The 55000-nt window shown below is 46.3% G+C and overlaps 5 protein-coding genes across 10 annotated transcripts; 3 read left to right on the forward strand and 2 right to left on the reverse strand.

Annotated features, from left to right (window-relative positions):
• Window positions 1-9399: 9399 nt before the first annotated feature.
• On the reverse strand, window positions 9400-19190 carry LOC311356536 (coiled-coil domain-containing protein 81-like; the record flags this gene model as incomplete). Its single annotated transcript, XM_084476331.1, has 13 exons — window positions 19088-19190; window positions 18149-18253; window positions 17938-17999; window positions 16997-17150; window positions 16052-16236; window positions 15313-15387; window positions 14838-15003; window positions 14009-14132; window positions 11736-11829; window positions 11113-11259; window positions 10855-10959; window positions 9769-9941; window positions 9400-9508 (listed from the first exon to the last, which is right to left on the reverse strand). The coding sequence occupies exons 2-13, from the start codon at window positions 18222-18224 to the stop codon at window positions 9400-9402; spliced, it is 1470 nt and encodes a 489-aa protein (XP_084332457.1). The 5' UTR covers window positions 18225-18253; window positions 19088-19190.
• A 706-nt stretch (window positions 19191-19896) lies between these two features.
• LOC311356791 (interleukin-1 receptor-like 1) lies at window positions 19897-29098 on the forward strand. Its single transcript, XM_084476649.1, has 10 exons — window positions 19897-20039; window positions 21156-21417; window positions 21881-22037; window positions 22529-22676; window positions 22903-22968; window positions 23257-23380; window positions 24125-24267; window positions 25217-25366; window positions 25705-25857; window positions 26048-29098. Exons 1-10 carry the CDS (start codon window positions 19994-19996, stop codon window positions 26443-26445), a joined length of 1647 nt encoding a protein of 548 aa, XP_084332775.1. The 5' UTR covers window positions 19897-19993; the 3' UTR covers window positions 26446-29098.
• A 1522-nt stretch (window positions 29099-30620) lies between these two features.
• LOC311356306 (interleukin-18 receptor accessory protein-like) lies at window positions 30621-43872 on the forward strand (the record flags this gene model as incomplete). Of its 2 annotated transcripts, none has more annotated exons than XM_084476073.1 (12): window positions 30621-30717; window positions 30879-31074; window positions 32441-32600; window positions 32956-33130; window positions 38003-38071; window positions 38584-38710; window positions 39387-39541; window positions 41098-41238; window positions 41784-41903; window positions 42520-42639; window positions 42849-42964; window positions 43295-43872. In XM_084476073.1, 12 exons carry the CDS (start codon window positions 30621-30623, stop codon window positions 43532-43534), a joined length of 1716 nt encoding a protein of 571 aa, XP_084332199.1. In that variant the 3' UTR covers window positions 43535-43872. The 2 variants fall into 2 exon arrangements, with proteins under 2 accessions (XP_084332199.1, XP_084332198.1); XM_084476072.1 differs by having other exon boundaries at window positions 41787-41903.
• Window positions 43873-44475: 603 nt separating this feature from the next.
• Window positions 44476-47104, reverse strand: pcnp (PEST proteolytic signal containing nuclear protein). 3 transcript variants are annotated; one of them, XM_084476055.1, is made up of 5 exons: window positions 47015-47104; window positions 46101-46333; window positions 45734-45808; window positions 45592-45647; window positions 44476-45506 (listed from the first exon to the last, which is right to left on the reverse strand). In XM_084476055.1, the coding sequence occupies exons 1-5, from the start codon at window positions 47058-47060 to the stop codon at window positions 45395-45397; spliced, it is 522 nt and encodes a 173-aa protein (XP_084332181.1). In that variant the 5' UTR covers window positions 47061-47104; the 3' UTR covers window positions 44476-45394. The 3 variants fall into 3 exon arrangements, with proteins under 3 accessions (XP_084332181.1, XP_084332180.1, XP_084332182.1); XM_084476054.1 differs by having other exon boundaries at window positions 46101-46336; window positions 47015-47064; XM_084476056.1 differs by lacking the exon at window positions 47015-47104 and adding an exon at window positions 46566-46587 and having other exon boundaries at window positions 46101-46336.
• Window positions 47105-47213: 109 nt separating this feature from the next.
• stk16 (serine/threonine kinase 16) lies at window positions 47214-51111 on the forward strand. 3 transcript variants are annotated; one of them, XM_084475788.1, is made up of 8 exons: window positions 47214-47273; window positions 47602-47717; window positions 47863-48082; window positions 48644-48777; window positions 48939-49026; window positions 49413-49541; window positions 49806-49927; window positions 50836-51111. In XM_084475788.1, exons 2-8 carry the CDS (start codon window positions 47632-47634, stop codon window positions 50972-50974), a joined length of 918 nt encoding a protein of 305 aa, XP_084331914.1. In that variant the 5' UTR covers window positions 47214-47273; window positions 47602-47631; the 3' UTR covers window positions 50975-51111. The 3 variants fall into 3 exon arrangements, with proteins under 3 accessions (XP_084331914.1, XP_084331913.1, XP_084331912.1); XM_084475787.1 differs by having other exon boundaries at window positions 47223-47273; window positions 47605-47717; XM_084475786.1 differs by lacking the exon at window positions 47214-47273 and adding an exon at window positions 47307-47422 and having other exon boundaries at window positions 47605-47717.
• The last annotated feature ends 3889 nt before the right edge of the window (window positions 51112-55000 follow it).

Below are 55000 nucleotides of genomic sequence, written 5' to 3' on the forward strand. Positions count from 1 at the left end.
TAAGGCCTTCGGGGCCTCAGACGGGCCCCGGGCCCCGGGTTACATGTGGTACGAGGAACTCTGCGGTGGAAAAACCGATAAAGGCGCATTCCTGTCCTCGTATTCAAGGGGGGAAAGGATTGATAAGATGACATCAGAGGAACGCTGGTGAGGAGGAGCGTGGGTGTTGGAGACGCAGTGGTGATGGAACGGGGGGGGGGGGGGGAACGCGTGTCATTGGGGGGGGGGTGGGTGGGTGAGGCGTCTGTCAAACAAAGCGGCGGCTCTGTTCGGTATGGTGGAGAGACATTATTATCGCCTTGGATCAAAGATCAATGGTGCCAAGAGAAAAAAGCCTGCGGCCCTTGTGTGACCACACACATGCACGCATAGGCTGGCGCACAAACACACGCAGATGTACGCACACGCACACACACACTGTCAGTCTCGCTCTTGCTCTCTCTCTCTCTCTCTGTCTCTCTCTCTCTCTCTCTGTGTCTCGCTCTCTCTCTCTCACAGACACATGTATGCGAACGCACATGCATACTCATGTACACATAGGCACACACACACACACACACACACACACACACACACACACACACACACATGCTTATAAAGATATATAATCCACCAAGAACTAATTGTAAAAACATATTTTAACGTCTTCCGAGGAGTCATCATACATAGAGATAAAGACATTGAAAACAAAGCTAAATGAAGTTGTGTGTCAGAAGAAACATGGCTTGTCACCATGACAACGGAAGACAACGACGCTACAGATGAGGACGTGTAGTAGCTGGTGTGTGTGGGACTGCAATGTGTGTGTGTGTGTGTGTGTGTGTGTGTGTGGGGGGGGGGGGGGAACGCAATGTCCGCTGTGAGCTCCTCTCTTTTCTCTCACACACATTTCTCTGTGGCTCCGCGCTGCCCAACCCAGTCTCCACCAACAGAACTTTGGTCCCCGCGAAATGCATCGTAACCATGGAAACCCCCTTGACAACCGGCCAATGATTGACCAAGAGGAAGCTTTTCATGTGGGCTCAATCAAGAATCGTGTGTGTGTGTGTGTGTGTGTGTGTGTGTGTGTGTGTGTGTGTGTGTGTGTGTGTGATTATGTGAGTGTGCGTGTATGTGTGTGTGTGTGTGTGTGTGTGTGTGTGTGTGTGTGTGTGTGTGTGTGTGTGTGTGTGTGTGTGTGATTATGTGAGTGTGAGTGTGCGTGTATGTGTGTGTGTGTGTGTGTGTGTGTGTATGTGTCAGCACCACCGGGGGGGGGGGCTCCTCCTCTGCGTCACGGGGCTTTTCCATGTTTTTATTATTATGTGAATGTCGCTCCAATTCTTTCCAGCGGGAAAATACCACCTACCAGCAGTTTGATCTGCATGGTTATTTTCTCTCTTCCTGTCGCACATACATGTACTTCCGGGTATTGTGTTTGTGGGAAAAAAACAAAATGTTTCACACACACACCTAGGGAACTCCTTAGTCACCGGTTCACCAACGGAGGCTCTGACACACGGACACACCAACAAAATCGCCAATTATACACACAACACGCGCAATGGCATGTGTGTGCGTCACACGGGTTCCCCTGCAGTCATTTAGCAGATGCTTCTAGAGGAATAAATGGATAATTGGATATTTGTATTGTATACATGTCATCGAGCAGCAGGTAGGGGTTAGACAGTACAGAGACAGGTCATTGAGGAGCAGGTAGGGGTTAGACAGTACAGAGACAGGTCATTAAGGAGCAGGTAGGGGTTAGACAGTACAGAGACAGGTCATTAAGGAGCAGGCAGGGGTTAGACACTACAGAGACAGGTCATTAAGGAGCAGGCAGGGGTTAGACACTACAGAGACAGGTCATTAAGGAGCAGGCAGGGGTTAGACAGTACAAGGGGGTTTAATGAGGAGCAGGGGTCATACTTGCTCTAGGATGCCTACATGTAGACTGCAAATATAAGAGGTTTCAGTAATCATTTTGGGTTTACAGCCTACTGGTTCAGAAGTGGTGCTGGTAACACTCAATGTCACATTTTTTAATATCTGGATGTTAGTAGACTCTAAAGACCGACATTAGGTTAGTTTATTCATGATGATTTATGATGATTAGTCACAGTGAACACACAAGCCTGTTCTGTTGTACACACACACACACACTCACACACACACAGCAGTGTGACAGCATGTCTTTCTGTTCCATCTTACAAAGTCTCCTGTCCTCCTTCCTCTCCTCTCTCTCCTCTCCCTCTCTTCTCATCTCCCCTCTTTAGCCTCCCTTCTCTTCTCTCCTCTCTCCACATCTCTTCTCTGTCTCTCCTGTCCCTCTCTCTTTCCTTCTCTCTTTCTCTTTCCCTTTTTCTCTCTTTCTCTCCACCTCTCCTCTCTCCTCCCCTCTCTCCTGATGAGGCCTGCTGGGACCAGAGTCTAATCCATGATATCAAATATTTATTCTTTGTTCTTCGCAGCTGTGTAACTGTAGGGCCCCACCGGCCCCAGAGTTCCTGCATGTATGTACGTGTGTGCGTGTGTGCGTGTGTGTGCGTGTGTGTCTGTTATCTCGACCTGCTGATTGTCCAGCTGGGCTGAACACCCCAGCGTGGCGGGGAGCTGATCCCGCTGCCGACAGCCCAGCATTTCAAAGCTCTCCATTTCCTGGAGGCGAGGGAGCACAGGTCCACAGTGGAGGGAATCGAACCGGGGACCCCGGGGGGGGGAGGGGGGGGCTGGGAGGGATGTGTGATGTGTTTTAGATCAGCTGCAGAGTGGAGCCAGGGGGGTCGTTCCTCCACCTGGGGCCAGGGGGGTCGTTCCTCCACCCGAAGCCAGGGGAGTGCTACTAGTAGGAGGACAAGGGGTCGTACCTCCAACTGGTTCTGTTCAATGTGAGCCAGTTTCCACACACACACACACACACACACACATGCACACACACACACACACACACACACACACACACTTTATAGATAGGCGCGCACACACACATAGAAGCAACCACACTCATACACACACACACACACACACACTCACACATTTGACTCTCCCTCTCTCTCGCTTTCTCTCTCTCTTTCCCTTAATCACATGACATATTTCAGCTCTGCTCTCTTCCGTCTTATTTTTCCTCTCCGTCTCTCCATCTTTCCTCCAGTGTGTGGGTCTGTTCCATACCTCCGTCACCTCTCCCTCTCTTCTCTTTGCCCGAAACATGTGTCTCCGTTCAAATCAAACGAGAGCAGAAACAGCTGTTTCACTGGGCAGCGTGTGTTTGTTTATGTGCGTGTGTCTGTCTGTGTGGGTGTCTTTGGGGGGTCTGTTTGTGAGTGTGTGTGTGTGTGTGTATGTGTGTGTGTGTCTGTGTCAATGGAAATTTGTGTGACTTTGTATGCGCACGTGTCATTGTGTGTGTGTGTGTGTGTTTGTTTGTGTGTCTGTATATTTGTGTGACTTTGGTTGTGCATGTGTCTGCGTGTGTGTGTGTGTTTGTGAGTGTGTCAATGTGTATTAGTGACTTTTGTGTGCATGTGTCAGTGTTTGTGTGTGTGTGCGTGTGTGTGTGCGTGTGTGTGCACCAGCACCAGCAGTGGGGGCTGTTGCCGTGACATGCAGTGCAAAGTGTGTCAAAATGTCAAAGTGACAGATCCTCGAGATCTGCAGCCGTCCCGCCCACGGCTACCACGGCAACCACTAACCACTTCCACATGACGACCTGAGTCACTGATGAAGCTCTCTAGCACCGTCACTCCTGATGAAGCCTCGATAGCACCATCACTGCTGATGAAGCTCTCTACACCATCACTGCTGATGAAGCTCTCTACACCATCACTGCTGATGAAGCTCTCTACACCATCACTGCTGATGAAGCTCTCTACACCATCACTGCTGATGAAGCTCTCTACACCATCACTGCTGATGAAGCTCTCTACACCATCACTGCTGATGAAGCCTCTCTAGTCTAGCTCTGTCACTGCTGATGGAGCCTCTCTACACCGTCACTCCTGAAGCCTCTCTACACCGTCACTGCTGACGAAGATCTCTACACCGTCACTGCTGATGGAGCCTCTATAGCACCATCACTGCTGCTTGGAAGCAACAAGTGGTCTGCACCACTTTGCCCTCCCCCACCTTACCGTAAACACACACACTCACACACAAACACACACACATAGCCTCACCCTGTACAGCCCTACTTCCCAGATATAAAGATACAATGTGTGAGATTGAGCCGCTCCCAGTTAGAATGCAGGAGGCTTTATAGAGCAAACACTCAATAACAGTGTTGTGTCTGCTCTAACATGCTATGAAACTGTCATCACGTACTAGCTTAGCTCAGCTGGCTGGGTGGTGTGAGTGGGTGGGGTTTTGGGAGTGTCAATAGTCTGATTCTTGTACACAAAGGGAGAGATATGGCTTGCCAGGGATTTCATTTTATTGATGACATTTGGAAATCAGCATTGACTAGAGACTAGAAGAAGTTAAAATTGTGACTTTGAGTGTGTGTGTGTGTGTGTGTGTGTGTGTGTGTGTGTGTGTGTGTGTGTGTGTGTGTGTGTGTGTGTGTGTGTGTACGTGCTGGTTAGAGAGGAAGAGGATGGGTGGGGGGTATAGTATGTATGTCGGCATGTTGGTGGAAGTGAATTATAGTCAGGAAGGGTGTTTTTATACACTGATTGAGGTGAGATGCCCCCTGCAAGTGTGTGTGTGTCAGTGTTTTTCTATTTGTGTCAGTGTTTACATTGTATGTGTCTGTCAGTGCTTGTATACAATTGTGTGTGTGTGTGTGTGTGTGTGCGTGCATGTGCGTGTGCGTGTGTGTGCCGGGGTGTGATCATAAAACGATTTAGGTGAATTGAAACAGTGAATAGAAAAACACAATAACTGAGTTTGTTTACTAGCGATTGTGTTCTCTCTTCTCTCTTTTTGTAACCGTTGGCATGACCATCAGATCTAAACAAACATCGGGTTTAGTGACACTGTTGCCTAAGACAAAGTATAAACTGTACTTTATTAATCACAGACTGGAAAGCAGTACAGTGTTGGGCAACACATTATTTGAATTGCGTCAACAAAGCTAAGTTTCAACTGGAAATCGACCATCTTAAACCATGTCATTAAGCAAACAAAACAGACTATGAAGAAATAACTCAGGAATCTGTCTTTAAAGATTGTCCAATTCCCAAGGAAAACAAAGTAATATGTGTTGTGTACATACAGCTCTAAATCATTGAAACAGTATTTTGAAATGTTTGACGATAAACAATAACTGTTGTATTTGTTGGAATTGTTCTCATACTTAATAATGACCCAGCTGATTGGAGAGCATGTGTTTGTTGCATTTGCCTGTGATCCTCATCCTTTAGGTTCTCAGGAGGAATAATACCTCCCTTTGGAGATCATTTATAAACCTTGCATTGGAGGCTGATTTAAAAGGCATGTGTGTGTGTGTGTGTGTATATCTGTGTCTGGGATGTGTCTGCGTGTGTGTGTGTGTATTTGTGTGTGTGCACTGCATGTTTCAAGACATGTGGTTTAGGGTGGATCTATTGTGTGTGTCGTTTCTGTAACGGTGAAGGATGGTGTTCACACACACACACACACTCACAAACATTCATATTTTCTTTTTTATGATCAAACGTTTTCATTGAAATACGAACTGACATACGATGTCCACTCACACAAACACACACAGAAACACAAAACAGACAGACGCACACCCTGAAACACACACACATGCCCTGACCCATGAAAACACATACACAATGTATCTGTCATTTATTACATTAATCAGCAGTGTGTCATATAGGAAATCCTTCTTTTGTTTGTCATGTGGAGTTACGATGATGAATGTGTTCCAGAAGCGTCATGGAGGCATGACAGGAGACCAGGAACGGAGCCAAGTCCATGTTAGCATCATCCACGCCACATACATCACTCCTCACTCTAACTCATCATCCACCACATCCATCACCCCTCACTGTCACTCATCCTGCAACACCACATCCATCACTTTTCTTATCAACTCATGTTGCACAAGCACAGCCCACCTTCTGATATCTATATCCATGTCTCCTACTTTCCTATTCTTCCTGACCTACCATATCCCCTGTGTCCTAAAACTATCCTTCCTTATCTGCTCCCGTCTCCTTATCCTATCTTTCCTTTTCTACCATCTCCCCTGTCTCCTAATCCTATCCTTCCTTATCAACTACTCCTGTCTCCTTACCTCCTCATACCTACCAACCATGTCTTTCTACTCCTGTGCTTGCGGGACAAATGTTTATTTCTGAAAATGATGAGTGTGACCCGAATGAGGTTCACATTTGTTCACCAAACACTCACAGTGGAACTCGACTTGGAAACCAACTTCCAAACATTCAGGCCCTTTGAGACCTGAGATCTGTTTGAGGAGATTCCAAATTATATTCCTCTGTGTGTTAAATAAATGCAAGACATTAAGTAAATATTGATTGGTAAATAGTGTTCATCTAAATAATTTCAATACCTCTCGAGTGACCACACGACTCAAAGAAAAAAACACAACAGCAAACCCATTTTCCACAGAAAACCTCCAAAAAGTACAAAAACCCCAAACGATTACTGGCACGCAAATTCCCCATAAAGGTCCCCTTTAGTTGGTCTCCCGGCTGCGTGGTCATCCAGTGGTGTTTCATCACATCATGAGGCGTGAGCCAGAGGTGTAACACGACTCTCTCCAGATGTTGCTCTCGCCATGGTTACCAGGCTTCCTCTTGCACTGGTGGCAGCGGCGGTGCTGGTCGCCCTGGTCCAACAGGAGGGTGCCCCCGAACCTGGGACCACAAGACACCAGCACCATGTGGGACGAGGGGGTTTGGAACCACACACTTTACTCAAAGATCAAAGAGTTCCTTCTCAACAAAAACTCTTCAAATATGCCACCAGGTGTGAGCGTGATTAGCCATTACAAGCCGTCTGAAAATCTGCCTTTTCCTGTGCCTTAGTGACATCCCAATTGGGCTTGTCCACCTAGATGTATGATGGATAGATCAGTCTAACAGCCTACCCAGTGGACTGTAGCAAATGTTGCTGATCTATCCATCATACATCTAGGTGGACACGCCCACTTGTGTCACTAAGGCACAGGAAAAGGCCGATTTTCAGACGGCTTGTGATGCGGCTAATCACACTCACACCTGGTGTCATGATATCACCCCTTTAAGGATCCAAGGTGGATCCGTTAAGCCCTTTGAGACCGTACACATGATGAAGGGCTACTAATGAGACTGGATCGACTTGTTGTCGTCATTTCAGCGGGGCACGGGAGGGGCTGATGTGATTGGCTCCTCCACCCACCTGCGGAAGCTGTTCTCCTCCTCCTCCCGCCGTAGCTTCAGCCGGGTGCTGTTCCTCCAGGTGTCCTCCAGCGACGCGCGCAGGTCCTTTGTGGCCTCGGAGCATCTGAGGCGGTCCAGGATCAGCCTGAGGAGCGTTTGGAACATGGACTTACAGTCTGAGACACGTGAGCGAAGAGTAGAGATCGGTGTCTACGTTTTCTTGAAGGCTCAATCAAAAAGATCTACAAAGATTTTCATGTGAATAAATCTCAGCAAAGTCACTCGCTATCACCGATTCAGGTAAACACAATGGTGGATGAGCTCATGGACCACTGACGAAAGCCCTTGCATTCAAAGTATTATGAATCTTATGAACTGGGTGTCAGTTGCGACTCTGCCGCCATGCATCACAAACGGCGCAGAGTTTGGGACACGTTTCCCTCAACCAGCAGTGGTTGTTCCGCCAAGGAGGGGAGCTACTGAGCTACTGCAACAGATTGCTCTTCAACTCACTTGTGTGTGTAGTGGTGTGTGTTTTTTTTCACCATAGGTGCCACCAAAGTGTACGAAACATCAGCTCCCCTCCACTATCACCTCCACTATCACCTCCCCTCCACTATCACCTCCACTATCACCTCCCCTCCACTATCACCTCCCCTCCACTATCACCTCCACTATCACCTCCCCTTCCACCTCCCCTCCTCTATTACCTCTCCCTCCTCCCCCATCTCCACTCACTCCTTGCGGTTGAGGCTGAGCATCTCCTTCTCGGTCTGCTGCTGTGTTCTTCGTCTGGACACATCCTCTTTTCTCTTCTGTGTGGCGGCCATCAACTGCTCCTGGGACACCTGGGGGCGTAGAGAACAGCAACTTAAGATACACTGAGGCAAACTGATTTGGAGGATCCAAATCCAATTCAATAGTTAAATGTATATAATAAGTATACAATAATAAATGTTGTTGTTTACCTATTACTACATTTGGGACACTAGCATGAGACAGAAAATAGGCGTGACCTTCTGGGCTCTTTCTCGGTTCTCATTGGCCGTGGCTGCCGTCTCCCACCGCCCGATCCCAGTGCTGATTGGCTGCTGGTCCTGTGTGTACTGCGGTCCTCTGCCATGTTCCACCTAAAACACATAGAACACGATAGAACCAACACTGTTCACATTCTACCAAACTGGGAACCTTCATACGTGCAGCAGTTAATACAACATCGGTCGGCTGGGTGGGGTCCAGAGATGTATAAAGTACTAGAGACCCAGACTTAAGTAAAAGTACTTACAAATGAAGTAGAAGTGTTCTTTAAACACCCCACTTAAGTGGAAGTACTATTCAAAATGTTTCCAATGTATTGCAAGTAGTTTATTTTAAAATGTACTAGTACTGAAAGTAAAAGTAAAAGTATTGTGTTTATATTAAAGAAAGCAGTCAAACGTTTGAATATCATATTGTTTATATTATCTCAAATATTTCAACTGAAGGACACACAATTCCTTTGGCTGTAGCAGCAGTACAAGGACAGGAATACATACAGAGCTGTCTTAAAGCTGTCAAAGGCCACATACAAGTGTTTATGTAAAAACAAACAACTAAAACATCTCAAAGGCCAGAGGGGTATTCCAAGAAAACGGCTAAGTGACAAACATGGGTAAGTTAAAGGACAATTCCGGTATTTTGAACATTGAGCCCCCTTTCTGGTTTGTCTAGGTTGTAATAGAGTGGTTGACACTGACATTTTGACTATTGGTCCTGTCTCAGGTATTTGGCTCATTTAGAATCGCCCCTGCCTACTGTTGAGACGGAGCACCAAACGAAAAGACTACAACCAAATGTAAACAGCCCCCCTTTCCGTTTCCGGCCAACGAGCAATGAATCTTCCAACAGAACATATAACATTTTTATAATTGTAGCGAGTAACGATTCAGCACATGAAAAATGTATTGGAGTATTAAAAGTATTGAAGTATTAAAAATATGTAGTGAAGTAAAAGTGGAAGTAGGAGAAAAAAATAATACTCCAGTAAAGTACAGATACAGCATTTTAGTACTTAAGTACAGTAGTGAAGTAGTCGTTACTATACATCTCTGGTGGGGTCAAATATGTTTTAGTCTTTGAAGTGTTTGTGTCCTCTTGCCTGTAAATCCAGGGCTCTTCGGTAGTGGTCGACTCTCTGCTGCTTCTGGAGAAACTGCTGCTTTCTCTGCAGAGCAACCCTGACATGCATGCACGCACACACACACACACACACACACACACTCACAGAAGGGACTCACCACACACAGTTACACACACACACACACACAGACACACCAGTGTGTGATGGTGGTTGTACTGGTGGTGGAAGGTGTGATGTGGTGGTAGTGGTGGTGTAATGTTTAATGGAGGTGCTAGTGGTGGTGTACGGTGTGATGGTGGTGGCAGTGGTGGTGGTGGTGCTGGTGGTCAGGAAGGGGGGGCTCCGAGGGAGACCTACTCGTGGGCCAGCTGGGCCTGGTCCACCTTCTCCAGCAGCAGCTTCTCCTGCTGGGCCCGGCGGCTGCGGCTCCTCTGGCTCAGCAGTTGGTCCCGGAGCTCCTCCAGGTGGCCCCGCTCCCGGGCCCCCTGCAGGGCCGCCGTCAGGGGCCGCTTGGCGAAGAGGTAGGAGCCCTAAACACACATGCACACGTACACACACACCGCACACATACACACACACACCGCACACATACACACACACACATACACACACACACACACACACACACACACCATGGGTCAGAGTCAGCCCTTATTCATTTTGTCACAGTCATATGACCTTATGTAGTTAACACCACCCATGGCCCTTGACGACACTCTGTAATTCTTGGCAACATCCCATGAGGGTAACAATTATGCAGTGTTGTGCAAGTTCATACTTCACATGAACTAGTTCAAAGTTCAGTTCATACAAAAGAAAATGAATAAATTCAGGTTCATAGTTCACCAATTCAGTTTTGAACTAGTTCATGTTCAGTTCATTAACAGTTTTTTTAGAAACTGAAGAAAAACTGTATTGTGTGCTTATCTTTTAAATGAATCCTCTCCATTACCTGCTGCCCATCACTACAATCTCAAATTGTTGTGGATATTATTTGTACACCTGTTTCATTCATCACAACTAAGGCAGTAACTCTATTTAATAATCATGTCATCTGGACCTAAGCATCAATTCAGAATGTCACAAAATCTGAACTAGTTCAAGTTCAAGTTCTTTAGTTAAAAATATGTTACGTTCAGTTCAAAGTTCATAGAAAAATGAACTTGTTCAATGAACTAGTTCTTTTGAACTAGTTCATGCACAACACTGCAATTATGTTTATCAAAAAAACAAGGGGGAATAGGAAGAAGTATAGAGAAGTACTCAACTGAGATTTAGTGAAGTACTCCACGAAGAGTTAGTGAAGTATTCCTTTAAGAGTTAGGGAAGTGTTCACTGAGAGTTAAGTGTTCACTGAGAGTTCTATATGTGGAGAAGGACTTCACTGAGACTGAGTGAAGTCAGTGCAGAAAGCAAAGCAGGAGGTAGCAGCTGGAGACTAACGTGGAACTGGGGTTTCTGGGCTCTCTGTTCCTTCAGGGTCCGGGACGCCCCCAGGTTGAACGCGGCCACCTGCTCAGAGAACGCCCTCTGCTGGCCCCTCTGAGCCTGGTTTCAACAAGACAAACACACAAATATCCCCCCCCCCCCCCCCCCCACACACACACACACACACACACATGCATGCATGTATGTATTTTTGTTTCTTACCCTCATATTGTTTACCTCCTGCACAGGTGTGACCTGTCTACCTGCACCCACCTGTTCTCCCTGCAGGTAGAGCTCCTCCTCCTGCTGACCTTTGAGGAGGAGCAGCACCTCCTGCTCCACCTCCTCTGCCCTCCTCGCCTCCCGCAGGTAGAGGGGGACGTTCCTCTGGGAGCGCTGCATGCACAGGTAACACAGCTCCTATAGGGGCAGAGGGACAGGTGAGACAGGTAACACAGCTCCTATAGGGGCAGAGGGACAGGTGAGACAGGTAACACAGCTCCTATAGGGGCAGAGGGACAGGTGAGACAGGTAACACAGCTCCTATAGGGGCAGAGGGACAGGTGAGACAGGTAACACAGGTAACACAGCTCCTATAGGGGCAGAGGGACAGGTGAGACAGGTAACACAGGTAACACAGCTCTTATGGGGCAGAGGGACAGGTGAGACAGGTAACACAGGTAACACAGCTTACAAACAGATGTACAATCATACAAAAGTTTAGAGAGTCAAACAGGAATACAACATATATACGCATTGACCCACACAAACAAAAACACACACACATGCACACACACACATGCACACACAAACATATGTTTACAAAAGCACACACAGAGACAAGCATCGTACATTGATATCAAACATCACAACAACAAATACAAATAGACACACACCTGTCCAGCGCGGTTATGTCCAGCGCACCTCGCGTCTCTGTGAGGCTCTTCCTCCGTCACTACCCCCTCTGGTGGTGAAAAGGAGACACTGCTCCTGGAAACACAAGCGTGAAGGAAGTCCCTTCAGTCAGTATAACGGCGAGTGGTGTGTTTAAAGGTCCTAGGGTGCTTAACTCCTAGCTGAAAGGTTATGGTGTCCAGAGTCTAGCTGTAGGCATCCTTGAGCAAGATGCCCTAACCCTCAACCTTCACATTAATGACATGTACCAACAATTCAGTGTAAGTCACGGTGGATAAGCATCACAAAATGCCCCCTGCTGTTCCCAATAACAGTACTCAGCCACACTCATTATATTTAACTACATTAATGCCGCTTTTCCACCGCCAGTACCAGCTCGACTCGACTCGCCACGCCTTTTTTGCGTTTCCATTGGCAAAAAAAGTACCTGGTACCTAGTACCGGGTACTTTTTTTTAGTAGGCTACTACCTCCGTCGAGGTTCCAAGCGAGAGGAGTAGGTACTTTTGTGTGACGTAAACAGGCTGCTGGTAACTGATTGGCCAGCGGCTGTAAATGGGAATATTCACTCAAGTTAAGTTGTGTCCGGCGTGGTTGGAGTCCACGAACCCGCTCCCGAGGGGGACACTGATCAGCGTTTCGCCGTGTGTGTCGCTCCTTTCCCGGGGCTAGAGTTAGGCTGCGCGTCGTTATGTGTGTCGGGCGTGGTTGTGTGTGTCCGGCGTGGCTGGAGTCCACGGACCGGCTCCGGAGGATCAGCGTTTCGCTGTTTCGTTTCAGTGTCGTTCCTTTCCTAGGGCTCGAGTTTCGCCTCTATCAACGTTACCGTATGACAACAATAGACGCGCAGTCATTGCGCTTTTTATTTTATTTTATTTTATTTCCCATCATACTTTCCCGGGAATCAGGAAATAGTCTTGATCAGATTCAGATTTCCCGGGAATCGCGTCTCCCGTGATTAAAACCTAATGACGACCCGCCCATGGTGGAGAGGTTCTTTTCTACGACCCGCCCACATTGAAGAGGTACTTTTTTAGATGGAAACGCAACTAAACCGAGTTGAGTCGAGTCGAGTCGAGTTGGTACTGGCGGTGGAAAAGCGGCATTAGTCCTTTTTTCATCATACTTGTCAACTTTATTAAGTCATCATAATCACTAAGTTTGATTACACAGTGCCTTTTCTACACATCTGCATTTTACCGTATTTATTGCCATGTACACTATATATATATATATATATATATATATATATATATATATATATACACACATGTGTGTGTGTTCTTCAGATCATGTTCTTCAGATAATGTGTTTCACTCATCATCGTTAAAACATAATGCTTTGGTGTGCATGAGGAGCGTACACGTTGACCCAGATAGCGTTCCCAGGTAATAGAGCAGTGTCCGTTGACCTGGGCAGTGGGTGGGTGTGTGTGTGTGTGTGTGTGTGTGTGTGTGTGTGTGTGTGTGTGTGTGTGTGTGTGTGTGTGTGTGTGTGTGTGTGTGTGTGTGTGTGTGTGTGTGTGTGTGTGTGTGTGTGTGTGTGTGTGTGTGTGTGTGTGTGTGTGTGTGTGCGTGCATGATTGATGGGACTTCTCCTGAGCTGGAGGGCTGTAACAATATAGGACCCCCTGCTAAGTCCTCCTCCACCTGAGTCAACTACGGACCCCACCCAGCCCAGAAACACTAGACCCAATCACCTTGATGTGTGTGCACTTGTGCGTGTATGTGTGTATGTGTGTGTGTGTGTGTGTGTGTGTGTTTTGTGTGTTTTTTGTGTGTATGGTGTGGATATGTATTGAATGTGTGTCTTCAGGTGTGTGTGTGTGTGTGTGTATGTGTGTGTGTGTGTTAGTTAGCACAGGTATGTGCTTGTGTGTGTGCTTGTATGAAGGTAGATCTGTCGCAAAATGCGTGAGCTTGGAGACTTGATCTAAGAATGAGATGTGAGAACTTTGTTTACATTTTCCCCTGTATCAAATAGTCACACACATGTGAGCTGAATATGAAGTCACAGAAAGATACAGAAATTCCCCACTTCCTCATTCCACAGTAAATGTTGTATTACAACATTTCAATATTGTCAATATCAATCGACACATTTGTGAATACTTTATCTGTGACTTCACATTCAGAACAGTGATGTGTGAGTATTTGCTATGAGTGAAATTGTCAACATACAACTCACATCAAGCCAACAAGCTTTCCCATTTTGCAAAACACATCCCTTCACATCTGTGTGCATGACTACCTTACTTCTTGGCAGCCTGTGGGGGGTAGTCGCTGGTCTCCGGACCCCCAGAGAGGCGGATCCCGTGGACCCCCGACCACTGAGGGGGCTGAGGTCTGCTGGGCCTGGGGTCCCTGGACCCTGGGGCCCCTAGGAAGAACACACATCTCAGATATACAGACATTTGGTTTTATTTTCATGTTTGGACCATATGATTGAGGTTAAGAAGACAACACTCATGACTGCGCTGGTGACAATGTTTTTGTTATATTGTTAGTGACTCATGAGAAAACGGAGGGGAGGAAGGAGATCATCACAATAACGTTGTTAGGGCGTTATTGTAATGTTCCCGCTCTGACGTGTTTGTCTGTTTGTCATGCCATGTTATGTTTGCTCCCAGTTTCCTTAGAAGGGATACATAAAGCATATCTTATCTTATCTTATTGTATCCATCTTATAGCTGCCGCCTTGTCCCATTAACACCAGCTATTCAATCAGTCTGTCGTGATGGTGTTTGAATGTTGGTGTATTCATCACATGTACATTCTTGAAAGGGTTAGTGTGACGGATCTTAACTCGTCTAAAGGTCGGACCAGAGGTTAGAGGTTTCACACGATACTTCCCAAAGCGAAAATGCAGAACCCCAGACAAGTTATTGAGACCGCAAAATAACAAACAACAAACATAATTTTAGCACGACACGAATAAATGAACAATGTCTATTTTTTGATGTAATCAAAACCGGCACATACTTCACTACGACTTTTCCAGCCTAAAGAATAAGAATAAGTAATCCTCAAAGGAGGAGGAGAAGAAGAGGTTATTCTGAGGTGAGGTGGTGGAGGGTTGCTGGACCTGCTGGGTCCCTGCTGTCCGGGGCCGGTAGGGGCCTGTGTCCGTCTCCGGCCCCAGACGGGGCTCCTCTCTGGGGGGACACGACGGAGGGCAGTTTGGTGGGCCCCGGGCCCGCGGGGGTCGGGCATGCTGACATCAGAGACACACTGCTACCAGGTCTCTGGGCCTATGGTACGTGTGGAAGGAAAACACCACTTTTTATTGGTTGGTTGGGTCAACATACCTATGGTGATTTAATACGAAGATATTGATAGAAAGGTTTTTAAAGAAACAAAGCAAAATGAGAACCAGTTTTTTTTTTTGTGATAGTGTGATTATGAATGTGTGACTGAACATATATCATTCATTCTTGTAGCTTTGTAATCCACACATTGTAGGTCCTTCGGTCTCTCTCTCTCTCTCTCTCTCTCTCTCTCTCTCTCTCTCTCTCTCTCTCTCTCTCTCTCTCTCTCTCTCTCTCTCTCTCTCTCCTCACATTGGACAGGGCCAGCAGTAGTCTTCCGGTGGAGTCCAGGGTCTTCACAAAGTCCCTGTTGAACTTCATTCCCACCTGCGGGGTTACACAGACCATTGCTTTACATGGACCATCCCATCGCACTCACATGTCATTTGAAGTAACACGGGACTTCAAAACATAGTGCTGAACATCTGTAGTAACAGAAAAGTAGTAGTATCAGAAAAGTACACTGTAATGGAGGATGTTTCACTCCCAGCCCAAAGGCATTCTGGGTTCAGACCCTAATGACCACTATCAAAATGATAAATAGTAATTCAATCATAAAACTCACCCAGCAGTGCAGGAGTAGAGCGAGGCAAAGGGCCTCTCCACTCACTCCTCCCGGCTAACCTTGACCTGGTGTCAACCCACCGCTCACTGTGAACATGTGCACTTGCCTTAGCCCCATCGTGCTGGTGCCCTGGGCGCCCTTGGTTAGGGTCTGTACGGTAACGCCGCGGCCATTATAGCTTACGTGTCGAGACGCAGAACAACGACTGAAAGCACCGGCGTAGAGATGCGTTACCCACGGCGACTCGACGCAAAACTATAATCCAACCTCAAAGTCCAGGACTAAATTGTGTCATGTATCAGGGTGTGACTTAGTTATGCCTTGTGTGTCCAATGAATAAAACCAATAAACTACAGGGAACCGGGTAACGCTGAAACGTGAATCATGCGTTAAGGTCCCAGAAGACACCGCTGCGTCACGCCTCACCTTGTGGTTCCTGATTGACAGCGTGCCCACCCCCTGCAGGGCGAGGTGGGCGGGGCCTCCCGAGGCCAGGGCTCGGGGCAGCAGGAGGAGGGTCTCGCGGACACACCCCTCCACCGCCTCCCGCTCAAACGGGCCCTCCTGAGAGACGGCCGCGTAGTTCAGCGCCACCACGGGGATGTGTGTTGCTGTGCAAAGATACACACACACACACACACACACACACACGCACGCAGGCACACACACCAGACACACACACACACACACACACACACACACGTATGAACTGAAAGAATGTGCATCCTCACTTGATGTTAAATGAAAGTGCTTGAGTCAACATGTTCACCAGCATGAATCCTATCAGACACGCCATCTGTCGCCATCAACCACCCACGACGTTAGTGGACCACTGACACCATATCTGTGTTTTTTGTGCATCCTGTTGTGTGTTTTGACGTGTGTATGATGTTGTGGGCATCTTGCTGTGTTTATCTTGCTGTTTTTTCTTGTGTGTGTGTGTGTGTGGGGGTGGGTGGGTGGGTGTTTTGTGGGTGTTTTGTGTGTATCTTGGTGTGTGTGTGTGTGTGTGTGTGTGTGTGTGTGTGTGTGTGTGTGTGTGTGTCTTGGTGTGTGTCTTGGTGTGTGCCTTGATGTCAGTATCTTGGTGTGTGTGTGTGTGTGTGTGTGTGTGTGTGTGTGTGTGTGTGTGTGTGTGTGTCTTGGTGTGTGTCTTAATATGTATCTTGGTGTGTGTGTTGATGCGAGTATATTGGTGTGTGTCTTCATGTGTATCTTGGTGTGTATGTCTTGGTGTATGTGTGTGTTGATGTGAGTATCTTGGTGTGTGTGTGTGTGTGTGTGTGTGTGTGTGTGTGTGTGTGTGTGTGTGTGTGTGTCTGTGTGTGTGTGTGTGTGTGTGTGTGTGTGTGTCTTGCTGTGTTCTCTGACCTGTGGCCAGGGGTCTCTTATGCCTCAGGTTTTGGGTCTGGACCAGCTTCTCAGCCAGGAGGAAGACAGGTCTCTGGATCACCGCAATCTTGTTTCCCAGGTCCAGCTTCAGCTGGGAGAAAGAGAAGGTGCCCAGTCCTGCCACGTGGACACCCTGCTGCCACCCATCGATCGATCAGTGGCTTACATTGACCATTCATCGACCATAAATAATATAGCAATGATCTACTGTTACTGTTGGTGCAGACAGACAGACAGACAGACAGACAGACAGTGAGACAGGCAGGCAGACAGACAGACAGACAGTGAGACAGAAAGGAGGGCAGGTAGACAAACATGCCATCCTGCGGCTGAGACACCATGGTTATGATGCCAGGGGAAGCGACTCTCCAGGCCTACACATACACAAACTCTTACATAGTTACAGATATGCAATCACCCCCCCCACCCCCATCCCACGCCTTCGCCGCTTTGTTCCCCCAGTCTGACAAGACGGGTCTGTGTCCAGCGCCTACAATGGCTGCAGAGGACCGGATGGCTGCTTGCCTGTTCCCACACTGTACTCCCCACAGGAGCATAGTCTGGGGGTTGCCTTTTTTTCCCCCCTCCCCTCTCCTCATGTTATGGCTGTACTTTGCTCATACCCTGTCTTCCGTTCCTGTCTACCCCCACCTGTCATATGTTCTGTGTTTTTTTTGTGTTCTGTGTTTATGTGTTGTTGTGTGTATATGTACGGACTGGTTGATGGCTAATTTCGCTGCACTTGTACTTGTACTTGTAACCAGTGACGATAAAGGGCAATTCTATTCTATTCTAGACAGACAGACAGTGAGACAGACGGGAAGGCAGGTAGACAGACAGACAGTGAGACAGACAGGAAGGCAGGTAGACAGACAGACAGACAGACAGTCAACAGGTGAATGGACAGAAGGACAGTTCACCTTCTGTGAAGTCATTTGACGTTCAATGTACTCAGCAACGTAACCCCAAATGCTGTCGATATCTTAAACAATGTCAGAAACAAACAAGTCTATGAAAATTAATCCCAACAGTTACTCAGCATCTGTTGCATATTTGGTTCATTGTTGTCCTCTTCTCTTCCTTTTTTCGCCAGAAATAACCACAACCACACGATTCTAATTTTGTGCCAACCATTTTCGCTGAGCCCCGACAGTGTGGGCAAGAGGTTCCTCTCTGCGTCAGACGCCAGACGCAGCAAATCAGTCATCTCAGGTGATCACCACAAAAAATCTCCTTCTGCAAAAAATGAAAAACAACCCTGAGATAACGCTCTCCTTTGGAAAATGTTCAGCTTGAAAAATCCTTTGAATGACCAGCCCAACCGGTAACTGGCGGGTGGTGGTTGCTATAACAATCTCACAATACAAGGTGAGGCGCCCCCCCCCCACGCATGGCACTAGAAAGGCCCTTGGGCTGGTGTTGATTACTGATTGTCACGAGAGAATGAAATCTCTAGGAAGGCAGAGGTCAGGTTGGTCAGCCCGACTTGCGAAATATGAGGCACGCGAGACCACGTGTTACTGGGGATCATCACAGCACATTAGTGTGTATCTCAGAGATTGATGAACATTAATACCCATAGTACCCATCATCGGGTTAGTGTACCTACAGGCCAATACACATACAGTCAATCAATTGATAGAATTTGCTAATTTGACCTTATGTTGTTTATTCTTTTGAATATAACAAATAGGGACCTTATCATTTGATATTGTTTTAAAACCGTAATTGATTTGTTTCCAAGCTTGCTCCTGTGTGTCTTAATGTAAGCTTACCATTTCCTAAGAGCATTTTGTTATCATTGTGGACTCTGATTATTTGAATGTGTAGGCTTAGTGGTTTGTCTTTCTCTATAATACAAAAAAAGACAATACATAGAATACTATTATTAAAATACATTATTAAAATAAAGTATTTTAATAATAGTAGTAGTATTCAGTAGTATTCAATTAAAAATACACAGTAGGCCTACTTTATTGCACAGTGTTACAGGGTCTTAAGATAGACAGTAATGAAACTCTGTTTAAGTATTACAGAGAAAGACAAACCACTTGCTTAAGTGAAACTTACAAAGCTCCTGTTGGTATTCTGGGGGCTAAAATACAAAGCTGAAAACCGACTCGATCGAGGTAGGTCTTCAGAGACGACTTGCTGGCTCGTTCTCTTTTTTAACTTTATTTGTATTGCCCTTAATCCCAGTGACAGCTTCAAAGGGCTTTACACCCCCTAACCCTAGCCCCCGAAGATACCTTTGGGAGGAACCCTCCTTCCAGGGATAGGAGTGTGATGGGTGACGTCATTGACCTACGTGTGACGTGTGACCTAGTGTATGACATTTGAATTGTTAATCCCTTGCTAATTCCTCTTAACCACACGCCATTATGTCTATATGTACGCCTCTAGCCTCACCAAACTTGATGTTGCTGTTTTTTTATTTTATTTTTATTTCCTGTAAGACGGATAAATGGAATCTGGACTTTCCAGATCGATTAATGATTCCCCCGAAAAACTGCTCACTCTATTATTATGGAAAACGTTAACTATATACAAAGGTCTCCTTTTGGCAATTAAGGGGAACTTGGGGATTTTTGCCATTTATATTCCGACAGACGACAGCACAACAAAACAGTTTGTTTGTGTAGCTGACAAGCGGACAAGCATGAAGTCCACACTAAAGTGAAAAAAGAAAGTGATGTGAGGTTCAAAGCAATTCCGCCATCGTACAGTCAACCCGAAAGTGCAAATGTGTGGTAGGGCCTACCTACGACTCTGGCTACAAACGCTCATTGATCCAAACGAAAGAGCGGGGTGGGCGTCGACTAGCGACTAAGTGGGCGGTACGTCTCCGGTGCCAAAAGAAGGAGACACTGCACGCACCCTGGAGTCTGGACCCTGTAGTCTAGATCGAAGGATATAAATTGTTGACAGATCATTTCTGTTTTACTATTAGCCTGTCTTCTGGATATTCTGGTATCGATGGCAAACCTCCTCCTTGCGGTGTTGTATTTCCTATCATTTCAAGGTAAGATTTTCTAATCTTAATTTCAGAAATTAAAATAATATAGGGGCGGATCTATGGGTGGGCCTGGGTGTACACTCAGATTGACAGGGATCCCACCCAATATATATATATATATATATATATATATATATATATATATATATATATATATATATATATATATATATATATATTAAGGTTTAATTGTCTTTTCTCATACAGTGTATGTCTTTTCTTGAATACGTTTTTAAAATATTTACAGTAGCTACTAAAAATGAATAATATTCAGAACCTCCTCTCGTACTCATTCAGTCCTGTCCAGTGACGTTTTTTATTATCCTACATCTGATCTGACGGACTGGTATGTGATACTCTGACATGAGTAAAAGGCATATTAAAAAGTACTACCTATCTGCAAGTTCTCTCCACTTCATCATTTTATAAAGACCCCCTTAACTGTGGTATAATGACCGTATACCACTGACGGAAGTGATCTATTGCTTTTATAAAACGGTTACGTAAGTATGGCGAAATGAAAGTCATAGACACCCTCAATTTTGAGAAAGCGACAAAGTCGGAAAAGCATTTTTTTTTTAACGAATACAAAAAAGTAGTCCCTCCTGGCTGCCTACAAAGTGTACGGCGGTTGCTATGCAACACACTGTAGCGTCCTTCAGAGAGAAGGCTAGGCTAGAGACGGTAGCTTGGTTCGCCGGCAATTTAGCCTACTATCGAGTTCACTCACATTGCATTACAACATTTCCACCCTCTCCAGCAATCAACATATGTTTAGGCTTCAGTGAACTATGCTATTGCTGTTTGCATGCATGGTGTGTGCCTGCGTGCGTGTGTGTGTGTGTGTGTGTGTGTGTTTGGGATCTATTAGTAATGTCAACAAATGCTTTGAGCTCATATTACTTTGCATCAGCAGAGTTTACTTCTACTTCGATATCGACAGACAGTAAGACAGAAAGACAGAACAGAAAGTGATGTGTGGGTGGAAGCAAGCATAGCACACAAATATCAGAAGTTCGGGTCGTAGCGATTTCCAGACCAAATGGCGTGATCAAAACAGGTTGAGGAACCCCTAGCCAATCACAACCATGGAGGTTTATACAAAACATCACCCTTCCCCAGGTCTCTGCAGCGCGTACAGGGCCCGGCACATAAAGCTGACTGCGCCACAGGGGGAGATGCTCGTGGTAAAGTGCCGCTGCCCCAGAGCCAGACTCCTGGGAGCTAACATCACCTGGACCCACCACCAGCCCCACCCCTCAGAGGGCCAGCGGGCCCAGTGGCGGGGGGACTCGTACGGGGACGCCCTGCTGGTCCACAGCGGGCTCCTGGTGGTGCTGAGGGCCTCCGTGGAGAGGCAGGGGAACTACTCCTGCTCCCTGGGGTGAGGGCACCCTGGAAAGGGAAGTGAGGAATTAAATTAGACGTTTAGCTGCGTTCACTGTAAGAGCATGGTGACATTGAGGTCATCACGGTCGTGGATTATGTTGTCGATCTGTGTTTGACAGATAGACAGATAGACATTTATTTATTATTTATTTTGTGTTATTTATTTATTCATTCTCTAACCAATGTGTGTAATATTCCTCTTCTGGGATCAATCAGGTATTATCTTATCTTAATATAATATTTTCTTAGTAGGAATACATGTACAATTAAATATCAATAACTACAATCTCTTTATTTTGCTTCATATTTTTCTCAATTAAAAATATCATACAATATGTGATAGTTTCATGAAGGTACATAAGGTAAATCTAGCTCTCCATGTCTAAATGTGTTACCTGAACTTGCAAATACAAATAAAAACAGTGACATTTAGTCTGGATTATTTTTGGATGGAACAGGAATTCCACCTGCTGGTTCACTTTGACGGTGAGCCCGACCAGACAGGATGAGGACACCGAACCAATAGACTGCTCCCAGGGGAAATCCTTCCATCTGAAATGCCCAGATGTTTTGATTATCTCATCACTTAACCCCATCAGCAAAGTGTGGCACAAGGTAACTCTCAAGTGTTCTCCTCTTCCCTCCTATCTTATCCTTTCCCCTCCCCTCTCCCCTCTCCCCTCCTCATAACTCCTCTCCTCAAAACTCCTCTCCTCATCTCTCCTCTCCCCTCATCTCCTCATCTCTCCTCCCCTCTCATCTTCTTTCCTCTCCTCTCCTCTCCTCTCCCTCCTTTCCTCTCCTCTCCTCTCGTCTCCCTCCTCTCCTCTTCTCTCCTCTCTTCTCACTCTCCTCTCTCCTCTCCTATCCTCTCCCCTCTCCATCTCTCCCTTCTCCTTTCCTCTCATCTCCTCTATCCTCTCATCATCTCTCCCCTCTCCTTTCCTCTCATCTCCTCCCTCCTCACCTCTCCTCTCCTCTCCTCTTCCCTCCTCTCCCAGCTCCTTTATGCCATATATTTGTATTCATCTGATCCATGTGACTTACACAACTAGAACAATCTATAATTAACTCTAAGTCTGGGCTGGGCTGTCCCACCCCTTCAGAACGGCATACAGATGGACGCCTTTACAGGCTATTTCAGTTCTGTGGCGAAGGAAGATGAGGGCGTCTACACCTGCCGCCAGTCATATCAGTATCGCGGGCGACTGTATAACCACAGCAGCACCATTGCACTCAAGGTCAAAATTAAACGTAAGACATACCAGTTATATATCCCTTATTGCTATGTTGATTATCTCTTTATACAGCCTGGTGGGAACTTTGGGGATTTTGGTTGTTCTCAGCCTCACTTTTAAGTCACTTTGGACGAAAGTGTCTGCTTTCCGACATAATGTAAATGTAGCAGAAAATGATTAAAGAAAGAAAATTAACAAAAAAGTAAGAGGGTGTCATATTTGAAGCTTCTTTTATTCTTCAGAGTTTGATGGCCTTTCCCCCACCATCCTGTCCCCCAAACCATTGGAGGTGTACCCGGTACAGTTGGGTAAGTCTGCTCCCCAAAGGCAGGGGAGTTGTACAAAGAACACTTAGGGAAGACATTCTTTCCCTTTACTATTTAGAACACGCTTTCATCCAAAGCCAAGTACACTGAATCCAGATAGATGTAACTTAGAAGCAGGTAGGGATTAGGATGCTATCAGGAGGGCTGCAGCCATTTGGGTTCCAAACCAACACAAGACCATCCTTTTGTCTGTATTCTGCTTTGTACCCTGCTGGTGCTGGTGTCTGATTCAGAGGTAGTACCGGCATGATATAATCTTATCTCCCCCAGATTCCCAGCTGGTGGTGCCCTGTGTGGTGGAGGTTTACGACGAGTTTGACACTGTGTGTTGGTTAGACAGGAATGCGTTTGTGACGGCAGACCAGAATCAGTCATTGTACTATAACACCACAGAGTAAGTTTTTCGATGCTGTGTATTAGCAGCATCCAACACGTGTATGTACACATGTATTTATGATAAAGAACACAGATTCCTGTTTTGTTCATATTTAACTTAAAGGTGAAGTGTGTGGAATTTTGTGGCAATCAATCGGAAGAGACTTATATGTATACAAAAAATTCTTGTGTAATCCCATGAAAATAAGAATTATATATAGGACGAGGTTGGTATCTTTTTTAGCATAATCACTAGTTTGCTTGTATATGACCTATAGTTTCACAGACTTGATAACTAAATATAATTTAGGAGTCTATCAAGGAACCCCATCACATGAATCATGGCTACTCAATGCTGTCGTAGATAAAAACATCATATTGAAAGTACCTGCTGGCACCTTCCATGACAGAAAAAGCTACCGTAGTTTCTCCTACGTCATTGGAAAGGGTGTGAGGAGGTGTGTGGGGAAGGGTTGCTTTCTGCTGGTTGCAATCTGCAAACTCGCCACTAAATTCTACACACTGCATCTTTAAATTCTAATTTAAATGTTGCTCCTTGTACCCCTTCTCTCATGTATTCCCTATCCTTCTTTCTCCTCTCTTGTCTCCTCTTCTCTCATCTTCACTTCTCCTATCTCCACTCCTCAACTCTTCTCTCCTATCCACTCATTTCTCTTCTGCTCTCTTCTCTCCTCTCCCCTCTTCTTATTTCTCCTCCTCCCTATTTCTCACTCCTCTTTCTCCTCCTCCATCCTCCCGACAGAAAGACGGTGAGCGAAAAGAGAACCATCACATTGTCTCTGGTCTTCCAGAAGGTTACAGAGGACCAACTTTCAGGGAATTACACCTGTTCGGTGGAGTCCACACAAAAGGGCTCCAGAGTATCCATCTCTCTGACTCTGAAAGGTAGAAACACATCACTTGACATGATGTATGGCAGTGGTTCTCAAAGTGGGGTCCCCAGACCCCCGGGGGTCCGCAGCCCATTGCCAGGGAGTCTGTGAAGAGTTTGCTACAAAATATGTGAAAATAAATGATATATAAATATATATATATATATATTGTCTGTTAACACTACTTGATCTGATTAATCAAAAAGTTGATGTTGCACTAGTTACATTGTGTTCCACTGTGTTGCTACAGTTAATTGTAGCACACACCCACACACACACACACACACACACTGGTTAAACCTATATTTCCGTAAGTATTTCTCAAAAAGTTTGATTCTCTCTTTGTATTGCCTGTTACTGCATCAGTGCAGTTTCATTATCTTTTAGCACTTATCAAATATCCTGTTGCACTATTGCTGCACTGTTGTTGCAGTTAATTTTTATTTGCTCACCCACCCCTTCCCCTCTTCCCCTGAACACCCCCCCACACACACACACACACACTGTACTACACAAAGGACTACACACACACACACACACACACACACACACACACACACACACACACACACACACACACACACACACACACACACACACACACACACACACATTTTAACTATGATTCCTGATTTACCTAAAACAATTGCCTCTCACCGACAGACAGCACACATAAACGCATTGCCTTGTGAATTTCTAATAAAGGATTCAGAGCAGTTATAGCCTTGCCCTAGAGGGCGTAGTGTCATGGGGTTGCTATTCTACGTGGGCCTGCGAAGCCCTTTGAGACTTAGCGATACAAATAATTACATGTTACATTTGTGCGAAAGGATTGTGCATGTCTTTCATGTTGTCTCTTCGTGTTAAGCATCTTTGAGCATGCGTCGTGTTGTTGTAATGTGTGGTTTTTCCTCATCCTCCGTCTTCTCCCTCCTCCTCCATTGTCTTCCTCTGCCTCCCAGCTCTGCCGGTGTCCAGCTACATGGTGGCCGGCCTGGCTGTGCTCTTCACCCTGCTGCTAGTGGTCTCCTCCGGCCTGGTCTTCTTCTGGTGTAGAGTCCCCTGCACCCTAGTCCTGAGGGACAAGCTCGGCTGCCATAGCAACGCCTCGGGTGTGGACACCAGCGATCGCAATCGGCTTTTTCATTAATTAATTGTTCCACTTAATGGGTCAAACCTTTATCGCTCAATTTCTTCCTGTTTTTTTTTGTAGATATATAAATATATATATGCTTTCTATGCAATACGTCTTGTGTTAGTGAAATATTGTGAAAATTCCTAACAACATATCTTAGTAATATTATCATTCCCTAGTATTGACTGAATCTGGGGGTGCCTTGAATTTCTGTTTGGAAATTCAAGCACCCCACCCCGCCCCAAAGAAGTTGGGCAACCACACATTAACTCATCACATTTCGTCGTATGAAACTCTCCTCCTATTGGTCCCCAGATGGGAAGTGCTACGACGCGTACGTGATGACCTATCAGAGCCACACGGAGACTGCCCTCAGCGAGGAGGGCCGCAGGTGGATGGAGAATGTTCTGGAAGACCAGCTGGGGTACCGCCTGTGTCTCCAAGATCGGGACGTGTCTCCCGGAGAAGGTGTGTCTAGAGATCACCACGTGACCAAAAACAGATTTTGTTCCATATTAAAATATATTTTTTAATTTGTATTCTTATTACAGTCCTCTGACACCCAGACCTCCCGTCTGGGATGAGTAAAGAACATATCTTATATCAACTCAGTACTTCTAGCCCCCTAACCCCCACCTTGTCTCTCTCGCCCCCCCAGCCATGGCGGATGCGGTGATGCGGTGCATCCTGCAGAGTCGCAGGGTGGTCCTGCTCCCCAGCTCCGAGGACCAGCCCGACCTGTGCTTCGGCCTGCCCAGCGCCATCCACTCTGCTCTGGTGGACAAGAAGAGCCGTCTGGTGCTTATCCGGACCAAGACCCCCCAGAAGGTCTTGGTGGAGCAGCTAGAGGATGGGGGCTCCAGGGTCTTACCAGAGTCCCTGAGACTGTTGACTAAGGCTGGGAGCTCCGTCACCTGGGGAGGCCCCTGCTCCCGGCCCCTCTCCTCGTCCTTCTGGAAGCACCTACGATACCACCTGCCAGCCCCGCGCAAGCTGAAGGCCATGCATAGCGCTTTGGACTCAGTGTTAGAATGGTATGCAGACTCAGTGTGCTAACGCCAGTAAGCATAGGCTAACCCTGTAAGGTATAGAACTGTAGCCTCAGTGTGCTAACCCTGGTAACCATGGACTAACCCTGGTTAGCATTGTATGCAGACTCAGCTAACCCTGCTAAGCTAACCCTGTTAAGTATAGAACTGTTGACTCAGTGTGCTAACACCAGTAGGCATAAGCTAACCCTGTTAAGTATAGAACTGTTGCTTCAGTGTGCTAACGCCAGTAGGCATAAGCTAACCCTGTTAAGTATAGAACTTTTGCCTCAGTGTGCTAACGCTGGTTAGGACCAGTGTTGGGAATGTTACTTTTTACTAAAAAGTACTTATTACTAAAAAGTAATTAATTATAGTTACTCACCGCATCCTGCAACGCTTAACGGCGTTACCTAACGCCGTTCTTTTAAACTGCGTTATTCCAAACACTGGTTAGGACTGCATTGTAGACTCAAGTTAGCATTGTGACGACCCTGGTGAGTCTTTAGCCATTTCTCAATACCAAGTACGCGGACTACGTTCTTGCGGACTTGGAAGTACATACTTGGCAAGTCCGGACTTTCAAGTACAGACTTCCGAGAACGCGAGTACGCACTCTGCAATTGGAACAGCAGCGGACTCGATGATGCATTCTGGGATATTTAACGGTCCCAAGTCCACACGAGTCACCTCCGATGCATCCTCGGTGGAACGGCCTCATCGAGAACGCATCGAGAACACTTCCGGGTTTTACGACAGTACTCGCGTTCTCGCGTACTTGGAATTGGAACAGTGCTTGGGCCACCACTGATGACGTTTACCGAGAACGCAAGTACACGAGTACGCACGAGAACGCAAATTGAGAAACGGCTTTTGACTCCACCCTTGCTTTGACTCCACCCTTGCTGTTTGGTTTGCCTTCTTCTTCTTCTTCTTTTTTTTAGGCAGCCTTGACGCAGCTATGGCGTATTGCTGCCCCCCACTGTTTGTTATTTCCCCCTAAAATTTAAATCCTTTTATATGCTCCAATGATGTGAAGGTAGTCCATCAATTCCTTTGTTTTATCCACTGAATCCAGATTTAAAAGGGTGCGCATATTAAAAACTGATTCCCCAGCTGACCCAAGCCTCCGGTACAGAGTCCTCCTTTGCCTGGAATAGCGCCTACACTGGAGAAGTACATGTTTTGCAGTCTCTCTTTCTCCACACTCACACCTGCCATCTGGGTGTTTGCCAATCAGAGCCAGCCCACTCCTCAGCCCACAGTGTCCAAGCCTCAGTCTTGTGATTACTACATCATCTTTTCTTATGCACCTAAAAGTGCACCTATCTTTATTTACATTTTCCTGTATTGAAAAGTACACCGTACAGTTCCCTTCCTTTCCTTCTCCCAAGATTTTTGCCACCTTTCTTTTAGAGCCCTGTTTATTTTTTCCATGTACTCGGGTGCCCCATATTGCAAATGAATTTGCACTGTTTCCTCCTTCATCGCCTTCTTTGCCTCCTCATCCGCCTCCTCGTTCCCTTTCACACCCACATGAGCCGGCACCCAGAGAAACCCCACCTCTCTCCCTGCCTTGTAAATTCTGAACACAGACTGTAGTATTTCCACATGGTTTGCCTGTCCTCTCTCTCTCCCTTTAATAGGTGATGCAGTTCAGGTGTGCCTGATTGGCAGCAGGATAAAAGCCCTGCATTTACAACAGTCAGAGCTGCTCCCTCCTTCCGGCGTGTTGGCTTTCTTTGTCCATCGTTTTGTTACACATCGACTGACTTTGCGTCACACTTTTGGTTACTTACATTTAACTGACTTACACCACACTTCTTTATCTTTATCCAATTTAATTTTCTGTTAAAATGATCTTATTACGTTAATAAATTCTATATTATTGTAAAACGGCGTGGTCTCCCCCATTTCATGTTTCATGCAATAGAGCCAGCATGTCACAGCATACTGTGGTTTGCAGCACTGTACTCTGTGTTCTAAGGTCTCATCCACACGGGCGGAAACACTCTTTTCCCCTCTGTTTTCCTTTGAGGCGTTTCAGGAATCTCCTTAAAGACGGACTCATTGCGAAAACGCATCGAGCTGTAGAAACGCTGTAGTACATATTCAAGGCAACTGTGTGGCGCTGGTTTTCCACCAAAAAAAAGTGGAGCACATCAAGCCTGCGCGCTGTATACAAACATACAGTCGAGGAGGAGAAAGCAGTTGTTAAACCTTTTAGATTGAGCAGAAATAATTGTACTACTTGTAATGTACAGTTAGTAGCCTAACTCAATTTACCAAGGGGCTGTATTTAAAGCTACAAAAATAATACAAATCAAATAAAACTAAAAACTTCAATGCAACTCTAATGTCGCCCAGCTGGTGGGGGGGCAATTACGTCATTGTTTGCGTTTCAGGCGTCCACACGAATCCTAACACGAAAACGCATAGGTCCGTTTTTGATCTTATCCACCCTGGGACCTGGTTTCAGAAAAGTGTGTTTTTGGGAACCAAAAACTCTGGATCTGTCTGGACGGTTGGCCCAAACACACAAGACTTGCGTTTTCACAAAGAAATCAGTTCCGTGTGGACGGGACTGCTTAGCATATTGTGTTGTAAGTTATACGTGAAACTTATACATTTCTGTATCATAGTGTTACTTGATTTGAATTGGCCCTTGCATGAGACTTGGAATAAATTACTTGAGCCACATGTCTGCTATGTCTTATTTTGTATATAATTATTTTGGTCCCTTTTAGAAGGTTATTCATAGAAATTGTTGATTAATCATAATTTATAAATATTGCTGCCAGGGCTGTGGTTTGAAAATAGTAAGGGGGGGGGGGGGGGGGGGTATACAGTATACAGTTTTATTAGGTTCACATTGGTCCATGTTTCCAGATATGGATGTTTAAGGCTGATCTAGGTTATTGTCAAAATGTTGCTAAAATATTAGCCAGGTGAAAATTACTAACTAAAGAATATGGCGTAATTATAATATTTTTAAATATAAATATAGGCCTATATAATGGTATTGAGTGCAATTGAACCATACCTCTGTAAGTGTAAGTGTTCTAAATATGCTCTAAATCAGAGATTTACTGTTTAGGAGATATACCTATTACCTGTTTGAAGTTGAATTTAGGCACGTATGTTTGATGCCATACTGTTTAGAGTTTCAGTGCTCTTTTAACATATTTTATTATTTTGGAGATTAGGAACCTATTAAGGTTGGATTGGTACGAATTGGACCATTGGCTTGGGTTGAGATAGGAAAAGCAGGAACAAATATGTGTGTTGTGCTCCATAGGGGCCCATACAAATGTCCTTCATGGGGCCTATAATCCTGGCTACGCCCCTGGCTTTATATTTAGTATGATATATAGGCTTACCTTCAAAGCCCTTTGATATTGAAACCGCACAAATAGGCCTATGCCTACATTTTACTTGAATATTGCGTTGAGGATTGCTCATATCATGAACAAAATGTGTGGATATTCAAAGGTCAATGGATGAGAGGAGGTTAGAAAAGTAGATTCCCCAACCTTCAACTACTACGATATAATTTCATACATTTTAATTCGACACAATGCATCCCCTTTCGTTTTCAATTTTAGGAATCGCTTTTTCATTGTTAAAAACCGGGAAATTCAGTTAATTTCGTTTGGCGAGTATTTGTCATAATTCGAAACCATTACGAAGTTGAACAGCGAGCCCCGGCATTAATCGGCTGAATAATACTTCCCGCACAGGAAGTGACTGACACGTCGCCTCAGCTGCCGTTGTGCCGCAGCCCGAAAGCGATTGCCTGAAACACAACAGGAAACGAATCAACCACAAACTCTCCCCGGATAAATAACCCGAGATAGACCACTGAAAAAAAAGCCGAAACGTGTGTGTGTGTGTGTGTGTGTGTGTGTGTGTGTGTGTGTGTGTGTGTGTGTGTGTGTGTGTGTGTGTGTGTGTGTGTGTGTGTGTGTGTGTGTGTGTGTGTGTGTGTGTGTGTGTGTGTGTGTGTGTGTGTGTGTGTGTGTGTGTGTGTGTGTGTGTGTGTGTGTGTGTGTGTGGAATCATTTCAAAGGTGTGAGGGGAAGAGTTTTGAATTCATGAGTAAGGCTGTACAGCACAGATTCTGAGGTATTCTTCTTTGCAGAAAGCAAAGCACAAGGCGCTGTCATCCACAGCGCGGGGGATGTCACCCCCGTGTGTGATAGCATGGGGTGGGTTTGTCTCACACACCTGTTCGTTCTGGCCATCGCCCCTGGTCTGACCGATAGATGCTGCCACGAAAAACAGCGTCACGGAATCTCAGGTAGTCTATTTTTACAGTTCTATTTTATATGACTATTTTACCTTTGGATTTTCTTAATTAATTAATTTAAAAAAAAATCTTCTGATTAATCAGATTTGTACTTGAAGGAAAAGATTAACCCTACTTTAACCTTTAACCTTTAACCCCCTCACCGGAAAAAGAGAAACCCCCGCCCAGAAGTCACTACAGAGTGGTCCTTGGGGACCCCTTTGTGATGGCATGCGTGGGCCCTGGGAGCACGCTGAGCAGCGGAGGTGTGGTGTGGTCCCGGTCTGGACCGGGCCCGGACCTTCTGGAGATCCCAGCCTTGACTGCAGAACATTCCAGAAACTACTCGTGTCGCACAGGCACAGCCAGGTAATATTGGTTCCTTCTGTTGTTCTGATAGAGTGTGGGGAACATTAGGGTTCCTTCTATTCAGTCTTGTATAAAGTACTTGAAAGCGATACTTGAGTAAAAGTACAAGTATCTTACCAGAAAATGACTTTGGTAGAAGTTAAAGTCACCTTTTAAAATATTACTTGAGTAAAAGTCTTAAAGTACCTGACATTTAGTGTACTTAAGTATCAAAAGTAATTGTCTAATATAAAATGTACTTAAGTATTAAAAGTAAGAGTAAAAGTAAAGGTATTTTAAAAAAAAGTGAGTTAGAGGGTTATATATGGGTTAAAATATTTCTTGCAAATACGGCCACGGGTGTTTAACGTTATCTTCGTCACCACCACGGAGTTCACCAAGTTCGCCACTGTAGTCGAGATGCTCGTCATCTACTCCCGGAGTGGTAACGTTAGCAGCAGAGCCTGCAGCAGGTGCTTCCATGATGGCATCAATAATGTGACATGCCCGGACAAGCGGGACTTCTTCTTCTTCGCGCTTGGCGGTTGACATGACAACAAACGGACATTACGTCACCAACTCAAACTTCTTCTGATTTTAATTTGTAGTAACGAGTAACAAAGATGGTTAGGAGAAATGTATCGGAGTAAAAGTACACATTTTATTTAGTAAATGTAGTGGAGTAAAAGTGAACATAACCAGGGTTCTGTTGTTCTGATAGTGTGGAGAACATAACCAGGGTTCTGTTGTTGTGATACAGTGTGGAGAACATAACTAGGGTTCTGTTGTTGTGATAGTGTGGAGAACATAACCAGGGTTCTGTTGTTCTGATAGTGTGGAGAACATAACCAGGGTTCTGTTGTTGTGATACAGTGTGGAGAACATAACCAGGGTTCTGTTGTTGTGATAGTGTGGAGAACATAACCAGGGTTCTGTTGTTCTGATAGTGTGGAGAACATAACCAGGGTTCTGTTGTTGTGATACAGTGTGGAGAACATAAGGGTTCCCTCTGTTGTTGTGATACAGTGTGGAGAACATAAGGGGGCAGGATAGTCAGGAGTGTTTGACTCCCAGCCAAATGTCCTGGGTTCGAACCCCAATTTCCGACATCCCTGGTCGGGATCCCTCTGTGTTTTTCTCCTAGGATTAGGGTAATTCTTCCCTTCTGAGGGTTTGGGATTAGGGTGCTGTCCTACAATGTGGGGTCTGAAGAGGTTGAGACTGTTACTGAAGGTTTTCCGGACTCCCTTGCCTAGACCTGTTCTGTCAACGTGCAGAACGTGAGGGGTATTGTAGTGCGTTTAGGGTTATTGAGGAGGATGTGCCTGTTCACCCTCCACACTACATTATTGTTCCCTCAGTAAGCGTGTTTGTGTTGTCTGTTCAGTGGCGAGGGACTCCAGCTCCAGGTGTTGGAGGCGAGCAGGCTGGGCTGCTCTAGTGAACGGGCCCCCACCCTGATCTTGGGCATGGAAGGAGAGATCTACTGCCCGCCTTCCAGCTGTGGAGACCCAGACCTCTCCGACACACAGGTCACATGGTACCAGGTGATGCTAAAACCTACTCATGTCACTACCACTACTATCATCCTATTGATCCTAATATTCCAAAAAACAGGATAGTGATAAAGCAGATTATGAAGCAGAGATTACAGATTGTTAAAAAAGGAGAACAAGGCCAACACATACAACCACACACGTTTTACGTTATGTTATATTATAACCTTTGTTTTGTAATGTTGTGTGTACCTGCGCTGGGATGGCGGATGGAGATTGCATAATCCATCAAATCCAATGCATCTGCTCTCATTAAGACAAATGCCTTTTGTACATTGTCCCTGACAAATACGCATCTCTGTCAGTGTACTCACTCAGAACCAACACAAGCGTGTTTTCTCCACAGAGAGGCCGAGCGATCTCCGAGCTGCAGCAGAGAAGGAGAATATGTGGGGAGGGCCCCCGTTTGGTGCTGTGCGAGGTGTTCATGGTAGACTCTGGTGTTTACTCCTGCGACCGACATGCCAGGGGCCCGGGGCCCCTCTGGACCACAAGGAGGGCCCTCAACGTCACAGTCATACGTGAGTCTCTTTGAGTGTGTGTGTGTGTGTGTGTGTGTGCGCGTGTGCGTGTGCGTGTGCGTGTGTGTGTGTGTGTGTGTGTGTGTGTGTCTGTGTGTGTGTGTGTTGTGGCGACCCGGTTCACAAATGTCTATATCACTCACGGCAAACACCACACCACGGATCCAGGTAAGCCGAAGTCGGCGTTTATTCGGAAATACACTGGTGAACAAGGAAATATACTATTGACTATGGCCTCCGTGAGACTCGTGTTGGGCGGTATATCTGCAGTCTTGCTCTCTGCTCGTCCTTCTTGTTCCCCCTGGAGTGAGTCCACGGTCGCCTTTTAAGCTGTCTCGCCCTCCCTCCGGGTGCGCTTCATCAAGGTGATTGCGGTGCGTGACGACGTGCTCTCTGCCGCCGACTAGTGCGTGTCGGCGGTATACGCCGTCCACCACTACCCCACGGTTCCCCCTGGTGGGGAGCGGGTTGTCACACTCCTTCCCCGTTAGTTGAAGCCTCTGGTCGCCGGGGATCCACCCCAGGCAGGCATCCCGGCGTGACAGGCGTTTGCGTGTTCTTTGCCGGGTCGGTGGTCCACCTTAAAACGAAAGTCCTGGAGTGCCAGGAACCAACGCGTCACCCTGGCATTGGAGTCCTTCGCGCCGGCCATCCTCTTCAGCGGGGCGTGGTCTGTGACCAGGGTGAACTCCCGACCTAAAAGATAGTACCTCAGTTTATCTAGTGACCACTTGATGGCCAGGGCCTCTTTTTCCACGGTTGAGTAATTCCTCTCATTGGGGAGGAGCTTCCGGCTGATGTACGTGATGGGGTGTTCTTCTCCGGACCGGACCTGAGAGAGGACTCCCCCCAGCCCCACCTCCGAAGCGTCCGTATGAACTATGAGAGGGGAGGTAAAGTCAGGTGTTATGAGTACCGGCTCCGAGCACAAGGCTCCCCGGAGCGTCTCGAAGGCCGTCTCGGCAGCCTCCGTCCACCTGATCCAGTCCGGCAGCGCCTTTCGGGTCAGGTCGTTCATAGGGCTGGCCAGTGTGGCGAAGCCGGGTATAAACCTCTGGTAGTACCCGACTAGCCCTAAGAACGACTTCACCTGTTTCTTGGAGGTTGGTCGGGAGCTTGCTCTCCTGCGGCCGGACGTTCCCCCGTCCTACCTGGTACCCCAGGTTGGCCGTTTCCTCCAGCCCGAGGCGGCATTTGGCCGGGTTGGCAGTGAGGCCCGCCTTCCGCAGCTCGCCCAGCACGGCCCTCAGCTGGCGGATGTGGATATCCCAGCTGTCGCTGTGGATAATGATGTCGTCGATGTAGGCGGTGGCGTAGGCCTGGTGCGGCCACAGGATCTGGTCTATCATTCGTTGAAAGGTGGCTGGGGCTCCATGAACACCGAAGGGGAGAACGGTGTACTGTAACAGACCCCCCGGGGTCGCGAACGCCGTCTTCTCCCTGGCGGTCCGGATCAATGGCACCTGCCAATACCCCTTGGTCAGGTCCAGGGTGAGATAACGGGCTGGTCCAAGTCTCTCGATCAGCTCATCTACCCGGGGCATGGGGTAGGCGTCGAAGTTGGACACCTCGTTCAGCCTTCGGAAGTCATTGCAGAACCGGTAACTCCCGTCAGGCTTCGGCACGAGGACGACCGGACTGGACCAGGCACTGCGGGACTCCTCGATGACGCAGAGCTGCAGCATCCGGGCTACCTCCTCCTGGATCGCCACCCGTCTGGCCTCCGGGACTCTGTAGGGAGGAACTCTCACCTTCACTCCTGGTGCCGTCCGGATGTCATGTTGGATGACCGAGGTCCGACCCGGGAGCTCGGAGAACACGTCCTGGTGTTGCAGGACCAAGTCGTCGAGGTCTTGCTTCTGCGCCGGGCTGAGGTCCTCTCCTACCGGGACCACCGGGATTCCGCGTCGGGCCGACAACCCCAGGGGTGCCGGATCGGGCGGATATACCCCCCCTTCCACTGCTTCAAGATGTTCACATGATACAGTTGGGTGGGCTTACGTCTTCCGGGCTGGCGTACCCGGTAATTTACCTCTCCCACTCGCTCGACCACCTCGTATGGCCCCTGCCATTTGGCCAAGAACTTGCACTCCGCCATGGGAACCAGGACCAGCACCAGATCTCCAGGCCGGAAGACGCGCAGCTGGGCTCCCCGGTTGTAGATCCTCGCCTGGGCCTGCTGTGCTCGCCTGAGGTGGTCCCGGACGATGGGCCAGACCTGGGCCATACGGTCCCTTACCTGCTCTACGTGGTCCAGCGCGGTGCGGTGGGGTGACGGCCGGCTCTCCCACGCCTCCTTGGCGAGGTCCAGGATTCCCCGGGGCCTTCTCCCGTATAGAAGCTCGAACGGAGAGAAACCCGTAGAAGCCTGGGGCACCTCCCGCACCGCGAACAGGACATGGGGCAGCAGCTGGTCCCAGTTTTTCCCATCTGTGTCCATGGCCTTCTTCAGCATCTGTTTCAATGTCTTATTAAACCGTTCCACCAGGCCGTCCGTCTGGGGGTGGTACACCGACGTCCGGAGCTGTTTGACCTGGAGAAGTCTAAGCAGTTCTTTCATGACACGGGACATAAAACAGGAGCCCTGATCCGTCAGTACCTCCCGTGCTATCCCCACCCGGCTAAACAGAAGCATGAGTTCCTTTGCTACCGCGCGTAGGGGTAGTGCCTCCGGATACTGGATAGGGTAGTCCACCAACACCAGGATATATCTGTGTCCCCTGCTGGTCTTGGGAAGGGGTCCCACAATGTCCAGGGCTATCCGATTGAACGGAGTCTCTATGATGGGCATGGGGATGAGTGGGTTTCTAGTCGTGGAGTGAGGAGCTACCCGCTGACACTCAGGGCACGTCTGGCAATAGCGTTCTACGTCCCTTTTCACCCCCGGCCAGTAGAACCTCGCTAAGACCCGATCCCGGGTCTTAGCGAGGTTCTACTGGCATCTTAGATGCCCAGATCCCGGGTCTTAGCGCATCTGGGCATCTTAGATGCCCAGGAGGTGTGTGTGGGCCATAAATAGCACCTTGCTAACATATGACCGTGGGACCACTAATTGTTCCGTCACCGCCCCGTCCTTTTCCTTTTCCCGTCTCTTCCCCTGGTGCTAAAGTGTGGGTGCGGAAGGCAACTCACCGAATCCCGGGTCTGTCCGTCATGGGCGAGAACATGGCTCCAGGCATGTTTTAGGGCGTCGTCCTGCAACTGGGCGCTAGCGAACTGACCCGGCCGAGTAGTTTCTTCCCCCCCTGCCGGTAAGAAGTCTGAGAACTTGGTGAGAGGGGAACTCTCGGACTCCTCGGGTGGGTCGTTCGGCTCTGGTGCAGTCAGGGTATCCGAGGTGTCGGGCCGAGCCGCTGCGATCCGGACCGGGCAGATCCCCCTTCCGTGTGGGGCGGAGATCCCGGTGGTGAGGGTCCGTTCCCCTCGGATCCTTGGTCCTCTGCCGACGATTCCTCCTGTGTCGCCGGAACCCGTGTGGCCCCGTACGCCGGCCGAGCCGTCCTCCCCACTCGGCGAGAGGGCTCTCTCCGTACCCGGTTTTCCCACTCCGGATTCCAGAGTCTGTGGAAAATCGGGCAATCCCTCCCGATAAGGAGGGGTACCGGTAGGTGGGGTACAATCCCCGCCCTGGCTGTGAACACCCCGTAGGAGGTCCGGATGACCACATGGCAAGTCCCATAGGTCCGGGTGGCCCCGTGTACACAGGCAACCTCCATTGGTTCCCCCTCCTTCCTTCCCGCCAGTTTGGGACGAAGAATGGTCACCACACTACCAGTGTCTAGAAGGGCCTGCATGTCCTGGGTCATGACCCGAGCTGGGATTGTCGGGGTCCCAGACACCCCCTGTGCCCAACAGGTGGCCAACATGCAGGGTCGGTGCGTACCCCCGTCCGCGTAGGCCGACGGCATCGACACGTCCCAGTCTCCGGGGCAGTATCGGGCCAAATGTCCGGTCTGTCCGCAGGTGTAGCACCGTCTCCCTTCGCGACCCTCCCGGGACACGATCGGCGGCTCCGGTGTGGGTGTCCGTGGCGCTGTCATGGGTCCCCGCCGGTCTCGACGGGCCTCGGTAGACCGAAGGCTGGTCCAGGGGCTGACGCTCAGCTGCTGGGCCACCTGCCAGTTCTCCAGCTGACGGATCAGATCGTCCACCGTGTCGGGGTGATGGTGGGCCAGGGTCCTCTGGGCGTCGGGTGGAAGCTGGCGAATGGTATTGTCTATGAGGACCCTATCCACCGGGCTGGGTCCCTCACCCGTCGCCAGCCACCTCCTCACTAGGCGGCCATGCTGGGCGATCTGGGTCCGCACCGCACCCCGGATGTCGAACCGCCAGTCATGAAAGTACTTTACCGTGAGTGGTAGTGGTGTCGAGTTGCCCACATTCTCCACCATATGTGGCGACCCGGTTCACAAATGTCTATATCACTCACGGCAAACACCACACCACGGATCCAGGTAAGCCGAAGTCGGCGTTTATTCGGAAATACACTGGTGAACAAGGAAATATACTATTGACTATGGCCTCCGTGAGACTCGTGTCGGGCGGTATATCGGCAGTCTTGCTCTCTGCTCGTCCTTCTTGTTCCCCCTGGAGTGAGTCCACGGTCGCCTTTTAAGCTGTCTCGCCCTCCCTCCGGCCAGGTGCGCTTCATCAAGGTGATTGCGGTGCGTGACGACGTGCTCTCTGCCGCCGACTAGTGCGTGTCGGCGGTATACGCCGTCCACCACTACCCCACGGTTCCCCCTGGTGGGGAGCGGGTTGTCACAGTGTGTGTGTGTGTGTGTGTGTTTTTGTCTGTGTTTGTGTGTGTGTGTGTGTTGGAGCGAACGCTCCAAATGAGCGTTTAAAATAATGTTTTCATTGTTCTTTCAGCCCCAGATACCAATAACAGCCCCATGATCCTAGTTTCCAACTGCAACAGAACTGAAGAAGTGGTCATAGGTAAGAGATCCAAAATGGCCACCCTAACGGGCCAGTTATTCCAGTATCAAACAATACCTTGATATACCAGTATAGCCATAATTACTGTATAAGTATGCCTAAGGATTACTGTCATAATGCCTGTGTTCGACCTGATGGGGCAGTTAAAGGTCCCATGACATGCCACCAGGTGTGAGTGTGATTAGCCGTTACAAGCAGTTTTGAAAATCTGGCTCTTCTGACATCACAAGTGGGCGTGTCCACCAAGATGTACGTTGGATAGATCAGTCTACCAGCCTACCCAGTGGACTGTAGCAAACGTTGCTATCCGTTGCTACGTTGCTATCTATCCGTCACGCATCTAGGTGGACACGCCCACTTGTGATGTCAGAAGAGCCCGATTTTCAAAACGGCTTGTAACGGCTAATCACACTCACACCTGGTGGCATGTCATGGGACCTTTAACTGACTGAGATACTGCTCACTTAAACTAGTTACTAAACGTTTGATTAACTTTAACTTGCTTGTCAAAGGTGAGCCACATACTCTACTGTGCGAGGTGAAGTTTGGTTTCGAGAGGAACTTTACCCCCGTGGTCCAGTGGTACAGCAGCACGGCGGCAGACCAGGCACAGAAGGTTCTGATTGGCCAGGTTCAGACGTACGTACAGACAAAGAGACAAACAGCGACCCCTTTAATGGTTTCCAGGCACCTTGCCTGTTTCTCCCTTAATGGGGTGTGTAGGATCATTGTGCCTTGTATGGACATGAGAGTGAGAACAAACAGGAAAACCTTGAAAGAGAAATAATAAATTTCCTGAAGCAAAATACCTGTAGCATAGGACCTGTAGCATAGGGCCTATAGCATAGGACCTGTAGCATAGAGCCTATAGCATAGGGCCTGTAGCACAGGGCCTATAGCATAGGACCTGTAGCACAGGACCTGGTTCACAAAGCCTGTAGTATAGGACCTAGACTAGAGCATAGATCCTGTAGAATAGGACCTGTAGCATAGAGACTGTAGCATAGAGACTGTAGAATAGTATATATAGAATAGGACCTGTAGCATAGAGACTGTAGCATAGAGACTGTAGAATAGAGCCTGTAGAATAGTATATATAGCATAGGACCTGTAGCATCAATCCTACAAGATGTATTCATCAGGGGCAGTAAAAGGCGTATTGATTTCCTCATATTTTACATGTTACAAATGTTCACAAGCGATCAGCTGAAATATGAGGAACACAGTGCCCAAGGTTGTCTGTCTATTCCTTCCTGTCCCCCTGTGGTGTGAGTTCAACATCTTCTGAAGGCTGTGATTGGCTTTGCTCCTGAAGGAGAGAAACACTGAGCTTCCATGAGACGAAAGTGACCCAGGTGGCAGTCCTCCAGGTGGTCACAGAGCTTCACCTACAGCACGTCTTCACCTGCCTGGCCACCAACGCCGTGGGGACCACGAACTGCACCACCAGACTGAGGAGACGGAACACAGGTACCAGCTTCATTCTTCATGCATTATCTGTCACCTAATCTAGCTGTTATTATAATGCATTACCTCACTCATTAACCCATCTATTATTCAAATGAATTACCTCATCCATTTCCTCATCTATTTGTTATTATCATGAATTATCTCACCCATTACCTTATCCATCTGTTTTTCTCCTGCATTACCTCATCCACTAGCCTATCTCTGTTATTATCATGAATTATCTCATCCATTAGTAAATATTTATTTTGCATGTGTACACTAAAGTCACAAGTGTGTAACAGTAAATTTGAAGTCGTAAATATGCAATGCATCACAACTTCAAAGAGTCATCTTCTGAGAACATGCACAAAATTTGTGCATTCGTAAACCCAAATGTTAACTAATGCATCAAAAGTTGTACATCTTTGAAATATTTCCTCACAAATGAAACTATTTAGATCGCTATGTTCAATGAGCATTTTAATGAGCGAGGACGCTCTGAACTAAGTAATTTCTTTGAACATAATGTAAGATACCCACCTCCATCATGTAGGATGCCCTGTTCTCTTCTGTCAAGACTCCAGAAAGTTAGTTAAAAATTATGCTTGGATGGGTCCCAGTGTAGTTTGAAAAATGCAACCCCTGCCAGCGACTTTCATTGGTTTATGCTGCAATTTTGTCCCGCCCACAGACGCTCTGCGTCGTACGAGCAGTTGTATTGATTGCCTTGTGCTCACTCATTAAAATGCTCATTGAATATAGCGATCTATATAATTGAATTTGTGAGGAAATATTTCACAGATGTGCAACTTCTGATGCATTAGTTCACATTTGGGTTTACGAATGCACACATTTTGTGCATGTTCTCAGATTCTGAAACACGTGTGTGAATGTGTTTAGCACCAACTGTGCTGCAATGATTGTAGTGAAAGTGTCAAGTGCATGACTCTTTGAAGTTGTGATGCACAGGATAGGATTTGTGCACCTGTAACAAATGACTTGTGAACTCGTAGCCCATATTTTGTGTTTATAATGAAAACAACAAAAAATTACAAAAAATATTTACGACTTCAAACTTTACGACTTTCAACTTTACACATTTACACAAATGTAAACATTTGTGACTTTAGTGTACACATGCAAAATAAATATTTACGACTTCAAATTTACTGTTACACATTTGTGACTTTAGTGTATGCATGCTAAATAATTTTGCTACAATAATATCTTCATACTCATCCATCTGTTATTCTCCTGCATTACCTCATCCATTAGCCCATCTATGTTACTATCATGCATTACTCCATTTCCTCATCCTTTTGTTCATCTATATGTTTTTCTTATCAATTAACTCATCTATCTGTTTATTTAAATCTGATAAAGTCGATATTTCGTATAGCCGTGTGAAATGAAGTATGTAGTAAAAATTTAAAAAGACATTTTACAATAGTAGCGTAACAAAAGTTAGTCGAACACATCCCATGTCCTGTGTTTTATAAAGGCTCCCCACCACAGTATCAGATAAGATGAATATTATGTATACAAGAGATCATAGATCAGTGTTCTCTGGGGTGCAGCAGGCCACTGGCTGGTCGGGGCGGCCGGTCCCATAGTGTGTGTGGTGCTGCTGACTGGGCTGGTGCTGATATTGTACCTCCACAACCTGGAGCTCAAACTCATCTACAGGTCTTACTGGCAGAGCAGCAACCATGCAGGAGGTGAGGAGTTACCAAACACACAAACACACACCCACACACACAGGTGCGTGCACGTGCACACATGCATGCGCTCACACTCATCTACAGGTCTTACTGGCAGAGCACCAACCATGCAGGAGGTGAGGAGTTCCCAAACACACACATACACACACACACACACACACACACACACACACACAGACACACACACACACACACACCACACCACACCACACCACACCCCACCACACACACACACACACACACTTTCTTGGGAACCGCACATCCAAACAACGGTGGTACTGCACTTCCTTTGTTCCTCAGGAACACACCCACCGTGTGGGAAGACGAATGTTTTTCTGAGGAAATCTGAAGGACAGACAATCAAACAGACACTCCTCTAACATAACTAGATAACAGCTATAATAACCTATGATATTCCTAAGAATATGTCTTAATTTCTCTTCTAGTGTGCTTTCACATACGCTAGTTGTTTGCTGAACACTTTGTGTTTAACATTATCCAGTCTGTACCCACCTGTCTCACTCTGTGCTTCCCTCCTGGAGAAGACGGGAAGGACATCGACGTGTTCCTGTCTCACGCGTGGAGCCATGCATCAGAAGATGGCACAGGAACTCACACCTCCCTTCTGCCCTCTCCATTCGGGGAGCAAGGCACGTCACGTGGTACTGGTTATCATCGAGTATGGTCGGAAAGAAATGTTCAGAAAAACAACGAGCTCACTTTATCTAATGATCACATTTCTCAGAAAAGCACATAATAACCACATCCTTACCAACAGGCCACCAATGTATCCGTGTTTAGGGCGTTTTAACACTGGCGGAAAATTCACTCTTGACAACTTATTATCGTATTCAGAAAGGCAGTTCAAACCAGACCCAGCTCAAAGTCTGGGTTGGGTCCAGGTTGGGCTGGGTCCAGTTTGAACTGCTGTTCTATCCGGATGCGGACTGAGGTCCAGACTTTGAGAAGTCTGGATAAAAGAACGGATAAAGAGGATTTCAACAATAGCAATGGCTATCTTACTTGTAAGTTATGACCTATAGTTTTACAGACCAAATAACTAAATACAGTTGATGTAACCATCAAGGAACCTCATCCATTGACACTCATCATAGAGGACATCACTACCTCATAATAGCCACTCTGTCCTAGACACTGCACCATCAATGACTTGAATACACAATTCACTGTACATCTCTTTGGATAAAAATGTGTTTAATCTTATTTATTCACAATAAACATTGTGGTTGACGATGTGGTTTTTAATTCAAATCTCAGGGTCTCCACTGAGCAGAGAACCCCTGGCCTACACACCCCTGGAGGTGCTGCTGCGCTTGGATCTAGAGGGGTCAGGGTACCGGCTCTTCTTGATGGAGAGAGACCTGCTGCCGGGAGGAGGTGACATTCCCAAGAATTACAAAAATGTTTAGCATGGTAACTGTGAGAAGAGAGACTCTGATTACCTGTGTGTGTGTGTGTGTGTGTGTGTGTGTGTGTGTGTGTGTGTGTGTGTGTGTGTGTGTGTGTGTGTGTGTGTGTGTGTGTGTTTGTGTGGTGTGTGTGTGTGTGTGTGTGTGTGGTGTGTGGGTGTGTATGTGTTTGTGCAGTGTACACAGAGGATGTGGTCAGGGTTATACAGAGAAGCAGATGCCTTGTATGTTTGCTGTCGGGTGACTTCCTGTCCAACAGCAGCGCTGTGTTCGTGTTGGAAGCTGGAGTCCAGGTAGAGAAACAGAAATGATCATAGTTACAGTCTCAAAGAGCCTCACAAGGTGTTACCTGACACCCCATCACTTTAAGCCCTCTATGGAGTGGTGAAACATTTTCAAATCCGACTTGATTGAGGATAATACAACACTAGATTGGAGTGTTGTATTTTCCTCAATCTGTTTGGCACCCATTGACCATTGTAACTAGACCTGACTATTGGTGAATTAACATGTTCGGAAAGCCTTTCAATACCTTAGAGCCGCATATAAAATCAGTTTATATTTTTACTTTCTACTGTAATGTCAACTTTTAAGGTTTGTAAATCTGATGTCATTCTCACTAGGCTCTGCTGCGGGACCCTGAACTCAAAGTGATGGTCATCTGGACGGAACCGAGACCTGCATCTATGGGTCAGCTGGACCCACCTCTACCCAGGCTGGTGCACAGGGCCTTGAGGGTCCTACCCCGTCTGGATTGGCTCCCTGGCCTATCACTGGACTCTTCCAGAATGTTCTGGAAGTCGTTTTGGAAGACCATGCCAAAACAGAGTGGAGCATCACTCACTCAAAGCCATCCTGTGTAGTGACAACCCCTTATAACGTTTGCTTTCTGCCGAGGGAGATACGAGACATTTTCAAAGACACGACCAATTCCTCAGTTGGGCACTTAATCATTTGGAGGGTTTTATCAAGGTGACTGACTAATTAGGTTAAGGGCACGCTGGTAAGAAGCCATGCCTCCGTATTTTGGGCATGTCCTCAATCGAGAGTGTATTGGGACGTTGAGTCTAGGGCCCTGAAGAAGGTTATTTATTACGGTGTTAAAAACATCCAATGCTGGCTGTGCTGGGGGCGATCCCGGAAGACATTGATGGAAGAGATAGAAAATATCTATTGAAAGTAGCCATTAAATGCACTACAAACAAATGGTTGAAACCCTTCCAGACCCTTCCACAGCATATATGTGGAATGTAAAGGCTTGGGAAATGTGCCAGATGGAAGAAATAGCATACTCATTGAGATTACAAAAATCTATATTTATATTATATTTTTATTTTATTAATATTTTATTGTTTTTATACTTTATACTATACTTGTTGTACAAAGTGTTAAGTTATATTGATTAAATTATAATTTGTTTTGTATTTGTCAGACAATTTGTAAATAATAACAGGAGAAAATCAGTGTTAATTCAGACTCTGAATATCATTAAGTTGTTGCAACCAAAATTAAAAAATCTCAAACCAAAATAGTTAGGCTCAGAACAATCAAAGAATACAAAGAATATTGAACACTGCTGGTGAATCTCAAAACGTCCTACAGAGTTCTTAAAGCTCTGTCAAAGTTTATTCTTCTTCCACTAACATGCTTCAGAAATGTCGCCCATTGTCCTAGTAGAGGCAGTCGTCGTTTACATGCTATAGAAGCTCTCTTCTCGTTTGGACATCAGACACAACAGTTCATTATTTAGGTGATTGAAGTGAACAGAAGACGGTGTAAAACAACATACAAATCAGACACGATACAAAGAGAAATTCCAGGTTTTTATTTGGGGTAAAGATGTTTTGAGGCACAGGAGAGCTTAGTGTAGTTGACTCCAGATTGCAACTCTCACACATAGCAGGGAAGAATACATTGTTTAGTTAAATATTCAATTATTGTTCATGCACAATCGAAACCGAAATAATGCCTATCCACGGGCACAGCATCAGATACAGTTGGTTTCCATGACGATAAGACAGCCAATCAGAAGGTATGAATGACAACATACAAATCAGAGTGGTTGACAGAATTAAAAAAAGATTGTTTTCCTCAAGTTGAGCACAACTCAACTTTTCTGCACTCCCAAAACACACGCCCACAAAACAAGCGTGCACACACACAGACACACCAAAAACAATAAAGAAAGACCATCGTTTCATTCTATATACAATTTTTACACCAGAGACAAAAAAAATAAAGTTTGCTGAGGATTATCACAACCAGCTTCTACCAGTTAACAGTAGATAGCGTTGATATCTAGAGGATCGAAAACATAGCAACGCACAAACTAAATGAACCCACGGGGAGACTGGCAAAATAAAAACTGTATTTTTAGGAATTTTGGGGCACTTCTTTCCAGCCTCTTCCTCAGCTTCCTGCTGACTCCGCCAGTGAACCTTACATTCTTTGACAGTGATCCCACTGCTGTCTCCACTGCTACTGCTAAGAATAGTAAACATGAGGGCCAGCCACCGGAGAAACTACCGGAGGCCAGGGTAGGTCCGTGAACCAGGCTGGGAGAAAGGCTCAGGAGTTCCGGGAAGATTGTGGTGGTGGGAGTTTGTCAAAAGACGAGAGGGACGGGAAGGGGATGTTTGACCCAGCCAGGAGCTCACAGGTACGGGCAAGGGAGTGAGGGACGAGCCCCCTGCCCCTGCCCCGACCGTGGCTCCATCAGGGGTTTAGGTGTGATCTGACTGGGTCTTCATCTTCCTCTCCCACAGCTTCTGGTGGTCGGAGAAGCCCTGCTTGCCCTTGTTGAAGGAGTTGGGGCCGGCGGACGTGGGGGTCTCCCTGAAACACAGAAATGATTCACATGGTATTCACATGCTGGCCTACCTCTGCTCTGGGGGTCATCTCACACACACACACACCTTACCTGCCAATATTCTTCATCCTCATCTTTGCCTCCGGTGGCATCTCCTCCGGTTCACTCTGCATGAGAGGAAAAGTTAACCTTCGCTCAGATCACACATCTGTAACCCGACCGGACCTATTTTTATTATACAATATTTACTCACATCGTCTGACTCGTCGAACACAGAGACCATAGTTGCCTTTTTGGCAGGAAGACTTGGTGTAGGCTCTTTGGGCTTCTGGGATAGTACAAGGAGAAAATGTTGCTTTATTCAGATCCAGATGGTTCTGATATATGCTTAACAAAAAAACATCTAGATTAAATTAAACATTCCAGTATGAGCCACGCTGTATTTAAGAGCTCGTCTGAGCACTGCCAGGAGAAGAGTAATATCCATGGCAACCATCACACTCATCTACTGATGTATGGACGCAACTCCAAAACTACAACAGCTGTGTAAAAGTACTATTAGTAGTAGTAGTAGTAGTAATAGTAGTACTAGTAGTAGTAGTGACCTCCTTAATACTCACAGTGGCACCGAGTTTAATGGAGATGGCGCTGCCCTTCTTCCCCATCTGACTGCCCAAGCCAAAGCCTATCTTGGGCACTTTGGCCGGCAAGGCTTTTGCCGAGAACTCTTCATCATCATCATCGCTGTCCGATTCGATCTGTAGGGCAGAGCGTTTGACTGCAGCCTCCCCTTCTCCCACAGTGCTAGAAGAGACAGGCTTAGTTTTCACTCTGCCTCCCTCCGTCTCTGGCCCTGCTTGAGGCAAGACAACTTAACAAGGTGAGCAACTGTTACCCTGGAAACAACACACCCATCATTCACCTGCTTGTTTATCACGGTGTCCTTTACGTTGTGCGGTGACACCCTAATAAAGCATTTCCTATCTTTGAATAAAGCCCGTATCTTTCAAATAAAGCATCTCAACGCATTGACCTGAATGAATGGATGTGCAGCAACATCTGAATGGAAGACATTTAAAACTCACCAGCCATTTGGTCTACTACAGTTTTACATTGTATGAGTCTATAAATGGGAGATCAATGCCCAACAGTACTGCTCAATGTGGGTCAACATTGTACTGGAATACTGGAGGGACTAACACAGCTAGCATGCTGCTAGCTAGCTCACCAGATAAGATCAAAGTGTGAAACTATGACAACACAATAAGTATTTATGCTAGTTATTTGGCATCATCGTCCAGCAATAAACTCCCATAATAGATCCCATGGTGTTGCTATCTCGTTTCTTCATTATTAGTCATTGTTTTGTATTTTGCTTGTGATGTTTAATCAGGCTAACGCTAGCCACCAGCTAGCTCAGGTCTCATGTGTCTCTAAGATAGCAACCCGGCAGCTAGGCTAACGGAGGAGCAAACAAGCTTCACACAAGCTGAACACTGAACAGACAATATACAAGAAACAGCACAAATATCACCTCCATCGTCGCTGCTCAACTTGCTCTTGCGCTTGTATTCCGCCATCACTATCCACTACAGAGCTGAACAGAGCTGTGCAGTGCGCCGTGCTACCGCTAGTCTCGGCGGCGGCGCGGTCGTCGCCAATCAGCGCGATGAACTACCGCGAGGAGAAGAAGAAGTCACACAGGCTCCTGTCGCGATACTTCCTCATAGACTACCGCGAGAAGTAGACGAGACATGGTCGCTGTGTTAACCTGGAAAACGAAACACATAAAGGTAAATACAACTCCTAAATCATCTAAAACCAAGCTGAAATTGTATGAAGGTGCTGTACGAGCATCTTGAGATAGGTGTGTTCGGATCTCGATGATGACAAGATGCGGGGGCGGATGGTACACTTTGTGGGACCAGATGCAGTTAAAAAGGTGTCAATATTGTGTTTCTCTGTTTGCTTTCACTTGCTTGGATCATGAACCCTAGTCTATGAACGCACTTTTGTAACATATGGATTGGCTTCAGCTGAACGCATCCTCATTTATTATTGTCTGCCATTGCCTCTCCACCATTCACAGTGTGTGACCTACACTCCTATTCCCATGATCAGTAGGTTGGTGTTGGGAAATGTGCAGGGAAGATGGGCCAGGCATTGTGTATTTGTTCCCGTGGCTCAATCACCATCGACAACAAGAGATACTACTTCATCCAGAAACTAGATGAAGGGTAAGGTGACCTCCCATATTACCCCAACAACATCCATGTCTCAATGAATCCTGTATCTTTACTCCTGTCAATGGCTCTCAGCCTAAACCTGCGAGTGGCTTGGGATAAGACAGTCTGCTAATGAAGGGTGTCTGTTTACCTCCAGGGGGTTCAGCTACGTTGACCTGTTGGAAGGCGTCCAGGACGGTCGCTTCTACGCCCTGAAGCGGATCCTGTGCCACGACCGGGAGGCTCGGCAGGAGGCCCAGGCGGAGGTGGAGATGCACCAGCTCTTCAACCACCCCAACATCCTGAGCCTGACCGCCCACACCTTCGTCGACCGCAGTGGGAAGACCGAGGCCTGGCTGCTGCTGCCATACATCAGCGTGAGTGTGCTGCTGTCGTTCAGTCGATTTTGAACCAAAAATGATTTCACTTTGTTATTACTATGGCCCTCTGTGAGTTCATATTCAACAGAAAATATTTTTGAGGAGAGAATAAGATGATTGTGACCAAAGTGGTATCTGGCATGGATGACAAAATAAATTTTCTTACGTGAAATATAGGCTACAATTGTCAAATTTTGTCACAAATTCCTTTATAACTTGGGCAGTCCGGTTTATAAACCCAGTGCTGCCCCACAGACCCTATATACACCTCATTACTATTATGGATAATCATGATCATTTGAATACCTATCTTTCTGCTTCCCATTGCTGTCTGTTTTTGAAAACTAGGTCACGGAGCACTTGTAACTTTTTGTAGCTTCTAAATTATGATTATGTGCCATAATTTCTGATTGTTCTCCACATAACTATGAGTTTGTTTTAGATAAAGGTGCCAAATGTAGATTTATATTGGCTTACTCAGCTAGCCCAAACCCTATATTAAAGGACAGGTGGGTAGTATTTAATTGACAATGATGGTGTGTCTGTGGCTGTGTGTAGAAGGGAAGCCTGTGGTCTGTTCTGGAGAAACTCAGAGACAAGGGCAGCTCCATGCCAGAGAGGCGTATCTTACTCATCTTACACGGCATCTGCACAGGACTCAAGACTGTCCACGAGCGGGGATACGCTCACAGGTACAAACACTCACATTCCCTCACAACTGATAATATAGCAGCAATGTTTATCTTCATCATGAGGGCTTTGTATCCTTTTTATTGTGACACTTTCAGTGTCTTCAACAATCCAAGTCTTTCCCTTTTACGTGGAATGAACCTTCCTCTGCCCCCCCCACTAGAGACCTGAAGCCCACCAACGTTCTCCTGGATGAGGACGACCGGCCTCTCCTGATGGACCTGGGCTCCATGAACAAAGCCCGGATCGAGGTGAGGGACATAGTCACTCTTTAAAGAGCCAGTGAACCCAAAGCCATTGTTTTGGTTTGAGGACATAGTTATTCATTAAAGAGCCAGTGAACCCAAAACCCTATTTAGATTTTTTTTTTTTTGCACTCTTTTGGCGCTATATAAATGCAGTCTTTGTACCATTTACCAGCTGAGCTCTGCTGGTCAAACCATGCACATAATGCACTTCTGGCCACAAAAAAAGTTTTTGTAGCGTATCCTTTTTATACATGTGTGTCAAGAACCAAACATGGGTACTGAACTCTTGGTCCCGTTGGTGCTCTCTCTGTAGTCCAGCCGGTTTTGGTCTGTCACCCCAGAAAAAGCCTCTGAGGTTGGGCTGATTATTGACCCCCCCTGTCCCACAGGTGCGGGGGTCCCGGGAAGCCATGACGGTGCAGGACTGGGCGGCGCAGCGCTGCACCATCTCGTACCGGGCCCCCGAGCTCTTCAACGTGGAGAGCCACTGCGTCATCGACGCACGCACCGACATCTGGGTAGGACTTATTGACCATGGATATAATGTCGTTGATCGATTATCAGTTATTGTTGTGTCAGACTTTAACTGCTGAGCACAATGGCTCCTTTTTATCATGTAAATATTAATTTTGGTTTGGGATTAGTTACAGCAGATTAGTTTGATCTTCTCTAACTTTATTTAATCTTTGCTTGTTTGCTTTGTGCCTTTGCTGCCCTAACAAGCTGAAAAAAACGAGTGTGTTCTTCCTGTACACTGACGTTAAGGTGTGGTCTTGTGTCAGTCGCTAGGCTGCGTGCTGTACAGCATGATGTTCCTGCAGGGCCCCTTCGACATGGTCTTCCAGAAGGGCGACAGTGTGGCCCTGGCCGTCCAGAACTCAGTGCTCATCCCCCAGCCCTGCAGGTCAGTCCCTCTGCCTCAAGACACAGAGCATTTTTGAAGTTTCTACACCTTTTATTCACACCCATACCTTTTTATTATTGATACCAAACCATATGAATTGTATCTTCTTTATTAAAACCATGTCTGATTATTTAGCCCCGCCCTAAAAAGAAAAAAGCAAAGCATTAAAAAAATAAAGAAATAGTATTGTCTTCAGAAACAAAATGTTGGCAGCTGTAAAAAGGATACATAGAACAGGAAAAAGATGATCCTGTTTTGTTTATTCAGCTGTCAATGCACTGGTATACCTATAGGATATGTTATGCTGTTGACAGAGATTACTTGTTCATATACACCTCCTCCAACATTTTGGAGGAAAAAAAAATATTGGTCTCCAAACCAGAATGTTCCATAGAGAAGGTTTCAGCTGCAGGTGTTGCTGTTGGTTTCTATCTCCCTCAGAGCCCCTTCTGCTCTGATGACGTGCTTCTTTCCGTCAGACACTTGTGCAGTTGCACGTACGTGCATTCTATGTCTCTGTTTCCTGGCCAGCTTGCTCTCTGAATGGAATATTCTGTTTTTAGCCTCAGGCTAGTTCGAGTATGGTAACCTCACCTACTACACCTCCCCCTGGTGTTATAGTTTGTCATGTACAATGAGATTAACAATTTTATTATTTAATTATTTACAGTTTTATCCAAAGTGACAGAGTGGATTAAGACACATGTCATGAGGAGCAGGTAGGGCTTAGGACATCGTGCTCAAGGGGGCCACAGATAGACTGCGGACAAAAACCTTTTAATCTAGGAGCCAAACACCCTTAGAGCGCTACACTAGCCTATGACAGTTCTATAGGGAACCAGAAGTTCAACGTGTGTGTGTGTGTGTGTGTGTGTGTGTGTGTGTGTGTGTGTGTGTGTCCTGGCCAGCTACTCGGAGGGCCTGCAGAATCTCCTCAGCTCCCTGATGGTCTCTAGCCCCCAGGAGAGACCCACGGTGGGCTGGGTCCTGGACCAGGTGCAGGACCTGCGGACCTGCAGCCCCAACACACACACCAACATGGTGTGAGCCCTCAAACCCCCACCACCACCACCACCACCCACCACCCCTCTGTCTGGTCCTCACAAGGCTCCAGGGGTAGGAGGTGGAACACTTTAGAAGGCAGAACTTAGTGGTTATTCCACATAGAGTAGGAGTGAGTGATACACACACACACACACACACACACACACACACACACACACACACACACACACACACACACACACACACACACACACACACACACACACACACACACACACACACACACACACACACACTGCGCTCTCCTCTGCATTTCCACTTGAAAGGTGCTTCTTTCCCGAAGATACAGAGCTATGATCATTTGGCTCCATCCTCTATTAAAGTCTCTGTTTGGACACTTGCTTGATCATCTTACAGTTGAGAATAAGTCAATGATTCTCAGATAACGTTGTTTGGTTTTCACTGTTCACTGATTCACTTGGTTAGGAATTGTTGTTCATTTTGTTGTCATTCCAGAAGGGAAGCCATTGCTGTATGCTTTGCTCAACTTTTCAATGGAAGTAAAGTACTTTAAGTTCACAGTGCCTGAAAACACATTCCTGTTATCAAGTTTGATATTGCTATGACTTGTTTTTTCCACGGACAGACTAATTATAAATGCATCTTTTGTAAACCATGCATCGTGAATGAATTGCTCCCCCTGCAATACTGCATCTGACCACAAGGGCGCGCTGCTGCACTACCTTTCTCCAGAGTCTCTGCTTGTCGGCTTTGAATTGATCCCAGTTGTGCCTGTTTCGCTTTTGTGTGGCGTTTGGTAAATGCTGGAAATTTATTTCTACACTAAACACACAGCGATTTAAGCTGTCACCGATTTTTTTCCCCAGCTTTTCTTCCGTAAATATAGGCTCATGTTTGTCAATTTGGCCAAAACACATATTTGGCTCATGCGTAAAGTTGCCTAATGAAGTGTTTTTATTTATTTATAATCGGTACGGTTTCATTCCATTGTTTCTAATTTATTTATTATCCGTTGTGTGTTATGTTTCAATATCGAGTGGGCCTCTTTAACCAAGGAAACGTATAGTTCTGTTCCTACTCTGTGTTCACCTTTACTCAAACCTGGGATTTTAATTGAATGGTGGCAATTGTCCATTTATAATGTAAGGATGCTACTATGGGAATTTAGGTCAATATTTGGCTGTTGGATATTTTTATGTAGTTTTTTTTGTCTCTTAGCTTTAATTGGTTTGTTTCACAAATTGAACGGATGCGTGTCGAGCCTTCTCTTGAATACTGGCATATAATGGGAAATCTGGATCCTTCAAATGCATTTTTTTTTTTACAATTGTGTCTGACATCGATATCAATAAGGGAATGTGTTATAAGAAAATGTATGTAATTAGTTTTTATCGAATCGAGCTGAAATTATGTAAAGATTGTCCCGTCAAACGAAACTGTATGATTGTTGGTTTTATTAAAACTTTTACCGTTACTGAAAATAGCTGAAGACATCAGATTGTATATTTTATAGTCTTTGTCTGTTCAATGAAGGCAGACCTTTTTTTTTTCGCAAATGGAAACAAAACATGATCAAATATAATATATATATATATATATATATATATATATATATATATATATATATATATATATATATATATATATATATATATATATATAATCGGTTGTAGCCTGTAGTTGTTGAAAGGCCCAAAGTTCAGCATTGAGCCGAGATGAAGTTGCCTTAATAATAATATATTTAAATTGAATGGTCGCATTTCTATTTATTTTAACCACTCTATTTGCTAAATAACCAATAAGTAAAGGGGCTAGTCTACATGCCATTCCTTATATGCATTATTATCATTAATTATTATCATTATTATTATCATTTTCTTATTACTAGTTTGTCAGATCAGCGTTTGGCCCCTTCTCATAGAACCCTAAAAAGCTGCAGTAGGTGTTATTATTTACTCTTTATTATTAGAATGGATCCCATCAAAGAGGTCCCTCCAGCCATCTCCATTTGTAAAGTGTAATTTAGTTTACAGTTTCTATCAATTATTACATTTTAAGTGAGTGACTTCATGCAATGCAACGAAGCTTATACTGGCTTGGTCCACATTTATGTCATTAATTATTATGCAATGTTTTAAAGTGGCCTCGACACATGCAACACACACACACACACACACACACACACACACACACACACACACACACACACACACACACACACACACACAAACAGACACACACGTAGGCGCTCATATAGTAGTGCATCAAGCCTAATTGATTTGTGGACCAATCAATTGGTGAATTATTTTATTAGTTGGGAATTAATGGGCCCTTGTGCAGTGGCCCGCACCCCTTTATACGTCGTTATTGGTTAATAGTGAGTCCCTCCCTGTTAATTGTGTGTGTGTGTGTGTGTGTGTGTGTGTGTGTGTGTGTGTGTGTGTGTGTGTGTGTGTGTGTGTGTGTGTGTGTGTGTGTGTGTGTGTGTGTGTGTGTGTGTGTGTGCGAGTTACGACGGTAGATGCGGTTTAATTCTCATGCGTCCACTCCTCGGAGCTGCAGTACTCGCAGAGGTCGTATATCGAGGTCATTCAAAGCGACTTCGATGCGGATCCAGAAACTTTAGTTGTCGTTCAAGTCTTAAATGAGCCCTGGCGCGGTGTCGGAGTCAGAGAGAAGTATTGACTTTCCGTCAGGGGCCCATTGAGCGCGTTGAGTTATGGACCCTGCTCAAGATCGGGGCGTGTCGTTCCGGAGCTTTTCTTTGTGCTCGTTAATCCCAAAGAGTGTTTGGGTTAAAATGCATAATGAGTTCATTAAGAAGGACTGGCGCAATCAGCAAAGGTATTGCCTTAATTACTGGCGCGGGGCCAACCCGGGCCGCCTGCAGGGGCCCTCCTAATTTAATTAAGTGGACAAAACGCGCGGGACACACTCCCGGTGGCTCCTGGGGGCCATTACGGAGCGGGGGGGAGGGGGTGGGAGGTCTTCAAACGGAGGGTTTCATTCACTGGCAGGGGACTGGCTGTGTCAGTTAGGCTGATTGCATTGATTATATTGATCTCTAACAGCTTTTCGGGTAATTTCATCTGCAAAGGTGAGAGCAACACGTTGGCCGAGCCACTCTTTTATTTATCCCCTTTTTATTTAGACCCGGGCTGTTGGGCCAAGTGATTAGATGGAAGTAGCTCCACCATAAGTCTTCCGAGGTGAGTGAAGGGGACGAGGTGGGCATATAAGGCGAAATCTATGGTTGTTTCACTCGCAGTGTGAGGTCAGTGTTGGACGTTGTTCTTTTTATAGGAATTGTTTTAAAGGCATGATTGCCCTGAACAATAAAGAAAGGCATAACTTTTGATGCATTTCTTGGGGGAAGGCCTTAACAAATCTTTTGATACGACCCAGTATAATAACTTTCGACCTCTTTGCATACAGAACTGTTAGAGAATATAACTGTTAGAGAATAAGAGAATATAATATAACTTGTCTAACTCTCCTGCTGTAGGGTCTTGGATCTTATGCCTTGTTAAGTCCTTATGTCATGACTGATCCTTTCAAATTATATGAAACTGAAACACCTATTATCATACAGAATAGGCCTATATAATAAAAACGAGTACAAATACAATCTAATTATACTGCTACTATCATGATAAGAAGAAGAATTACAAAAAGATTGAATTATTATTTAATTACATATATCTCGACCAATCAGAGAGAGAGGCGCTAATTGAGCGCTTAATCAACATGAGCGCTCATCATTTTCTCAGGTAGCGATTCAATGCGCAGACAGCTTTAATAGTTTAATGAACTGTTTATCAGCGAAGATTAAGTGAAATGGATGCGAAGATAATCCCGCAGTGGCCCCGTCATTATCGGCGGCGAGAAAAGAGCGAATTAGTTGATTAAATCTCGCGGTATGAGACGCGGGACTTGTTACGAGTGATGGATGGTTGTGGGGGGGAGGGGGCGTGGCGCGCGGGAGCGTTTATGTCGCTGCCAGTGAGCTTGTCACGACATGAGTGAGGTGTCATCATCAATTTGGAG

Source organism: Micromesistius poutassou (assembly GCF_964030765.1).
Source record: "Micromesistius poutassou genome assembly, chromosome: 12".
In the NCBI taxonomy this organism is placed as follows: Eukaryota; Metazoa; Chordata; class Actinopteri; order Gadiformes; family Gadidae; genus Micromesistius; species Micromesistius poutassou.

Bases quoted from the DNA above. Each gene is read 5' to 3' on its own strand.
- LOC311356791 (XM_084476649.1), top strand. From the start codon at position 19,994: ATGGCAAACCTCCTCCTTGCGGTGTTGTATTTCCTATCATTTCAAG. The intron at 20,040-21,155 runs GTAAGATTTTCT...ACCCTTCCCCAG, and splicing joins GTATTTCCTATCATTTCAAG to GTCTCTGCAGCGCGTACAGG. The intron at 23,381-24,124 runs GTAAGTTTTTCG...TCCTCCCGACAG, and splicing joins TTGTACTATAACACCACAGA to AAAGACGGTGAGCGAAAAGA.
- pcnp (XM_084476054.1), bottom strand. From the start codon at position 47,060: ATGGCGGAATACAAGCGCAAGAGCAAGTTGAGCAGCGACGATGGAG. The intron at 46,337-47,014 runs GTGATATTTGTG...TCTTGCCTCAAG, and splicing joins GTTGAGCAGCGACGATGGAG to CAGGGCCAGAGACGGAGGGA. The intron at 45,648-45,733 runs GTGAGTAAATAT...CCTCTCATGCAG, and splicing joins TGTTCGACGAGTCAGACGAT to AGTGAACCGGAGGAGATGCC.
- stk16 (XM_084475786.1), top strand. From the start codon at position 47,375: ATGCGGGGGCGGATGGTACACTTTGTGGGACCAGATGCAGTTAAAAAG. The intron at 48,083-48,643 runs GTGAGTGTGCTG...GGCTGTGTGTAG, and splicing joins TGCTGCTGCCATACATCAGC to AAGGGAAGCCTGTGGTCTGT. The intron at 48,778-48,938 runs GTACAAACACTC...CCCCCCCACTAG, and splicing joins GAGCGGGGATACGCTCACAG to AGACCTGAAGCCCACCAACG.